Consider the following 72089-nt stretch of genomic DNA (forward strand, 5'->3'; position numbering starts at 1 on the left):
GAAAACAGACCGACGATTGGAAAGTGTAGCGTCCACCAACTGACTGGCGTACGACTAATCAATTTCGACGCTTCCAAGAACATGTACGTACATACGTAGCCTTTTTTACAACATAGCCTCCCTTATCATTATACCTGAAGATCACCACAGCAGACGGTATCGCATATCGACCACGTTTAGATTGACGGACGGCACTTCTCTGTCATAATTTATGTCAGGACCTATCGTGGTGGTAACATCGACTCCGACTGCCATCTTACAAACATCTCTACAAACTGGGCCAAAAAAATTCCGTCATAATCAATCCCAAGTAGCACACATGTTCTACAGCAGTGCATCTAACTCTTGTCTGACTGAATTTGGTCATGTAAGAGTTGTATAAGTTTTTCTTGAACATTTGTGCTACTAAGGATGTATGGTATCGGCGATTAGTCCGTTACAAATATTTATTTCACTTTTTGTCCCACCACTCTTTGGCTGGTCGAGGGGGATGGGGGGATAAAAATAATAAAGCATTTAATCTGAAAAATATTAAAAATTCATCGGATTTGTTAAGGAATTTTTAGTAAAACCCGATATTTTGATAAATATTTTTTTGTCTGCCCCCTCAAAATGCAAAATTCAGCCAAAAATTTTTGAAGGGGGGGGGAGACAAAAAGTCAAAATTAAATTTGTATCAGCCTTATTATGGATCAACATATCCATCGCCTCAGCATATGCACAGAATCCCGTGGCAACTTTACCAGACGAGGGTGAGCTCGATGTGACCCCTCTACAGAACTGCTGTTGTACAGTAAAAGCAGTCATCAACGGCGCAGCCGAGAACACCGTCGGATACGTGGAACGGAATCTTCTTTTATACGAGAAGAACGCAGCGTGGACGGTAATGCTGCAGCATGAAACCCGGCAGAACGTGAACGGGGTAACGTTACAAACAGAGGCAGAAACAGTGAACCTACCACTTTCGGGAGAAAAACCGCCGTCTGCTGTGCCATTCCCAAGAAACACGGAAATTCTACCAGAAGCTCAACGCATTCCGCAACGGCTTCGTGCCGCGAGTCGAAATCTGTAGGGATGATGATGGAAGTATCTTGATGGATGGACGTGAGGTAATTGAAATATGGAAGCAGTACTTCGATGAGTACCTGAATGGCGAGGAGACCAAATCAACGAAGGAAACGACTACATCAGTGCAAAAAGGACCGAAATGAACCAATTCCCACGTTGAGGAAAGTTACGGATACCAATCACCTGCTCAAAACCAACAAAGCAGCTGGTTAGGATGGTACCACAGCTGAACTCATCAAGATGGGCTCAAAAAAGTTGACCACCTGCCTGCGCCGTATGATAGTCAGGATCTGGGATCGAACAGCTACCGAAGCAGTGGAAGGAAGGGATACTCTGTCACACTTACAAGAATGACGACCATTTGCTATACTAGATTATCTTCTGTCGTCTGTCACCTAAAAGGAATGAGTTCCTGGGAAGTTATCAACCCGGCTTCACCGGCAAAATTCACCTTAATAATTCGTTTTTATAAAAGCTTTTAATTCTCTGAAATTTGTTACACCAGATTCAGCCGACTCTGCCCGCTGAGTTGCTAATTTCGTGGGGGTCCATCCGTGTTGGTGTCGCATATGAGGTTCGTCTCCTATAGCTACGAATAACGTAGCGATCGTCGTTTCGACTGTGAGATTGGCTGCGGTTCTGTTACCTGTTGCGATCGAAAGGTGTGTGCTCACATGTTGTGCCGAGCCGAATAGGTCGCAAAGGTATTTAAATATGTGGTTGATCCAACTGGTTCGATCGTCGTCGTCGCCTTCGTCGTTGGTTGGTGCCTGTTGGTGCAACTCTCATTGTGTGAGGCTACAGTTCGGTCGAGGTGATGCGGTTGTACTACATATGAGCTCTGCGGTTGTGTTTGGTCGGTGGGTTGCTGCCGTCAGCTGGTTTCTACCTGTGCAATTTTCTAGGGGGGTTCTTGAACGTATTATTATTTTTTATTCCGTGTGTTGATGCTTATTCAATTTTTTGGACAAAATAATTTTTCATTTAAATAATCATAACTTTGTTATACATCAATCAAATACTCTGAAATTTTGATCAATCATAAATCATATATTAAAGCTCCATTGGTAAAATTTTGAGCGAGATCGAATAAGTTTTCTTAAAGTTATAGAACTTTTAGTAAAACTTATAAGATTGTTGAACACATTTTTGAAATCTCTATATGTACTCGATGAAACTTTTTCAATTTTTTTTGTGATACAGCTTATACCTAAGGCTTTCATATGCAGCTTCGTTTGAGGTTTTATATTCACTACAAAAAATACGAAAAATCTATGAAATTCAAATAACTCAACGTACATATGTACAGATGGGTAAATTATTGGTTAAATTGGGAAAAAATCCACAGCTCAGGTGAGATCACGACCCTTATTCGCTAGACAAGTGCTTTACTCACTTTATCTCACCTGAGCTGTGGATTTTTTCCCAATTTAACCAATAATTTACCCATCTGTACATATGTACGTTGAGTTATTTGAATTTCATAATTTGACCACACGGATTGGTATTACCGAAAATTTGCACTTCAAGTGAGACGAAAAATCTGTTTATGTCCAGAGCGTCATTTGGAAATTTATCATATTTTGATCAATAAAAGTGCCAAGTGTTTTCAACGTTTCTAAACTCTCTTAATGTTATATTTTTATGCAGGACCAGCTAAACTACATATGAATAGTAGGTCCTATGTATTTTTCATTCAGTTAATGCACGTTTTTTGGTGGAAAACGTTTGGCAGATTATATGTGCAAAATATGGTAAATTTTTAAACATCGTCGACTACATAAGCACATTTTTCATATTTTTTGTAGTGAATATAAAACCTCAAACGTAGCTGCATGTGAGAACCTTTGGTAACAGCTGTAACACAAAAAAAATGAAAAAGTTTCATCGAGTACATACTGAGATATAAATTGTTTTAAAAATGTGTTCAAAAATCTTATAAGTTTTTCTAAAAGCTCTATAATTTTCAGAAAACTTATTCGATCTCGCTCAAAATTTTACCAATGGAGCTTTAATAAATGATTCATGATTGGTCAAAATTTCAGCGTTTTTGATTGACGTATAAAAAAGTTATGAACATTTGAATGAAAAATTATTTTGACCAAAAAATTGCTGTACGGACAATTGTTTGATACACTGTGTCTACATAGGGAGCGTCCATAAATTACGTCATGCAAAAATCGCACATTTTCAATCCTTCCCCCCTCTTGACACACTTTTTGTATGAGATTTCTAAATTTTTTGTAGATTAATTGAGTAAACAACTTTGTCGAAGACCGCAAAGTCATCCAACGTCTGTGAAAAAAGTTATACCCTAGGTAAAAAGAGGATAAACTTTATTGTTGTTTTTCCAATACATGTAAAGGAATAATATCAATATTGAAATCTCAATACTTTGCCTCACTTTGCCTAGGGTATAACTTTTTTCACAGCCGTCGGATCACTTCGCGGTCTTCGACAAAGTTCTTTGGCATATAGTCACCTACAATAATACCGAAGGGTTTATTTATCGAACGCTTACAGCGCCACCTAGCGTCAAAATTGGAAACCAAAAATTTCTGCATACATTTGGCCAAGTTTTCCCATACAAACTTCAAGCGTTTTGAGCGCCCCCTTAGGCTCAACCGATTTTGCTCAAATTTTGAACGTAGCTTCTGGGAGTCCAAAACAACTGATTTAGGAGGTAAGACTTGGCATTTTTCGATATTTTTGTTTTTCATATAAGTGGGCCACTCTAATATGCGTACATGGTTATTTTTCACAAAATTGACCATAACTCAAGAAAGAAAAAAAAAAGTCCATTCCAAAAATTTCAGCGATCAAAGCTTATGAAATTACCCTCTCAAAAATATTTTTTTTTGAAAATTTTTCGCGAGTTCGGGAATAGCTTTTCCGGCTTTTCTTTTTGAATTTTCTCAACGGTGGTAATTCTTGTGGAAAACTTTTTTCACTTCATATTTTTTTTTGATTCCTGAGAAAATTTGCTTTCATTTTCATTAAAAAACTTTGTTACTACGATGCTTCATTCTTTAGTTATAATTTTTCTAAGAAAAGGTTTATATGATACATTTGGACATTTTTCAACAAAATTGGCCATAACTCAAAAACGAAAAAAAAAGTGCATTCCAAAAATTTCAACGATTGAAGCTTATGAAATAACCTTCTCAAACATATTTTTTTGAAAATTATCCTCGAGTTCGAGCATTGTTTTTCTGGCTTTCCTTTACGAATTTTCTCTACTGTGGAAAATTTTGTGGAAAACTTTTTCCAGCTCATTTATTTTGATTTGTGAGGAAATTTCGTTTTCAAAAAAAAATGTTTCTATGATGCTTCGTTCTTGAGTTATGATTTTTTAAAGTAAGTAGTGTCAGGTGAAAACAAAGAATTTCCACCTGAGTTTTCCGGGAAAATAGGCGGAATCTGAAAATCTGAGACCCTTCGGCCCAATTTGTACGATAATAAAAATATGCCCTCATGTTAATTCATGTTCACCCTTTCACTCTAGATTCGAATTTTCTTTCTTTCTATTCTTGGCATTACATACCAACTGGAACACGGCCTGGTTCTCAGCATGTGTATACAGCGTATTTTATAAACACTTCCACAACTTTTAATTAAGAGCTTTCCTTTTCTGCGTTACTGAAGTTGTCAAAATACATTGTGGAGTAATTACAACTATACTTGAAAAAAAAAAATGCTGTAATTATATTGGACGGGAGCGTAAGCCCTTCGTCAGTATGGTGATGAATTATAAGTATGAATTCAAAAACTAAGCTATGAAAGACCCCAAAAAGTAGAACAACATAATACTCCATAAAACTTTCAAATGATGACACGAGTATTGCAGTAATAAAAATCCAAAATGTTTTTTTCAGCCATTTTCCATTTTTTGTTTAAATAGGCGAACACTACACATATTATACATAATATAGTTGTTTCTATACTAAATCTTCATTGCTTCAAATATTTTGTAATTATATTGATGCTCTATAGTCAGAAATATGGTGAGAACTTTTGCCCCATAGCTACTGCGAACTTTTGCCCCACTGTCGAGGCTTTAACAATGTTCCTTCCTACAAGAAGCACTGGAAGATTCTTGTTTATTCGAGTGCAGCTCTCTAACTACTATAGAATGACGATTCTCCGACAGCAAGAGGTTATGTAATTCTTCTACTTTCATTCATTAGAAATTCTTATTCCAAAAGCTTCACTTCTTGGGGTTTGCGCTAACGTAAGAACCTCGACAACACTTATAACACGCGACGCGAGACAGGCACAACACTTATTATTCTTACAAAACTTATTATTCGAACAAAATTGCTTGAAAATCTTGTGTAAAGAAAAAATAAGCTCAGTAGCGACATCGACGGTGACTTTCCCACCTAAAAACTCGTTCCGACACCATGATGACGCTTAATTGAGAAATATTTCAGTAGCGCACTGTTAAATATTCCTACTCAGAGATTGACTTTTATTCGCTCAAATAACACAACCGTGTATGATTATTTCACTAATCCAGCAACAAAATTTGAGCAAACTGTTGCAAATTAGTTTCACCACTTTCAATTAGAAACGAGTTGAACAACAATAAAATTATTATTTCCCTTGTAAAGTCACGCATTCTCTCGGTAGAACTATATTGGGGTGCATACTTGGCGACACTAGCGCCAAAAGATAAAACATCGGCGAATTAGCACAACGAAATGTGACAGCGCCGCGTAATGGCCACATTGCCAGTTACCGTCAAGGTACCATTCACCGTGGATCTAAGAGGATTCGGGGCAAATAAGGGCTGTCATTTGACACCAGTCTTATAAACATTGTTGGTGCCGCTTTTAATTGCCTTCATTATAGGTTAAAATTAAAGCAATATCCACAGAAGTAGAAATTTTTTCAGAAAATTTGGTGATATAGTACAATTATTAAAGGGTAGTAGGGTCGCCTAATTCCATGGTAGGTCACCATTCACCGTGGTAGTAGGGACCCATTCACCGTGTATGAGAAATTTTATTCCACTTTGTTTAAAAATAATCAAAACAACCCAGCCAAGGGAATTTTCTTCGTTTAAATTCATTTCAAGTAATAACTTGCAAGATTTTATTAGAAAAACGAATGTTCAAATTTTTGATTTTTTCTAGATATATGGGATAATATGGGGCACGGTGAATGGAGACCATTGATTTTTAGGGTACCCATTTACCGTGCCTTTTTGCTTCAATTAAAAAGTACGAGTAATCGTACTTTCTTGTTAAACTTACTTCGGTAATGCAAAATACATTCCTAATATGTGAATATAATTGCATCTTGGTGGAATAAAATCGTTACTACATTTAGTTTATCGCTTAAATCACCTTAGCGCAGTTTTCGTTTTTTCACTATGAATGCAGTGAACGAGCAGAAACCCGCTTCATGTAAACACACTTTAGTGTCAAAATTATACTTTTAAATGTTTCTAATGAGCGTTTTGACATGGTAACAATACATTAGTGTTGTATTGGTGAAATTGAAGGGAAATTGTCGTATCATTCAATCATAATATGGAAATAATGAAAAAAATATTCGAAGGCACACGGTGAATGGAGCTCCCACGGTGAATGGCGCCTTGACGGTATTTCAAAACAACCGTTGCAATTCTTTACACAACTGCATTTCATGAGCTTGGACGTCTGTTCATTGTGTTAATGTGTCGAAGACAAAGTACATGATGGCAAAGGGTTCCTGGGAGGGATCAACGCGCTCGCCACCCCGAAATTCTATCGACGGTGATGAAATCGAGGCGGTTGAAGAATTCGTGTAGGGTCAAGTGGGGCAACATGCCCTTTTTCAAACTTTCATCATTTTCAATGATAATTAGCCTCATTTGTTAGGCTTTCAAAGTGGTAACAGCAACTAGACAATATTTGCTCGATACTTCAGCAAAAATATTCACTAAACTATTGCATTTTCATCGATTTTAAGCGATTTTAAAAACTGATTCGTAAAACGGAAGTCGTGCAAAAAGACCATCTGCCATGGGGTAAAATGCCACTTCATGAAAACATTCAAAAATTACGTCCATCAGTTTTCGATCATTTCCGACTCCTTTTCCCCCCTCTGTCCCGCTTTTTTCGTATATGGGGAAATGCGGGCATAACGCCCCCCGGGGGCAAAACGCCTTCACGCGATTTCATCATATTGTGGAGGTTTTCGTTAGATACAAGCAAACTAGAACTAAAACTGAGCAGGTTAAGCCCAAGAAAGGCTGCTATTGTCGAAAGAAAAGCGCGAAAAATGACGATTTTCCACATTTGGGAAGATTACCTACCTAATTTGCAGCGCACAGAAATAAAGACATTGCGCGTTGATTATATTGAATCAAGACATTAAACCACCACGTGCCTCCTACTCCTGCATTTGCCGCTGGGAAGAGTTCGATGGAACCCCTTGGTATTTCACAACAAGTCAAAGCAGAAAATGCCAGCGGGCGTTTTGCCTCTTGCAGATTCCCGGCACCTAAAAAGTAACACTTTTTTGAATTGTTTATTTGAATGGGAAATTGTGTGGGCACGCGGGTCAAAAGTTGAAGTGTCTTAGGTAAGGGAGTAAACTGCTCCCCAAGGCAGAATACGACCTTAAAATAAGCATCTTTTGAGGTGTAGCATGGTCACCTTGTTGTAAATATTGTTTTAGGATTTATTCAATATAATAGAAAATGTATATAAAATGTACATAAATTGTATAATAAATTCAATATTTTTCATGTTCTTCAATGTTAATTTATTACTCGTGTTAATTTATTTTTCAATTCAATTTATTGTTTTCATTGTCAAATGTACTAGATTCCAAAGTTCACTATAAATGTTTTGCGATATTCAATGTCACCATTCGAAATGACATGCACCGTTAAACCCGCATACAACTTGCATGCAAGTCGCCTTCACAAGTTCAATACATATAAATGAAATCCCTGCTGCTCTATCCACTACACCACGAAACCCGAACAATCTCGAGGTTCAATGTTCAAGCCCGAACTCTCTCGTCAAAAATAGATCGGGTATTTAAAAATAGATGGAGCGATACAGATCATTCAGATGAGTATGAAAGTGAAAGAGATAGCAATTTATTCGGTTCTCATTCGTGGTTGATGAGAATTGTCGTTTGAAAAGATCGTAAAATTACTTCGGTAATTTTACGTATTTCCGGCCACGAAGTCTTGGGATCCGACCTTATCTGAGGACCTACAGAACTTCTACTCGTCCATTTTGACCTGGACCGTGGAAGAGGCGGGAGTGCGTGTTAAAGTTCTTGTGTCGCGGTGTGTTTAATTAAGTATGTGATTTAAAATGTGAGAAGTCTTTAGATTAAATTAATGTTACTTTTGTTCCTTTCCGTTAGTTAGCCAGTTCAATAACCTAAGCCAAAGGTTAAGTGCGGTCAAGTAGTTTGTGTGTGCGTGTTAGTGAATAGAAAAAGGTAATTGATATTTTTTGTTGTGTGGAGTAAACTTTTTGTTAAACGCGTCAAACAGCCGTTCGACGGCTTTTTATTCAGGATTTGATCCACGGCCGAAAGCTCGGCACACCGCATCCTTTTCGCCAAACGCGCTCTCGACCCCACGTCGCAGTGTTCAAAAGTCCCGGTTTGAGGGGAAAGCCGGAAGGGAACAACCGTTCCGACAGAGCGGCCGAAACCACGTTTTTTCGTCGGCGTTCATGTGGTAGCAACCATACCGACCAAGCCACCGACGACCCCCATCGTCAGCTCCGCCATCGACGAACTTTTTCGGTGATCGGAACCTTCACCACCGGAGGCGGCGAGAATCCCACGTTTTTTCTACGTCGGCCATGTGGTAGCCACCTTACCGACGAAGCCATCGACGACCCCCATCGTCATCGACACCGAGGAGCAACTGCGCCGGTGATCCGGTCCGTTTAGCGACCGGCAGCGAGGAAGGCGCATTTCCCAAACCGCCGCGCGTCGCACGCATTTGGAGGTAGCGGCGCAATACCACCGTAGGATGCGGTAAGAATAGGGCACTGCATGAAATTATCTCCTTCTCTTTCACTCTTGCAGAAATTTTGTAAACAACAAGGCCAAGAAACGTCAGAATCCCATACAAAATCAAAACAATGCATTGCCCTATAGCGTGCTTCTTTACCAAGCCGTCCGTCGACCGCCACGCAGTCGCTTCTGTTTTGTCGACGGCATTGATGAGTAGCTGAAAGGTACCGTGAGTAGACAAAGCCAATCCAAAAATTAACCATGCGCATGCGTTAAACTCCACACACTAACCGAGCTCGGAAAAGGAAGTTTTTGGATCGATTACTGTCGATAGAACCAGAGTAGGATAACAAATTTAAAATTGCACACATTAGGGAAAGCAAGAAGAAGAAGCATGGAAAGGAACATGCGTTAATAAACCTAGGTTATCAAATTAAATAAATGTTTCGTTAGTTTTCGTTACCTTCAAACATGCTGTATTTTTGTGAAATGTTAGTGCTTTCCCTGTAACAGTTTTTTTGGTCTTCGAGATTTCTCACGTTCGCGTCGTTCTACCTGTTTTTTAGTTATTTTTGTACGCCAGGGTAGACTGCCTGGGAAATCAGTCTCTCCACTCACGTGTCCGAAGCTAACAGGGAAATTTGAATTGATGAGTTCTTCCAATGATGATACTCGTGAGTGGTGTCTTTGTGAGTTGGTAGAACGACGGTTAGCATCAACCATATTTTGAGAATCGCTTAAGGCGACCTCTATAAGTGAGATATCTCGATTAGCCGTACTTTTGAGTTTTCTGTATCGTCCCTAAATCGCTATTTGGTCTCTTATAAAACAAACCCGCCCTGAGGTTGGGTTTCTTGCCGGGCAAACATAACTCGACAGACGGTCCTCTTCGGAGGTGGCGCTTAAGCCGTCTGTTTTTGGAGCCAGGGAACGAAGCAGAAGACGGGAAAACTCTTAGCCGCAATTTGCGTGCTACAGAGGTTTACGACCACATTTGCTTAGCCGGGGCGTTATGCCCCTCTTTCCCCTACTCATTAAATGGAGTGCTGCCTCCCTCCCCATAATACCATGGTCGTCATATTTGAATGACCCCTGATATAGGAAGCGTAGACATCAACAACCATGCGTCTCCATGTGCGCCTCAATCTCGTTGGAAACACTTGGCTGATAATAAAATCACCAGAAAACCTTAATTGCAAGCACGAAAAACTGGAAGTTGCCAATTTTGATTGAGAAATCAAAAGATTTTTCGTGGGTTTGGTGGCCAGCTTCTAGAAGAATGTTCGATGGAAACATATCTTGACACCATTCACCTATAGTAATGATCAAGTCCCATTCAGGAATGATTTTATGAGTTGGGCTGTTTTACCCCATCATGACATTTTGGGCTTTGTTCCGCTACTTGGGCTCACTGGTGACCGCCGACAACGACACCAGCAGAGAATTGCAGAGACGCATTGTGTCAGGAAATCGTGCTTACTTTGGACTCCGCAGAACTCTACGATCGAACAAAGTTCACCGTCATACAAAGTTAACTATCTACAAAACGCTGATTAGACCGATGTTCTTCTATGGACACGAAGCATGGAACCAACGTGCAGAGGACCAACGCGCCCTTGAAGTTTTTGAACCGAAGGTGTTGCGTACCATCTACGGTGGAGTGCAAATACACGAATGTATCGCATATTGACGCCCGCGATTGACATCCGCACTTGTACTGATTGCCCATTTGAAAAGGCAAATCTTCTAGGCTCTGTGTTCTTTCGCAACGATCCCTCTATGACATTCCGCGACACGAACTTCACGCATAATGAACAATTATGTGCTGTTTTATAGGTATGATGTTTTAGGGCTACCATCTTAACAGCATTGAAAATCAGGACATTTGATGTATTTTCTAAAAAATGAGTGAAACTCATTGGATATGTTAGGAATTTTTGACATTAAGACGTCCTATATCAGGGAATGCCTAGCTAAATCAGGACGAATACTAACCCTATGCTGTTTCCATCTGCAGAAAATTCGTGTCCAGTTCAGCCCCTTCAGAAAATCCGTAATTTCCAGCCAGAATAGATGTGGGCTGCCCCGTATTAACGAATATTTCGCGAACGATGATAATTATGTATGATCAAACGACAAACGAAGTAAAGCGATAAACGATACCCTACGCCTAGCAGTGAAACTGGGAAAATACTACCTGGGCAAAGAGCACAATCCGTCTGTATTTTAGAATAACTAGCCACAGAAGTCCAATAATGTCGCGACTGTTCGTGTGACTAACTTCTAGTTTGCCACACCCTTACGGCGTCAGTAGCGGTACTAGAAGTGTCAAATAAATTTTGTTTACCAAAACAAAAGATGTTCTTCAAGCTGGACTCTTAAAAACAATCAATATTTACAATAAAAGTTATGATTCAATTAAAAAGGAAAAGTGACTACAGCGCCATTGGAGTTCTAGTGTATTTCTATCGTCTGTATCCAATTGACACGACCTGTATGGGTTTGGAAACCTCTTACAGAGCTTGTTGGCACTTAAAAGCTGTTAAATGACTTATGTAACGCTTGCAATAGTGCTTAATGGTTATGTGAGTACCCGAGTAGAGGAAAAGAGCTCAATAATAGCATATTTTGATATGGAGATCAAAAAGTGATATGGGTTTGATTGACATAAGAGATAAAAGATCTAAAAACAAAATCAAAAATTTACTCCTGGAGCATCATTATCAAATCATATTTAGATTTTGTGCGATCTAACCAATAGCAGCGAGCTATTCGTATGATCTTAAAATATCAAATTTTGATATTGTTCAGATGTGACAGGAACATTTTTCAGATCTTATTTTCAGATATTTTATCTCTTATATCAATCAAACCAATATCATGCTGTGAGTGAGTATGTATGTGTGATCGTGAGTATTTTACCTCTACCCGGGTAGTATCTTTTATGCCATCCACAAAAAAGCGCCATGAATTCTAATTGACGAGAAGTTTCTTGTGATTTTTTTCGAAGTTGGTTATAAAAAAAATCAATGAAAGATTAAATAAAACACAAACAACGACTTATTGCTCCGGTGTTAATTAGTTTTATTTTCTCAATCATGTTGCACATCAAGTAGACTTCAATTTATCAGCAAACTTTTTTTTTCTAGGTTCAGAGATCTGATAATCGATTGCACCTTTTGTCAGAACGTTCAATTTCAAGCTTTTGCTTCATCACGCATTAGGATTCCTAAAGTTTCGGAATCAATTTTACTTAAGTTTCCACCGAACGTTTCCGTCTCGGTTTGCAAAGTAATACTTGAATCTGCGAGCATTTGTTACTATGTATTCTATCTGAGAACATCAGTGTTACTTTAAATTTTATTTAGAAACATTTCATCCAATCCTGAGTTACCGAATTGAGAATAAATGCTTTTCGAGGTAGGGTGTGTTATGTGTTTTCTTAAATTTCCATTTCTTAATTTACATAACAGAGAATAAGTTTTTGCTTTGTCATAATCCAAACGAAAGACTTATATTTTCCTGGTAGCGATACTGAGTCGACTTCCTCTGTAATACTTTCTATCATAGTTTACATAAGTAGGTAGTTGCTTTTGTTCGTTCAGTATGATAGGAGGCAGATAACATTAAAGACTTTGGCGTGCATGCTTAAATCTATCTAAACAGGGTGAGATTGAGAAAAATGATTTCCACGTTGATTCCTAATTGGTTTTAGAGTAGCTATAAATAGTTAAATGCTAGTTGGTTTATCAATTTAAAACTTAATTCCGGCCTGAACTTCAGCCATGATGCGTGCCGATTCCTGCAGCTTCTTGGTTTCCGCTTCAGTCAGGATCTGCTTGACGACATGAGTGACGCCGTTTCTGCCGAGGACGCATGGCAGCGAAAGGTAGACTTCATCAGTGATTCCTTGTTCGCCCTGAAGAGAAGAAGGAAATATTTGAAGGTTGGTTGGATGGAAGTGCTGGTGTTCAGAATAACTTACGTTAACCAATGTGGAAACGGCATGAACGTTGTAAGTATTTCTGAGCAGAGCCGAGGCCAACGAAGCAACGCTCAGACCAATGGCCCAGGAAGTGTAGCCCTTCAGTCGGATAACTTCGTAGGCACTGTTGACGACTTCGTGGTGCAGTTCACCCCACTTTTCGTCATCATCGGCGGTGCCAATGGCAGGGTTGAGTTCCGAAAGGCGGACACCGGCAACGTTGACTCCGGACCACACTGGGACCGAGCTGTCACCGTGCTCGCCGATGATCCAGCCGTGGCACGAGGTCGGGGCCACTCCCAACCGCTGGGACATGAGGAAACGGAAGCGGGACGAATCCAGGTTGGTTCCGGAGCCGATGACACGGTTCTTGGGCAGGCCTGACAGTTTCCACGCCACGTAGGTCAGGATGTCGACTGGGTTGGATACAACCAGGAGGATGCAGTCAGGACTCAGCTCGACCAGCTTGGGGATGATGCCCTTCAGGATGTCGCAGTTACGCTGGACCAGGTTCAGACGGCTTTCGCCTTCCTTCTGGCGCACACCGGCGGTGATGACGATCAGGCGGGATCCGGCAGAGACGGCGAAATCTGAAAAAAGCATGATTATAATAAGTGTTTTAACCCTAGTCGTGCATTGAGGTCATTGTGACCCCTAAACGTGCACTAGGTCAGCGAGGTGCGCGAAGAATGTTAAAATGTTAGCAACAGAATTCCAAACTTTCAGATTTCCAAACTTTCAGATCGCACGACCCCCTTTTGCTAGCAAACGTAGTTTTCGCGACCCCCCATAGAAATTCCCTCATTTTGTAGTCTGTTACAGTAAAAAAAAATCTGTCCTTCGCGACCCCCTGGATGAAGGCTGGCGACCCCCCTGGGGGGTCGCGACCCACATTTTGGGAAACCATGACTTAGAGCAACATGTGTTCTGTCGAAAAAGGCCAACCAGAACACAAAATTGTTGTAGTAAATACAAGAAATATCAAAACTCCTGGCTTTTATTTTGGACCATTCTTTGTGGTGATGGTGATCAGTGTAGTTTGTTCCTGCAGTGCAGTGATAAATAACCAATAATTGTGTGTGAAATAGTGAATTTGCCGCTAGAACAAAGTTTCTACTGCGAGCATAATAGTGTTTTAAAGCGGGATAAGTAGGAGGCGATTTGTCTCTGGTGCTTGTTCTCGTTTAAAGCGCTGTTTGCAGTTCAGAAGGAATTTCTCGGCCTATCTTGATGCATGGGAAATTCCTTGCCTGAATCGCCCAAGAAACCGTTTTTCTTCCATCGCAGTACGCAGTTGCGAAGAAATGAAAATTCAAATGGCCGTCACCGTAGAAAGTTTCTGCCAGGAATCGCTCAAGAAGTTTCTTGAGCGATTCCTTTTGAACTCGAAACTGCGCTTAATTGTGGATTTATTTTTGCCCCAGCACCGGCTGGCGGCTGGTAAATTTTTGATTTGGTTTATTGTCTCTTCTGTGTTAGCGTTGCGTGCATGTTTTTGTCTGTAATATCGTGTATGTGGTAAGCTAGCGAGATGGCTGAGTGTGTATGCGGTAGTTCTATACTACCGTCGGACATACCAACTGCTTGCTCGATGTGTTCAAGAGTGTACCATTACAAGTGCACTCCTCTGACGAAAGCTGTAGCAAAGCTGGTCAGTGAGAACGAAAGTCTGCAATTCAAATGTAGTAATTGTTTATCGAGCCAGTGTTGTGGCGAGCAGAATTTGGCGCCCTCGACCGTCCAAAAGTTCGAAGAAGAGTTGAAGAAGATTTCTTCTATTTCTGACTCGATCAGTGGCGTTCGAGAGCAAATTGCTGCTCAGATAAATGACGCGTTAAAGGCCGGGATGGAAGAATTGGGGAGAAGTATGAATAGCGCTATGGAAAAGGCGGTTTTAGAACTTAGTAAATCTGTGAGCAAAGAGTTGGATAATATGAAAACTTCATTTTTTGAATTGAATCCGTTAAAAAAAGTAGCTGTAATGAATGTTCAGCAAGGTACATCGAGAACGGCTTCGGAGCCGGGCCTGAATCCCAGAGGCAAAAAACGTAAGGTTAATGAAGACGTTGACGTCACGTCAGATGATGTTTTTGTTGATAATATTAGCTTCGCGGATGTAGTAAAAAGTAAAAATGGGACTAAAAGTAATAATAAAAGTTACAGAAAGAAGAGCACTGCCAAAGAAGAAGTGGTTCGTAAGGCTCGTCCTGTTATTGTGATTAAACCAAAAGAGTCCAATCAGAGTTGTGAGGATACTCGCAAAGTTTTGAACAGTAAACTAGATCCAAAAAAACACAAAATTAGTAACTTTAGACACGGGAAAGATGGCTCTATTATTGCTGAGTGTGCAACAGGATACAATGTTAATATTGTGAAAGATGACATTCAAAGCGATTTGGGTGAAAACTACAATGCAGTTGTTCCCTCATCGGTGCCGAGGCTTAAAGTGAAGGGCATGAGCGAGAAGTTTTCCTCCGATGACTTCATTCAGATTTTGAAAGATCAAAATGAAGACATCGCAATAAATGAAGTAAAAGTAATAAGAATGTATGAAAATCCACAACTTAAGTACAATAAATACAACGTGATAATTGAGGTCGATAAAGAGACCCACAGTTGTTTGTTGACCGCGGGAAAAGTTTTTATTAAATTTGACCGTTGCCGTGTTGTTCCCGAGGTTCATGTTTTGAGATGTTTCAAATGTGGAGAATTCGGGCATATGAGCATGAATTGCAAAAATAGTGAAGCATGCTCTAAATGCAGTGGAAGTCACAAGACATCCGAATGTACGTCAACTGTTTTGAAATGTATTAATTGTAACAAAATAAATATCGAGCGTAACATGAACTTGGACGATAACCACGGTGCATTCAGTCATGAATGTGAAGTTTTTAAGAAATTGTATAAAAAGAAAAAAAGCAGCCTACATTTCAATGAATAGCAACCAAGTTCCAGTAGAAATGTGAATCAATTCGATATTTTGTATTTTAATATAGCCGGGTTATCTACAAACTACGTAGAATTACGTCAGATTGTGGAAGAAAAGCGTCCATTTTTAGTATTTTTGTCAGAAACGCATATTGTTGATGTGAATGCATTTGATCAGTATAGTATACCGGGATATAATGTGGCTGCTTGTGTATCACATTCGAGACATACTGGCGGAGTTGCTATTTATGTCAAAGAATCAGTTCAGTACAAGCTTCTATTAAACGAGGCTTGTGAAAGCAATTGGCTCTTAGGCATTGCAGTTTTACGTGGCTTGAAGATGGGTAATTATGGTGTTTTATATCACTCTCCCAGTGCTAATGACCAGCGTTTTATTCAAATTTTGGAAAACTGGCTTGAGACGTTTTTAGATTCAGGTAAATGTAATGTACTTGCTGGCGACTTTAATATCAATTGGTGTGACAATCCGAATTCGAATCATTTGAAACGGCTAGCAGACTTTTATAATTTGAAACAAAAAGTAAATGATTTTACGCGTATTGCCCAACACAGCAAAACTCTAATTGACCATGTTTATTCAAATTTTGATACTGTAAATGTTGTTGTAAGTCCAGAATTAAAAATAACTGACCATGAAACTTTAGTAATTAATATTGACGAAAATGACAGAGAGGATTGTAATGTTGTAAAATTAAAGTGTTGGAAGAAGTACTCAAAACAAGCACTTTCGAGTCTTGTTGCAAGAGGTGTGGATTTTCATACTAACGACGGTTCTTTAGATCGGAAATCAGCTGTTCTAACTGACGTCTTGAAAACCTGTACCAATCAACTAGTCGAAAATAAAGTTGTTACATTAAAAAATACGAACAGCTGGTACAATTTGGATCTACTGCGTCTTAAACGCAAAAGAGACAAATTGTACAAAAAATGGCGTAGAAATGAAAATTTTAGAAATTGGCAAAGGTACAAGGTCGCGCGCAATAAATACTCGCAATTGGTTAAACAAACTCGTTGCGAGTATGTTCAGAGGAAAATTGATCAGCATCAAAACAACAGCAAAGAGTTATGGAAAATTTTAAAGTCATTGTTAAAACCTAGTACATCAAAACCGCGGTCCATAACCTTCAATGGCACATTAGAAGAGTCTGAACAAGTAATAGCGAGTAGATTTAATGAATATTTCGTCGATAGTGTTTTATCTATTAATCAATCAATTGAATTAGTAGATAAGCCTGACGAAATACAACAGCCGATTAGCATCAATAGTATATTTGAATCTTTTCACCCAATAACTTTGGAAGAACTAAAAAATATTTGCTTTTCTATGGGCAAAACGGCTGGCGTAGATAATGTAAATGCGAGAGTAATACAGGATTGCTTTGATGTCATTGGACACAATCTGCTGGACCTGATTAATGAATCGTTACAAACTGGGCACGTGCCGCACGTTTGGAAGGAATCCATAGTGATTCCAATTCAAAAAGTTGCTGGAACGATTAAAGCCGAAGAGTTTCGTCCCATCAATATGTTGCACACATTAGAAAAAATTTTAGAACTTGTTGTAAAAGGCCAGCTGTTAGCATATCTAAATAGTAATAATTTGCTAATACCAGAGCAATCGGGATATCGGGAAGGTCATTCCTGTGAAACCGCATTGAACTTGGTGCTAGCGAAATGGAAAGAAAATGTAGAGCGTAAAGATACTATTGTTGCGGTTTTTTTGGATCTGAAACGCGCTTTTGAAACGATTTCTCGGCCCTTGTTGTTGGAAACAATGAAGCGCTTTGGAATTTCGGGTTCTGCATACAAATGGTTCGAAAGCTATTTGTCTGACAGAACTCAACGGACTGTTTTTAATGATTCGATTTCGAGCCCCGTGGTTAACAGCCTAGGCGTGCCACAGGGGAGTGTATTAGGGCCCGTTTTATTCATTATGTACATCAATGACATGAGACGAGTCTTACGGTTTTGCGATATTAATGTTTTTGCCGATGATACCGTGATATTCATTGCAGCAAAAGATTTGAGGGAAGTCGTTTCACATATGAATGCAGATTTACGTTCTCTGAGTAAATGGTTGAAGTACAAACAGCTGAAATTGAACATTAGTAAAACTAAATTCATGGTTATTTCGCGGAGTCGAGTTAACTCTGAAGTCTCTGTAGAAATTGATGGTGAGACGATTGATCGCGTGCGCGAAATTAAATATCTTGGCGTGATTATTGACGACAGACTAAAGTTTGACGCTCACATCGACAATGTCATCAAGAAAATAGCCAAAAAGTATGGTATTCTATGTCGATTAAAAAACGATTTGACTATTGCTAGTAAAATACAGTTGTACAAATCAATCATTTCTCCACACATTGAGTTCTGCCCGTCCATTTTGTTTTTAGCTAATGAAACACAAATATCAAGGCTACAGCGTTTGCAGAATAAAATAATGCGGTTGATTTTAAGATGTAACAGATTCACTTCCTCAACTTTTTTGTTGGACGCCCTTCAGTGGTTGTCAGTGAAGCAAAGAATTGTGTATTTAACATTGGTGTTCATTTTTAAATTAAAGAATGGTATGCTGCCTAGATATTTGTGTGACCGAATTGAAAGAGGAAGTGACATTCATAGTTATAACACTAGAAACGCGGATCAAATACGAACACCCCACTTTTTGCATGGTGCTTCACAAAATTCCTTGTACTATAAAGGTATAAATGTTTTCAATTCGATGCCTGACCACATCACGAATGCAGCAACTCTATCACAGTTTAAGAGACTATGTATTTCACACGTAAAAGCTGCTTTTTGAACAGCTACTCTGTTGACTTTTTATTCTTGACTAGATTTTGTATCTTGACGAAGTTTACCAACGGATATTTTTGTGGACAATTTATATTTTGTAATAGGAGGCACGAACAAACTATAATGGTCGCCCCGATGATGATGATGGATTTTATATTTGTTGACGTAGTATTATTAACTGAACTTATTTTGTGTAGTCTACAAAAGTTTGAGTCTCGCGCGCGGTAACAGGTATAAATGACATTTTTGTATTTATTTATCATATGGAATATTTGTACTGTTGAAGGATTCTGTAGATTAGTAGTGAGTTGTCTAGTTGAATGTCGGGAATTTCTTGAGAATGAGAATATTGCCGACTGTTTTGACATCGCGCGAACGTTATCAATCCTCGCAATATTTTTGATTTTCTGATCTTTCATGATCACTAGTAACGCTTGCAAACATCTGTAGTTGAGAGCAGCAGTATTTTGAAATTTATGTTTTTGCTGTATAGTATGACAAATTATAATGTTGTTTATATCTGTAATAAGAATCAGACCGTATTTAGTTTGCAAATCTGATTTCATTGATCATTATTAATAATTATCTTAAAGATATATCGTCTAGCTCAAACCTTTGTAGGGGTATGTGGCGGGACCATCATCATCATCATCATCATCATCATCATCACCACCAGACTTTATTTTGGACCATCAAGTGAACATATTTTGTCTCACCCCATTAAATTTTAATTGCATGATGAAATGAAGGCATCTCAGCTAAACTTTTCACATAGTTAAAACTACGTGAGTAATACAACTTTTTTTCACTTTTTGAGGCAGGGAATGTTCAAAAATTACGTAACGTTAAAAAATGAAGGAATTTTGTTGCAATCGCCAGTTTTTACTTATTGTAGTATGATGTTTCATTAAAAAATGTTACCCAAATGTGAATTCATGACGTCAGTTACCATGCATAAATTACGTAATGCTTCAAAGGAAGTGTGAAAGTCTAGCGATTTTGCTAAATATAAGGGGATTCCATAATATTGTAATGAGAAGGAAGGCCATCAATTGCCGAGAAGGACAACGGTTCTAAACTGGATGACTGAATACCTGAAATTTTCAACTTGACGAGAAGTAGCTAGAACAAATCGAACCCATAACAATCTCATTATAAAATAAACGTATAACAACCCAGGTCACGGGAGGTCCTAACGTCTGCTACTTATCTACCTTCAGAGTATATTACGTTGGCATGAATGTTTTCTTCCATTAAAATGAACTGGAGAGATGAATCTGACAGGTGCGCCAAAATATGTCCACATCTGATTATGTTGAACATATTTTGGCCATACCTCAAACCATTATTTTAGTAAATATTATCGCTCCACCGAGTTTAAGAACAGTTTATTTTGAGTTCTAACAAGGCCATAACTACATTCACATGAAATAAATGTTTATTTGTAAAATTTAATACCTCTTCGAAGCTGGCTACAAATTTGTCACCTTCTTTGTTTTTGGTGCTTTTCCGTGCGATTCATTGGAAGTGAAAACATTTTCTCTATTTTTTTGAAACAGAACAGCATATTTAACTGACATAAAAAAGGTCACCACTTAGTTGAATACTTTTCGTGTTCCAATAAAAAAAAATACCAAGATTTAGTAGAGATTATATGATAAATATCATAAAACTCTCCAGGTGGGCCAAAATACCTGCCCGGTCCAAAATACCTCCACTACCCTATTTCTTTGATTGATGGGCAAATCAATTGTTATCAAAATGTATTGCTTATTTGCTCATTTTTTAGAAACATTTGGTATAAAATTGATTCGTTTTTCATGGAAGGTTGTTGAAAAATCTAAATGGTTTTTTTAGATGTTTGGCGAGACTACCTCTAAAGCTTCTGGTGGAGCTTTAAGAGTCAACTAAAATGTTTAAAACTTTTTCTTGAGGATTTCATGTAACAGTTCGAAGTGGTACATTTGAAGAACATATGGAACTTTTTGGTATAATTGTGGACAGCATGTGTGGTGGTCTTGCAGCAATTAATGTTAAATCAAATGCAGAAATTCTACAGATTTTTTTGTGAATTCTATAAAAACGTTTCAGGTTGAATTCTCGCTATAGTATCAGCAGAAGTCTTACAAGAGTTTTTGAAGGAAGTTCCATAGACAAACAGACGTAACACCTTGAACGATTTTCATGGAAATCCATCGCCCAGTTCACACTACCATCACCTGGTGGAAAAGTTGTACGAATCACTGTGTTGTGCCATATTCGTAGCAGAGGGCGCTAGTGTGAAACGTCAAACGCATAAAAAAATTATGCACGCGCCTCTGGTTGTGAAAGCCACAACTATGAAAATTTAAAATAATCGTTAAAAGCGTGTTCGATGGAAATTTCGCAAGTGTTACGTCTGTTTGTCTGTGGAATTTCTGTTGATTTTTTTTAGTGAATAAAGTAAAATTCCTCACGGGTATTTATTCAACTGTTTTAGTTTCTCGTATTTCGACCATCATATTAATTTTGAGTGCTAATTTTGGACACAGTTTCCTGAGTTTTGCATTTCTCGTACATTAAGTGTACAGTGCCGATTCGCTCGTTGAGAGCTCGTTAGATGGGCTGTCTCGATGGTTGGATGTTCACTGGTTAGGGCAAAACCCAACTAAAAAGCACTGTCAATGTCAAAATAGATGTCAAAACGAGTTTGACGTCTGACCGCCGTGGCATCGCAGCTCCTATATACTGAACGTTTGTGCAAGTATGTGAGTGTTTTGTGACGTATTTCTCGTCACTTGCGTGTGTCTAGAGCATTTTGATCAGTTGTCAGTTGCCCCAACGAACGAACACGATTCGCTAATCGGGGCGCAGTCGTGACCCAACCAGCGAATCCAGGCTGTATTGGAAAGGCTATATGTTCACTTCAAAAATGACTCGACTCACATTTACCAACCAACTCAGCTCGACGAATTGAGGTGATGTCTGTGTGTATGTATGTGTGTGCGTATGTGTGTATGTGTGTGTACAAAAAAAAAACTCACATCACTTTTCACTCAACCGATTTTAATGACCGACAATTCATTCGACGCGGAATCTGATACAATTGTTTTCTATTGAAATGGTTCAGATCGGGCAAACCGTTCCGGAGTTATAGCCATTTAGGTGTTCCGGACCGGTACCCCAGGAAGCGGCTAGATATGAAAATGCTGCAAATCCATGCATGCGATACATCAAACCACGCCATTTTCGATAACCTAATGAACGGTAAGCTGGGAAATAGTCTCGGACCATATCTAAAACGGTAGTGTTCCGGAACCGGTTCCAGGTATCCCGCCGGAAGTGGTCAAATATAAAAGCGAACTAAACCCATCCATACGACACAGCAACCGCGGCATTTTCGATAACCTGATGAATGATAAGCAGGAAAATACTCTCAGACCTTATATGAAAACTATTTCGGTGCTGTTCCGGAACCGGTTCTTGGTGTCCCGCCGTAAAGTGGACAACAATAAAAATGAACCAAACTCATGTATGCGACACATCAAATCGCACTTTTTCGGTATCCTGATGTACGGCTAGCAAGAAAATAGGATCTGACCGCAGTAGAGATTACTGGTAGTGTTCCGGCATTGTTTCCGGGTGTACCGCTGAAAGTGACAAAATATGTATAGAAGCAAACGTTATCCATTCATGCTTGACGCGCGCCTCTGGATGTGAGAACAATCGAAAGAAACTTCGTCGATGGAAAATGTGATGTTGTTTTGTCTGTTTGTTATGTTTGTATGTCTGTGGATAAGCATTATAGGGTGGATTTTAAAGGTACAGAACTTATTACATTCATTTCCATAGGTATGTAGTATGTATTTGAAATGTTTCAAAACAATTCAGTAGATCCACTAGAACCGCGGTCACCAAAGTGCGGCCCGCCGGAAGCACATGATGTCCAATTCTCTATGTTGTCGTAGAATTCCTTGCAATGTTTCTTATGGAAGTTGTTCTACTTCCGAAATAATCAAGAATAACATATTGAAACATTGACAAATCGATCCAGGTGTTGCAATACACGCAGTTGAAAAAATGGGCTTGAGGATCACTGCACTAGAACAATCAACAAAAATAATTCATTTATCTATTTTTTAGAAATTTTTATCAAATTCAATTAAACATTAAATCATTTTTAGATTCTATAAAGGTACCGAGATCCGGGGTCAAATTGATCACTTTAAAACAACTTTTGCGGATAACATCAGTGCCTGTTCAAATATTGCCATAAGAATTTCTGTAAAACCAGTACCCAGTGGATCTCCATGGAACCTTGTGAAAGAATTTCGTTCAACAAATTTAAACTTTAAGTTAAATAACTTCAAATATCAAAATATTGGAAATGCCACTTTGGGGCGAAATTGATCAGTATACAATTAAGCATCGGTTGGAAAGGAAAATTTCCTTCACCGCTTAATTTTGCTCTTCTATAACCAAATAACGCGTCTAAAATCTTACAACTAGTGAATTTAATACTTTAATACTAAATGCAAAATTAAATTTTTAAATTTTCCCTTAAACGCCTAAAGGTAGGCAATTTCATTTGAAATAAGTGATTTCTTTTAAAATAAATGTCTATTTCTTCATAAAATGAACTTTTTATAACAATTTCATGTTCTGATTAGCTGCATAACACCCAACCAAGGCTCCACGAAAATGTTAAAACAGAGAATTCACGGGAAGTCCTATTAGCAATTGATTGTTTAGCAGCAATGATTCCAGCTAAATGAGAAATACATTGCAAATTCCTTGAAAAAATAAGGCAAAACTAACTTTTTTCTAAAAAATTTAAAGTCTACACTCATCTCTAGACATCTACGAATCAGATGACGTAAAAAGTTTAAGATCATTACGACGCTTAAGAGTTCCTAATATGGAATTACAAAGTAGTACCCGAGTGATCAATTTCACCCCGCTGATCAATTTGACCCCGGTTTACGGTACTAATGTTTTGTAGCTTCTCAGTCTTGACAAAATCAAAACGCTGTTATTTTATTTTGATTTTGTCAAGACTGAGAAGCTATAAAACATTAGTTCCCAACTACAGTCGAGTACATCAACGGCTACAGATTTTCTGTTAGGATTTTTTTTAATTTATTTTTACACGTTCCAAGAGTTCCACTAGATTTTGTTTGGAATTCAGTAGTATGTCTGAAAAACTACCGATTGGATTGAGATATACTGAGTTTCGGAAGTTAGAAGCGTGAACCAAGTATCACCTCGCCGTAGAAATAACCGTATGTGATGCACCGTGCATTGCATGCAATGCAATTGGATTCAAAATTATTTCGTCCACACTGACAAGTAGATGGCGCCCCATGTTCCGGTGTAGCGCAACACATAACATGTGTTGCGTGAATGTTGCTTCCAATTCAAAGCAGTTTGGATGGCACATGTTGTTCGATGTTGGTAGTGATTGGAGTAGCATCTCAACTGGAACAGAGCTTGTTTCTCAGTTGTGAGTTCCATGAGTAGTTCGACGGTGATTAATTGAGAGCTTTATTTGTCAACTATTGTATCCACTTATCCGCGAGCGGTAATGGCGGCGGCGGGCACAACCAACCGATTCGAATTTTGACGTTTCGTGGGGATCGCAATCGGTTGGCGCCACCGATCGGTGGGTGAAGGGGTGAGGAGGGGAATGAAACTATTTTGACTTTCCCCCAAGAAACGTCAAATTCCGAACCGGTTGGATATGCCCGCCGCCGCCATTACCGATCGCGGATAAGTGGATACTTTTTAAAAAAAAAACGACGTATCAACATTGCATTTGCATAAATTACGTATATTTGAAAAAGTATACAGGAATTGACATTTTATTTTATAATCTTAATGAACTGACCGGCAATTCAATCAATACACACTCCACTTGGTCAAGGTCCAGCTAGTTTGACTATCAATATGCAGATTAATGAAATGGTGACGGGTGTTTGCAAAAGTTCAAAACTCGCATATTTATGCCAGTTATTATTCCAGTTACAATTCAATGAACTCTCCCCGATTCAAAAATTCAAGTAGGGCCAGACTGGTTGACCTATTTTTTCGTTTGCTTGATTGAACTGAAGGTCGTAGCTTAAAATAAACTTGATAGCTATAATAACGTTTGCATTCTGACACATTTGTTGAAATGCTTGAGTTAGACCGCGACCTTGACGACATTAATTCAATTAATGTCTCATGGTCACATTTTACCACATACCTACCAAGAAAGTTAGAGAGCATTCGTCAGGCGGCGATTATTTGCGATGATGCGACAAGGGCTTCTCAGAAATTTCGTCATCGCTGCGCTGCGCGTTGCTCGATGAGATGGCATAAACTGGTTTCTATGCGGAGCAGTAGATGCAGACAGATGCAATTGATATTGATGTCGTCAGTTGGATAGCTAGCTATCCAATAGCGTGTGCTGTGCTTAAGAGCTTGGAGAAGTTCAAGTTCAGATATGGCAATAATGTTATTTCACAGCGTCATATCATTGGATTATAGTTTGGGCACAGACAAACAGACGTGACACAGGTAAAATTTATATCGACCGCGCTTTTTACGATCATTTCAAATGCAAATATTTATATTAAGGATACAAAATCACAATCCATGGTGTAGTTTTAACTTGTTGGGGAAGCCTTATTGATCACATGGCTGACTCCAACAGACTTCATCGAACTTGGGTGTCAACACTTTTCAAACTATTTCGTACTCATATGGAAAAATAGAACCACTTGTTGATTGATATGTCCAACATTCAAGGATAGCTCAACTCTAAAAACACCTAAGCTCTAATTGATTCCCAAACCATCTCAAAAACATAAACACCCATTCATCGATTCATTCACGCGATACACCGCACAATAATAACCAAGCCATCGACCGGCCGGCAAGATTTGTCAGAATGCTGAATGACATCGAATTGTGAGAAGGTATTTTTAAAATTGCTGATTAACTTAGCGCGAGTGGCCGCCGGCCGGTTCATTTCTTGCTATCAATTTTAGCGAACGGGTCAAATTAATCACTTGTCAACGCACTCGCCAATGCTTTTGAAATCAACTGATTGTGGGCAACACGTTTGAATATTTATATAGTGATTAGGTTCGTATTGTAATACATATTCCACGTTTGATGATAAGAGTACGCATGCCAGAAATGAGTTTTTTGCTTCTTGTAGGTATCACTTCTAGACTGATAGATCTTGACCGAATTTGTTGTGTAAAATTTGTAGCAAAAAAAAATATAGAAATGGCAAAACATGCTGACACCCAAGGATCCAATGAGGTAACTACCTGGGATTCAGTAGGTCGGCTCCAGAGGCACGTTCTCCTCCATTTGGGAAATTTGTGCCATCGATATTAATAGGCATCTTGTAAGGCAGTGTGTAAGTGTAGATGATTTTCAAATTTAAGGCCTGAATGGTAACTGCAACATCAGAGTGCTGCTAAATATGGGGAAGGGGAAGATGTGCTGACATCATTGAGACCTGTGGATGAAGATCGAAAACTTCCAATATTTTGGTAGCCAAATAGCGTTGAAACCAAATGTTGAAACCAAAATCGATATAGGAGCAAGAATCAAAGTGTTGAAAACTTTGCGAGTTTACAAAAATATCCAACCAGATTACTAAACCTAACGAAATTGTGAGTTTCTACTCTAATACTAAATCTGGGTTGCTGTATATTAGCTAGATGTGGTTCTCATCGGCAGAGCTCACACAGAAGCTGGAGATTTTCATCAACCGATCGATGCCTGCGGTTTGAAATTGGGGCATGATGGTCTCATTATCGGATGTCGAATACTGAGCTCCTTTGAAACTGCCATCAGAAACGGATAACAACGGAACGTACAGGGGATACTCAAAATATCTGGGACAGGTAAAATTTTCCCTTTTCAAAGAATGTTCAACTCTCTGTAACTTTTCTAAAAGGGCATCAAATATTCTCAAATTTTTACTGTATGTTCATCAACTAGTTGTGTATTAGTGGTCAAAATTTGGAAAAGATCGGGCTATTTTACACGAAGTTATAAAGGTTCTAGGAAAAGTTATAATTATCCGTTAGCCAACTTTGAGCTGTTATATCTCCGGATTCAATGAACCAAATGCAATGCAATTTTGATCATTTATGACTTATATAATGAGCTATTAAAAACTTTTGACTAAACTTAAAATTCTTTACACGAAAGAAAATTATAAAGATTAGATTATTTTTCTAATATAACACCAATTTATCCAAAACTTCATCATCGTTTGAAAATTCGAGATAGTAATTATAGTTCATTTAAATTCCCTCTAATTTAATTGAACATATTTATGTTTCAAAGGAAAACAACCAAATAGCCGGCATAAAATTGAAAAAGTAATGGGATGCATATGAAAAATAGATACATTTACTGAAAAAACATGGAACAAATGAAATCACCATAACTTTTTTTCTTATTTACTTTCTTATTTATTTCTTACTTAATTTCAAATTAAGTCAACTGTTTTTCAAAGTTCATTATATTAGTCATAAATGATCAAAATTTCATTTCATTCGGTTCATTCAATCTGGAGATATAACAGCTCAAAGTTATCTATCGGATAATTATACCTTCTTCTATTATCTTTTTAACTTCGTGTAGAATAGCCCGATCTTTTCCAAATTTAAACCACTGATACACAACTAGTTGATGAACTTACAGTAAAAAATTGAGAATAGTTTATGCCCTTTTCAAAAAGTTATGGCGAGAGGAACATTTTTTGAAAAGTGAAAATTTTACCTGTCCCAGTTATTTTGAGTATCCCCTGTAAGTGAAGGTTGGTTGGCCATACTAGGGTAGAAGCTTCAGTTTTGGCCAGTCCGGAGTTTTGGCCATAGTGCGGTATTGAGCCTGTTGCGATCTAAATCGGCGAAAATTTATTTTTTACTAGTAGATCCTAATACAATATGATGATTACAGCTGTGAAAACCACACATTTTGATTAAAAACTGGAAGAAAAAAAATATTTCCTTAAAAAATCTGCTCCCATATATCTATTTTGGCCAGGGTGCTTCTAATTTGGCCACTTCCATAAGGAATACACGTTATTGGCCAAAATAGAAACCAAACTTAAGAATATGGCCAAAACTGCGGCAGAGCTTCTATTTTGGCCAGTGCCACTTTTAATACAAAAATCAAGTATTGGCATGATTTCTGCATTTTTCCTTCAAAATATTGATTGAAACCTTTCTTTTGACGCATTGGTTGTTTTCATAGGATTATTGGTTATTTTTATAAAAATGATTTCCCTTAGACTGGCCAAAACTGGTGCCCGCACCCTATATGAAAAGGCGGAGACGGAAAAGATTAAAGGATCTGGACCTGGTGATGGGCACAGACTGTGAAAGTTTAGAGTGGCAACTACGGACGAACCAGAAGAATACCGCCATGAGTCGAATGCTTGTAGCCGGTACCTGGATCAACAGAGAGCGGTAAATGGTGGTAAGGGCAGAAGAGGAACAAATTCATCACAGCATGAAACTGCAGTGCAAAGAGAATGTAATTACTGAGGTATTGAGAAACATGGATCGGAATGATATGCGAAGGTTTTATGCAAAGATTATTTCAGAACCCGCCATGTGCAATGCCTGGGAAGGATATTTGCCAGGGGGATGACGAAGGGCCATAATCAGCATCCCAGCAGTCGATTCAACATGGCGTCCAATACTTTTGTTTTGAAATGCGCTTGATACATCTACATTGCTTCACTGCTACCTATAATATCGTGCAAAGTGATAAACCAAGAGAATCATTGATTAAAAACAACAATTTCGGCTGAAAAGTGTAATTTCCCTTATTTCGCTTACTAGCAACACACGAGCCACACACCCGAAAATCAGGAGCAAGTTAGGGTAAACCGATCAGAAAGTGGGTACCAAAACGCGACGTACCAAAAACGATGATGGCTAGAGCGGCGATGTACCGAGTTTGACAGCTGTGTCACCCTACTGATATTTGCAGTGAGATAGAACAATGGTAACGATGTAGATGTGCCCTGGAACAGAATTGGCATAGTCTGTGACGGACAAGTAGTGGAACCACCAACTCTGGATGAGGTTAGGAAAGACGAAATCGAGCTGAAAACAATAAAACATTCAGTTCTTAAGCGCGTCAAGTAACTGCATTTATCAGCACATCAGAATTTTACTTATGAATGATTATTAAAGGATTGCCCAACTCCTAGTAGGATGGTTAAAATGCCTGGTTTAATAAACTGACAACTGACGAAGTACATGATTGCGGGTAGATATAGAGGCAGGCCTACTAATGTTAGTGCTGAGGTAGCGAATGATGGGAATGTGTTTGAAGTAGTTGAAGAATTTGCGTATGTTGGAAGTGAATACACGCATCTTAGTTGCTCTGTCCTTAGGTCATTTTACTGGCTATAAGAAATTTGCTCTGTATAAAACGCTGATTCTTTCGGTGACCCTCTAGGGTCACGAAACGAGCGCGATAAAGTAGACAGACCAATAAGCTTTCGGAATTTTTAACAACATTTAGCAGGGAACCAGGTACAGGTCGACGATTTCATTATTGACGACCACGACCACGTTGGTTGTACGTGGTTGAGGAAGATCAGCCTTAACATTTGACAAAATAGAAGAAATATATCCCAAGATCGACAAATATGGTCTACTATACGCTCAGCACTGGAATAACGTTACGATGTAGCCAACAACGTATCCAAACAGATACCTTGTAAGCCTAACTTTTTTTTAACTATGTCGATGCAAGTTTTCATCAATTACTAGGAAAAATATATAGTGTTAGATGACTAACTTTCTCTGGTTGTTTTATGGTAGGTATATTTTTCCCTAGCACTCCACCACACCATTCTGAGATTTTCTGAGTTCGATTCGTAGCTAGTCCAGGAAATTTTCGTAACGAGATAAAGTTGTAGAACCGATGAACGAATGCATAATTATAATTATATTTAGTGAAGAAAGATACAGTGTATCAAACAATTATCCGTACAGCAATTTTTTTGTCAAAATAATTTTTCATTCAAATGTTTATAACTTTTTATGCGTCTATCAAAAACGCTGAAATTTTGACCAATCATGAATCATATATTAAAGCTCCATTGGTAAAATTTTGAGCGAGATCGATTAAGTTTTCTGAAAGTTATAGTCCTTTTAGTAAAACTTATAAGATTTTTGAACACATTTTTAAAACATTATATCTCAATATGTAGTCGGTGAAATTTTTTTCATTTTTTTGTGTTACGTCTTATACCTAAGGCTTTTATATGCAGCTATGTTTGAGGTTGGAATAATATGGAAAATGTGCTTATGTAGTTGACAATGTTTAAAAATTTACCATATTTTGCACATATAATCTGCCAAACGTTTTCCACCAATAAAAGTGCATTGACTGAACGAAAAATCCATAGGACCTACTCCTCATATGTAGTTTAGTAGGTCCTGTATAAAAATATTACATTAAGAGAGTTTAAAAAAAGTTGATAACACTTGGCAATTTTATTGATCAAAACATGACGAATTTCCAAATGACACTCTGAACATATGCAGATTTTTCATATTTTTTCTAGTGAATATAAAACCTCAAATGAAGCTGCATATGAAAGCGTTAGGTATAAGCTGTAACACAAAAAAAATAAAAAGTTTCATCAAGTACATATTGAGATACAATGTTTTAAAAATGTGTTCAAAAATCTTATAAGTTTTACTAAAAGTTCTATAGTTTTCAGAAAACTTATTCGATCTCGCTCAAAATTTTACCAATGGAGCTTTAATATATTAGTTATAATTGGTCAAAATTTCAGTGTTTTTAATTGGCGTATAAAAAAGTTATAAACTTTTAAATGAAAAAATATTTTGACCTACAAATTACTGTACGGACAATTGTTTGATACACTGTATCAGTTAAAATCTGTAGAAGTGTTTATAGAATAAAATGCTGAAAGGCAGGGTTCAGTGGGAGTGATATTTCAAGAAGAATTTCGTTCCCACAGATCATTCGAGTCCCAATATTGAGAAACTAAAAGGTCATATGATTTAACCTTCACGAACTCTTATGTGTAATCATTGTTGGATGAAATCTGATCTTATTATAATACACAAATAACCGATGAATTGATTGGTTATGTTGGTTATGCAATCAATCACGGAGTTTCCATATGAATGAAAAAGTACTAACCACAAGGGGGAAATTCCTAGTTACGCGCAAGTGTTACATGATAAAATTTGCAGTTGACTTGAATTAAAATGTTCGAGGCAAAATAAAGTTGATTGCTCAATGACAGATGATTCGATGTGCACTATTTGGAAGTTATTATTTGCAGAGTTTGAAGACGAGGTTCATATTATAGGAGATAGGGGAATACCTATCCCTCAATCAAAAAGAATTTTTTTTAGTTGCATCCACAACCGTTGGGAAAAATTCGGCCACGCACTTCAGAACACGAGAAAAAAAAAAACATCCCAAAACATCTGTGTTTGACCGCTGCTCCCAACCGGTGCTATGGGTGTAGGTCGCGCGCCAGCCAGAGAGCAAAAGTGTAGAATTCTATTACATTCGTTGCGTTGAGCAGAGACATGCGCACACTGTTGTTCCACTGAGGAACGGCTGATATCGCAACGCGTCGTCGTCGTCTTCCCTCGTCGTACCGACCCACTAACTCACATCATTGTGCAAAAAGAGTCACATTCACTTTTACTTTCGTTCCCACAGCTTCCCCTGTCCGTTTGCTCGTTTCGCAATCATATCCGTAATTGACGGGGTAGTCGGAACAGCAACGGTGCGATGCCCTTACGAAGTTTTCAGTATGCTGTTGCTGGGCGTACATATCTATGTAGTTCTACCCCTATGCTACCGAAAGAGAATCTGCTCATCGAAAGGGAAAGTACATTTCCAGATGCTACAATTTCACTTTCATTTCATGCGATAGATCCGGTTGTCGCTCACTTCGCGTTCACTTACCTGTGCTGGCATTGATTTGGGCGTTCTTCATGAAGGCTGAACCGTGCTGCAAATCCAACATCTCGCCCTTCAGTTTGTCGGCGTTGACGTCGATCAGAGCCACCTCGCTGGACACGCTCTACACGATGCGGCGATAAAAGTGGGATTTTTTCCGTTAACTTGAGGCACTTTGCTTGGGGCACTTACTCTGTAGGTGCGGCAACTTACCTGGGTCAAGATACTGAAGGCACATGCCATACCGACTTGGCCGATACCGACGATGGTGACCTTGTTGCCCGAGGTGGCCATCGGCTCGGCGATTTCCTTCATCAGCTTAGCTTTCACAGACATTTTGATTGGGGGTTTCTGGAAGAAAATTTTCAGGATAGATATTCAACCATGTAGGTCACTTTGAAGGTCACATTCCAATTCAGTCACTCGCAAAATCAGCCACCCACTACACAGTCTTCTTATCGAAATCACTCAAATCGCACTCAAGATGCCATATCACGAACCAGAAATTCCAGAACATCCACACTTACTTTTAACTTTCAGTCACTTAAAGCTCAAAGAACAATGCACCTCTGCTAGGTGAGCAATCAAATTTCTTCACTGGAGAACAACGAGCACCGAACAGTAAGACCGACGGAATACGTATGCGAATACGCGACGCACCGGGCACAGAATATAAGCTGCGAGGCGTTACGCGAGGAGTAATATCCTCCCGTGCGTCGTCGTCGTCGTCGTCGGCGGCGGCGAAAGATGTTGAAGGTGACCTTTCCGGCTGGCGGCGAGACCCAAGACGCGACGGCGTTACCCCCGGGTTGACGATGATGATGGTGATGATTCAGTCATCGGAAAGTATCGGAAAGTGGATACGGTAGAGATTCGTGGAAAACAGAGAGCGTTCGAAGCACGCCGGTTTCCCACCGCCGCCACCCCAGCTGGATGAACGCATACGCGTCTTCTCTTTGCGCGCGAAGTTGATGCGCTCTCACACGTGTTCGGTTATTAGGGGAGGGTGATTTGGAACGCACCTATTAGGGTTCTCCAGCAACGATATACAGTTAGGTGCACAGTCACTCCATAAAAGTGACGACAAAACATACCTACTGTTTCGTCGGTCGATGTTTTCTATGAAAAACATCAGTTAGAGGCCATGCGTCTCCATATGGGTTTTATGTAACGAATCCATGGAACAGATAGTCAATGGGACTATTTCATCGAACTACTGTGAAAGTTTTTGACATGCTATACATGCTACATGACCTATATAGCTACAATAGTAAAGGGGTGAAGGTGACGGGATCGATTTCCGGTCGGTCCAAGATCTTTTCACAATATTACCTTGACTTCCTTGGGAATTTGTGCCTGCCGCGCGATATACACATACAAAATGGTCATAGGCAGAGCTTGCTCTCAGTTAATATCTGTGCTCATAGAAAACTGAGCTGAGAAGCATGAAGAGAAGAAGAAGAAGACATTTTCAGTATTTGCGTATCACCACCATGCAAAGCTATCCAATATTTATAAGAATTCCATATGCTATTAAACCACTATCTGATCAAATTATGCAGAAGGGAAATCAATCTGAGACATGTCGCTTTTTCAAGTAAATAGTCATTTTAAATTGCAGTTAGGATAGGCCAACGGCAAAGGTATCCACGCGTACAGAAGACAGCAGACAGCGATTGGAAACATATTGGAAAAACTTATATTGAAAGATATATGAAATATCAGTGGAGCAATGAACAGGAAATTTTACGTTATAAAAGAGCTGGACGGAAAAGAGCCAGTAGAAGAGTTAGAGTGGTTATCATGAGCTACCATCAGACCCGTGCACAGAAAAGGCGACAAGGGAGAGGTTTTTCCTAATTTTGTCAAAAGGCGGAGGGAAAAGGCCTAGTGTACGGGAAATCGTCAATGAGAGAGGATCAACCTACAAATCCCCTCCCTTATGCACAGTTTTAGCTACTATGGCATATTATAAGGAAACCATGCAAGGGTACTAGGGCCCACATAGCCGAGGCGGTAAACGCACGGGTATTCAGCATGACCATGCTGAGGGTGACGGGTTCGATTCCCGGTCGGTCCAGGATCTTATCGTAAAGGAAATTTCCTTGACTTCCTTGGGCATAGAGTATCTTCGTGCCTGCCACACGATATACGTATGCAAAATGGTCATTGGCAGAAGAAGCTCTCAGTTAATAACTGTGGAAGTGCTCATAGAACACTAAGCTGAGAAGCAGGCTTTGTCCCAATGAAGACGTTACGCCAAGAAGAGAGAGAGAGAGAGGTACACTGAAATCATCATTTAAATTTAAAATCAATATTGAAAAGTAAAATAATTTATTGGATATGTAAATCATTTATTAAGATGAAATTTCATGTACATGAAAGTCGTGGCTTTTAGCTATTTGTGAAATAGGAAAAAATGCATTTGTGCCAAATTTCATTGACAATTTAAAAAATTAAATTATTAAATTATTATAAATTATTAATAAATTATTAGAGAAAATAGATCGATTCCCAGTGGTGACCCGTAACATTTAAATATGGTCCATATATTTGGTAAAAGTACGGGTATAGAAGAGAACCATACTGAGGGTGATAAATTCGATTACCGATCGGTCTCAAAACTATTCGAAGTGGAAATTTCCTTGATTTTCTTGGGCATATAGTATCTTCGAGCCTTCCCCACGATTTACAATGGCAAAATGATCATTTGAAGAGAAAACACTCAATGAATAACGGTTGATGATGCGCTCATATCTATAAACATAAAAATGAATTTCAGTCTGTCCGTTTGTCTGTTTGACCCTTCTGGATTCGGAAACTACTGAAGCGATTGGCGTGAAAATTTGCATGCAGGGTTTTCTCTGGAGACGCGGAAGGTCTTAGCGTGGTCTGAGACTCCTCCCCCTTCTGGAAATGGGGGCTTTCATACCCATGAGTTTGCGGAGCACTTCTCTATGGAGCTATGCTTGAAAAATGAAAACACTGTAGGCAGGCTGTACCACGTTTGCCGTGACAGCTAATATGAAATAAATGAAAATTCGATACATAACGTCAGTGTTTTTACCAAACTTCGTTAGAGCTTGGCAGGTAAACGATAACATTTTTGCGAAAATCAGATATTTGGAGAAAACCCCATTACATGAAGCTGAGCAGTCGAGATTTCTGTTAAAAAATCGAACGCGACTAGCTGTGAAGAACAGGGATGGGAAATGTCATAGAAATGTCATTTCGTTATTTGCTAATTTCACTGCACTTAGTCGGAAATGTTCATCGGCGACATTTTTGATTATCCATAACTAATCAGCGGTATGGACTGCTGATGCGTACGAGCTGAAATTTACACCGAAAGTGATGTAAGTAGAAAAATGTCATGACATTTTTTCATGAAATTCCGTGACATTTTTCGTCCCTGGTGTAGAATGCTAAACTGGGAAGCAGGCTTTTCCAGTTGATACATTAAGCCAACTAGTAGAAGAAATAACGTTTAAAATTCTTCTACCACTTCTACCAGTAAGTATTACTTGCACAACAGTACTTCATATTCAATTTATTATTTTACATGTTAGTTTGTTCATTATGCACTCTCCTCCCCTACCAACCGCCGTCGTTTAAACATTTTCAAACGAGAGTTTCTCTCCCTCTCAGTGTTCAGTACCGTTGGGAAAAAGTTTGTTTTGGAATCGGTGAACCACCCACCTATAGCCCAACCACACAGCCTGTATGATGGGGTAGGCGACAGGCGGTGTGCGTGCATGACACGTTTGATATCCGCGCCGCTCGCGCTCGCTCATCGGTAGGTAGGTACGGTAACGAATGAGCGAGGTGGTGAAATAATTTTACTTTGTTGGAAGAAGAGACCGGCTGTTGCTGTAGGGGTCAGAAATGATGAAATAAAGAATTTTTATTGAATCGAAAATAGCATTGAGTTTTTGGCTGCAGCAATAAATATTTAGTATTTGTGCAATAGCATATTTTATGTGCATAAAACGATTAATCAAAAAGTATTGTCAAAGTTGCTTTCTCTTCGAAGTTTTGCAATAAATAAACTTAACTACAAAATTGCTGTTTTCAGAAGAAACGCGCACTTTATCGTGTGGTTTAACTGTAGGAAACATAAAAAAAAGCTATAGTTCGCTATTTTTACTTATAAAAAAACTACTATGTTTTATTTTTAATAATCTTTATGCAATTCAGTATCATGATTTCTATTTTGTATTACTAATTTTAGTATCATAATAGCCAGTTTTTCCGAACTGGTTCATTATGCAACGGAAATGAGTTGCATAATGAAAAACAGTTGCTTAATGTTCATAATGCAACTCATTTGAGTAGCATTATGAATATTATGCGACTCAAATAAGTTGTAAAATAAAAAAAAAATCATTGCATAAAATTTTGTATGGAACTCGTTGCAAAACTCGATTTTTTCAGCACTCATCATATTTATCCAACTCGGCAAGCCTCGTTAGATAAATGTACGACTCGTGCTGAAAAAAACAACTTTTGCACTTCGTTACATAAATTACTATTATTTACATCTTAATCAATTATTATATTAAAGAATCCCAAACTAAAAATTCTGCTCTAAGTTACACACATTAACGCTTCGTCTACTACTTCTTCTTCTTCTTCTTTATGGCTTTACGTTCTAACTGGAACTTGGCCTTCAACTTAGTGTTCTTTGAGCATTTCCACAGTTATTAATTGAAGGGCTTTCTTTGCCTGCCATTGCATGAATTTGAACATTGTGAGGCAAGGATAATGATAAACAATGCCCAGGGTATCGAGAAAATTTTCCCGACTAGAACGGGAATCGAGAACCCACCGTCTCTGGATTGGCGATCCATAGCCTTAACCACTAGGCAAACCGGAGACCCATTAACGCAACGCAAAATAATTAAGTATGGGGTGGTGCATTAAGGAAGCCTTTCAGAGTTAGTGAATAGGACAGATCGGTGAAGTACTAGATTTGTAGTAATGAGCTGAATTTTAGTATGGTGAGAATGTCAATTCTCCGTTTCTGCAATGAAATGGTGCAAAAAGTGTGGGTATTATGATTCCTTGTCTAATTTGATGCTGTTTGAGCAAAACTTTGGGCAGCAGTGTTGTTGTTTTCTCCATTTCTTGCAACATAAACAACATAGTTATCCAAAGTTTTGCTCAAACAGCATCAAATTAGACAAGGAATCATAATACCCACACTTTTTGTACCATTTCATTGCAGAAACAGTGAACTGACCTTCTCACCATACTAAAATTCAGCTCATTACTACAAATCTAGTACTACACCGAACGTGCCCCATTCCGAATAAAATCGATGCAGTTAATCCAAATCAGACACAACTACGTGATAATATTTTAACCGATTTTGAGAAGCTTTGATCCCCAAATATTTCACAAATTTACGCTAATGATTCTACACTATAATGCTTATGCGATAAAATAAATTAAAGTTATTATTAATGTTTATTGATTACTCACTTCATCATATTTGCTGAAACTGCAAAGATTTTTTGTGAGCTTTATTTTTTCACCTGGAATACTTATTTTAAGTTACCCATACCCTTTCTCAAGCCTAACTTTTATCAATCGATCACGGATTTGGGCATTGTTTGAAACTGTTTGAAACATATCTGAGCCACTCTTTGGATACTTTATACTTATCGGAGAAGTCACTTTAAAGCTTGACCATTATTAGTTCATATCTACATAATATGCAGTTTGATATAGCATATAGTGACGATACATCGATAAACGACAAACAAAATCACTACGAAGCAAACAGGGGTGACGATTTTTGTTTGAATGCCGATACAACACATCCAACGATTTGCCACACCACACGTTCAGTGGCATTAACCGTGACTGTGAATAAGTAACGTCTCTCTCAATTCAATTAAATATTGAGAGAGAGAATGGAGCGAAAAGCGCGGTTCATATGACAATGACAGAAGAAAATATCATTCAGTTAACCGTGCAGTCATTAACAACACAATTGTCAAACACATGTTTGGATACGAACCACGTGAAGTCATATGATCATCACTCACTAGACAAACAAAAAACCGTTGGGGAACCCAACAGTATGGTCATGGCTCGGAAATGTGTTTTTTTTTTCAATAATTGCATGTGATAGTTTGTACCGTTAGCTGTAGTAAAATGATCACTTTTAAAGGTTGGATATATTTTTGAATGAATATTTGAAAATTTTTGGGATCGATACTTACTTACCTTACCGGTCAGGCTAAGGCCGGGGTGGCCTCTGCTGTACATAGTAGCCGCCTCCACTCCACTCGGTCCATGGCTGTTTGTCTCCAGTTCCGCACTCTGCGAAGGGTCTGCAGATCGTCCTCCACTTGGTCGACCCATCTAGCTTGCTGCGCTCCACGTCTTCTTGTACCGGTCGGATGACTCTCGAGAACCATTTTAGTCGGGTTGCTATCCGACATCCTGATGACGTGACCCGCCCACCGTAGCCTCCCGATTTTCGCGGTATGGACGATGGTTGATTCTCTCAGCAGCTGATGCAGCTCGTGGTGCATTCGCCTTCTCCAAGTCCCGTCTTCCATCTGCACTCCGCCGTAGATGGTACGCAACACCTTCCGTTCGAAAACTCCAAGGGCGCGTTGGTCCTCTGCACGTAGGGTCCATGTTTCGTGCCCATAGAGGACGACCGGTCTAATCATTGTTTTGTAGATGGTTAACTTCGTGTTACGGCGAACTTTATTCTATCGTAGAGTTCTGTGGAGTCCAAAGTAAGCACGATTTCCTGCCACAATGCGCCTCTGAATTTCTCTGCTGGTGTCGTTGTCGGCGGTCACCAGTGAGCCCAAGTACACGAATTCTTCAACCGCCTCGATTTCATCACCGTCGATATGAATTCGGGGTGGCGGGCGCGGTAATTCCTCCCTGGAGCTCTTTGCCATCATGTACTTTGTCTTCGACACATTAATGACTAATCCGATTCGCCTGGCTTCACTCTTTAGTCGGATGTACGTTTCCGCCATCGTCTCAAATTTACGAGCAATAATATCAATATCATCGGCGAAAACAAGCAGCTGAACGGACTTCGTGAAAATCGTCCCACTCGTGTTTATCTCCGCTCTTCTTATTACACCCTCCACAGCAATGTTGAACAGCAAGCACGAAAGACCACCACCTTGCCGTAACCCTCTGCAAGATTCGAAGGGACTCGAGAGTGTCTCTGATACTCGAACTACGCACATCACTCGATCCATCGTCGCCTTGATCAGCCGTATCAGTTTATCCGGGAATCCGTATTCGTGCATAATCTGCCATAGCTGTTCTCGATCGATTGTATCATACGCCGATTTGAAATCGATGAACAAGTGATGTGTGGGCACGTTGTATTCGCGGCATTTCTGCAACATCTGGCGGATGGCGAACATCTGGTCCGTTAAAGCGCGTTCACCCATAAATCCAGCCCGATATTGCCCCACGAACTCTCTTGCAATCGGTGATAGACGGCGGCATAAAATTTGAGAGAGTATCTTGTAGGCAGCGCTCAGTAGTGTGATCGCGCGCTAGTTCCCGCAATCCAACTTGTCGCCCTTTTTGTAGATGGGACACACGATGCCTTCCATCCATTCCTCCAGTAATACTTTCTCCTCCCAAATCTTGGTAATGACCCAGTGTAGTGCTCTAACCAGTGCTTCTCCACTGTATTTTAGAAGCTCGCTTGGTAGTTGACCTCCTCCTCAATTTCTTGAAGGTCAGGGGCCGGAAGTCTTTCGTCCTGTGCACATACTCCTAGATCTGTTACCACGCCACCTTCGGTACTTGCAACGTCGCCATTGAGGTGCTCATCGTAATGCTGCCGCCACCTCTCGACCACGATTTTGGGATCAATACGCATAACATTACTATCAGCTGAATGAAACATATTTTGTTTTGAACATTGCACAATGGGTCCAGAGCCGTATTTACGAAGACAAAAATGTTTGTTCCTTTAGTTTTAGTTAGGGTATATAGCCAATAGTGGACCCTCAAATTTCCCAAGTCTAGTCTAACACCGTATATCAAACCATTTTTAATAAGTTTTTTTTAGATTTTATAGAGGCATTTTAAAATCTTCCCTGTGTTATAGGGATAGGGATTTTTCAAAATATCATCGCTCTTCTTCTCCTTCTTCTTCTTCTTCTTCTTCTTCTTCTTCTTCTTCTTCTTCTTCTTCTTCTTCATGCAACATCAAATCACCAATTATTATATGACTGTGGTTTGAATCGACGTGTTCCAAGCAGAGTTGCTCTCTGTCACTATCAATGGTAAGCAAACCGCCGATTTTGATAGGCTGACTGCGATCCAAGTCAGCGTGTGCTCTGTTGAGTCACCGGGTCACCGTCACTTTTCTTTTTCCATGGACTGATTGCGATGGCGGGTAGATATCACTGATAGGCCATCTGTAAAATTCGTTTAAAAATCAGAATAAACACCTAAAGTGATGAAATTTGAATATGTGGTACCGTAATCCGGGGTAACATTGATCAGAATTTTCTATCTTTCTTGAATAATTCTCTTGGTAAACCAAACGTTACATGTTTTATATTTTTAAAACAAGTACTGGCCCTCTGAGTAAGTGTTAAGCTACTCTAAAAAGTATTGTAAAACTTTAAAACATGTTAAAATAGGTTTTTTAATCTAATTTTTGATTTTGTTGATTTGGGGTAACATTGATCATGTCAGTGATCAATGTTCATTTGTGTTGAAAATACCCTTACTTACTAAATTCGGGGTCGCTGATTTCGAATATGTTGTCCAAATTCTTACAACTTATGTACTTTTTAAGTTATTTTAGGATTAAAATCCTCTAAACCACGAATAACGCCTAAAGGTAGGCAATGGCTTAAGGAATTGATAGCCGACTATTAATAAATCGTATATTTTACTGAAAAATAGTATTTTCATAAAAGTTTTGTTCATTAAATCCAACTCTAGGATATCATATTGAAGTAATACAGTGATTTTGAACCTCATATTGTATCTAGTATTCACGCCAGGCATGAATGTTTGAAAATGTATCTCAATGCGTTACGAAACACAATTATGGAAAAATCGATTTAATTCAATGTTTATGAAGTTCAATTTTCATAAATTGCATGTTCTTTAATAGCTGAATGATAGCAGATTACGATATACCATACGATAGCAGGACCTGATTCAATGTAAAATGCTTGTTTGGACATTTCATGAGGTGGGTCAAGCCGATCAATGTTACCCCTCTTATCAATGATACCCCGGATTACGGTACAGAATAACAAGTTTTGTATGTTGGTCATTAAACATTTTGAGTTTTGACTACAATCGCCAAAATATCAGTTCAGTTGCTATGATAGTGCTCTGGAGTGCGAGTCAGTATCAAGCCGTTGCCGGTCACTATCGTTTTGATATTGATCGGCCTACAGTGATAGTGGGGGTGGTGCAAAATCAGTAGTCAACTGACATGACTGATATCTCGCAGCCCTGGCAAGTGTTACTTCGGATCAGCGCTGTTATAGGGCACTGCACTGTTTTGATTTTGTATGGGATTTTGACATTTCTTGGCCTTGTTGTTTACAAAGTTTCTGTAAGAGTGAAAGAGAAGGAGAGAATTTCATGCAGTGCCCTATTGGTCGTGAGCTTCCCATGACGATGAACAAGTAGGCTCTTTCATTGTCACAAGACAAAACGAGCATTCATGCACTTCGTCGTGTCATTTTGCAATGATCAAGCGTCATGACGGAAACTTTAATATTGTTTTAAAATTAAAATTTTCACCTGGTCCAAGCAAATTTAGGCTAGCCGTTGCATTTAACAGATAGAGATGATATACACTTATGCTTTGAAGGATTTAAACAATGACAAAATCCAAGAATGTTGTAGTAATTGCCTTGTTTACAACCATGTCACGCTCCGTCATGACCGAAAAATGAGCGAATATTGCTAGCCTCTCTTGGTCATTGGGTCCCGATTCGATGACATTGAGAGAGGCACTTCTGTAAAATTCGCGTGACGACCCGTGTTGACGCTGACGCTTTCCAAGCCTGCTTCGGATTGTCTGTGATAAAACATGCAATCCATTTTGATTATCCACAAACAAGATCGCTTTGACCAATGGTGTTAAGTGAAGTCAATCAAAGCAACCTGCGCCTTTGCGGCTGTAGTTCGACCGCGAGTCAACCGTGTCGCTGCTATCGATAAAATGCGTTCGCTAGTTCAGCGCTAGAGTGGGCCATATTGTTAATTTATTTTATTTGCTAGAATAGAAACTATTTGCACCCTTCAAAAAGAAAAAAAGAGTTTCCACAAATCAAGTTGCCCCTCTTTACGGTACTACGGTTTACCGTTGTATCGCAAAGATGACGTAAGGTCGGTGCAGAAATGTGCAAGCGATTCGCGAATCACGTAGCCCGGCGTTTCATTCTCAACCGGCCGGCTGGCTGTCTGTAGACGTAGGTATCGAATGCAAAAAGACGGGGGAAGTTTTTTTTTTCTCTCCGCAAACAGAGAGACATGACAGTCGGCACGATCCGGTTAGCGAGGGGCACAGTTGCAGAACTATTAGCAAGTTGTCTCTGGCTGGCCTGGCTGCACGCCAGCTGGCAGTGAACTGATGTAGGAATGCCGGAGCAACCGTGTGAACTTGCACAGTGATGACAAGGTGTGCGTGCGTGTGTGCATTAGATTAGATAGATTTGAGGCGTTTAGCACTCGCGTGACACCAGGAAACCACCAGTTCTTTGATCATGATCATAAGCGATGAAGTTATTAATTTAAGAGGTGATTGAGTAGTGGAGGTATTTTGATCCAACTTGGGAGTTTGATTACATACATTTATCATATAATCTCTACAATATTTATCATAAATATATATATATATATATATATATATATATATATATATATATATTGTTTTATTGGAACACGATACGTATTCAACTATTTGTTTTATTGGAACACGATACGTATTCAACTATGGAGTGCCCTTCATTTTGGTTGCTGCAGTCGACTCTCCCCACAACTCGATATCCAAGGGACCATTGAGCTAAAGAAAACATATGGGAAGAAAAAAATTCTGACGATAAAAAATCTCGAAATCAAGTTTTGATGGTAGAGATCACAGTTTTGAGCTGGAAATTTTGTATACAATAACCACAGACAAACATACGAAACACTTGCGAAAATTCCATCGACCACGCTTGTAACGATCATTTTAATTTTTCATAGTTGTGGCTTTCACAACCAGAGGCGCGCGCATCGTTTTTCTATGTGTTTGACGTTTCACACTAGTGCCTTCTGTTGACGATATTGCACAACACAGTGATTCGTGCAACTTTTCCACCAGGTGATGGTAGTGTGTACTGGGCGATGGATTTCCATGAAAATCGTTCAAGGTGTTACGTCTGTTTGTCTGTGCAATAACTTTACTTTTCGAATTAAAAAAAATAACCCTGCTCAGTGATCTCAAAGCCGTATCTGGCTAGATAAAATTGTTTACGCTTAAATTATTAGTTTTTGCTGTATGCTGTCTTCGGAAAAGTTTCTTCCTATATTTTGGACATTCTTTTCAATATTGTAAAATTGGGGTGGTCCATATCATTTTTAAGACCACATTATCAACATTATAGTTTTTTCATACAGAGAACCAAGTTCCACACCGAAAAGAAGAAGAAGAAGATAAAGAAAAAAAAGAAGAAGAAGAAGTCACTATTCGGAATAACGTCCGCCCATTTATGGTACCCTGGAGCCTAAACACGGGCGGTCAGGGAGACATCCACATATACCTGATACCCTACATAACAAACCCATCAACACATGGGCCGGGACCAACGGCTTTACTTCCTATCCAAGTGAAGGCATGAGGCGATGTATTTTGGTCTCAGCCACTTGTTCATCGTCCTACCTACTCTTTCCCGGCATGTCATGTTTCGTGAAAACATAATGCATTGCTACATTTGGAGTGTTGCGCGACACGATACGATCGAAGCCACCTGAACGTTGAATGTTGAAACTCATTTTGTTAAATCGCATGGAAGGTTTGAATTCTTGATAAGGTGATGTCACACTTGATGATGCGACTTTTTAGTACATTTTCGTCGTTTTATCGTTTTCAACTATTTAATACAGAAAAGGTTGAGACAAATCTCTTAGATATATAACGACTAAAGTAAATTTGCAAAACTATAGTCTTTTTTCGCATAGAAAAAGTAATACAACAACTACAATCAGGTATTTTTTACACGACCGTGTAAATGAAAACTCCATACATTTTTTTGTCTTATTTTTGCATGATTCGTCGAGAAATGGAGAGTTTTTACGTGTTTTTTTTTTTAATTTTGAACTGAGTGAACGAATTAGCGCGGTGCGTATCCCCCGAGTAAAAAAGACCTTACTGTACTGGAGATGACAGAACATATCGTAAAATAAATAAATTTGAACCATTCAGTCTAATAATGACCAGATGTCCCGGTTTGTCCCGGATTCAAGTTAGTCGTCCCGCATTGTAAAGTGTCCCAGAAATGTCCCGGATTTCAACAATCGCTAAAATAGTTTTTTTTTTTACTTGACAGATATATTTGACTAATATGTTGAACTGCTTCTGCTCTTTTTAAATGCAAACTTCAAAAAAACAAAAAAAAATGAAAAAAAAAATTAACTTATATTCATGAATTAACATGGCTTATTTTGCATTATTTTTTCTATATCCTTTAGTTCGTGAATTTTATTTTTTATGCTAGCTTTTCACGTCTATTGCTTGATTCTTGTAAGCTCTCTTCAAGTGAATTTGAAGATTTTTGGCAAAACTTTACCTTATTTTAATACTATCATATCAAGCATTTCATTATCAATTGTTCAATACATGGTCTACTTGCCTAATTTCACCTTCTAGAATTTTTTAAACTTGTTCGCAATTTGGCGAATACTATCATACCTATTATTTCATTATCCACTTTGATCTCTACTCCCTTACACTCTGAGTAGAAAAAGACCGATATAACCATAAAATAATTAAATTATACCCAAAGTCATCCAAACTGTTCTTGAGTTTGGATCCTAAAGTCTATGCGTGTAAGAACAACTTCTTTCATTATACAAAACTACGATTTGTAATCTATCATGTTCAGAACGTCTCTCTGAAAGTTCAATAGACAGTATCAGATCTGTCGGGATGTCCTAGGTCATCCAAACTGTTCTTGAGATTAGATCCCAAAGTCTACGGGTGTAACGGTAACTTCTTCCATTATATGAAGCTACGATTTGTAAGCTATCATGTCCAGTAAGTCTTCTGAATGTTCGATGGACATCATTAGTTCAGCTGCGGTCATCCAAACTATTATGATGTTTAAAATCTAGCATCTACAGGAATCGAAGATTCTGTTTTTTTTTCTATATAAAGTTATGGTGAATAATTTATTGATGATGATGATGATGATGATGATGATGATGATGATGATTGTGTTCCCACCATCAGCGCAAGGATTACCCGATTACACAGCGCAACATTTTTTTGTCTCAAGAGCAAACTTATGTGTCTCCGAAGGATTTTGGGCCGCTGAATCCGAATCCGGGCTCAGAATTGCTCTAACACGTCACAATTTTGAGCTATACCTCAATTTATAGGGCAAAATATGCGATTTTGGGCTTTTTTGACTGCAAGCCATTAAGCTTGGAAATATTTTTTTTAAGCAATCAAAAGGTTAATTGGTCAATTAACATCTAAAATAACGACTCATGCGAAATATTTCGTTTTACCTTATCAAAGTTGATAGATTTAAGCATTTTATGTTAGTATGAAAACTTGCATACAACTTTTGGAGGGTGACTTGTATGGGAAATATGATACCTAACATAAATCGCTTAAAACTATGAAATTCGATTTGGTAAAACGAAATATTTTGCATGAGTCGTTAATTTAGATGTGAATTGACCAATTAACCTTTTGATTGCTTAACAAAAAATATTTCCTTGCTTAATAGCTTGCAGTCAAAAAAGCCCAAAATCGCATATTTTGCCCTATAAATTGAGGTATAGCCCAAAAATGTGACGTGTTAGAGCAAATCTGAGCCCGGATTCGGATTCAGCGGCTCAAAATCCTTCAGAGACACATGAGTTTGCTCTTGAGACAGACAAAAAGATAATTTTTGTAACGCTGTGTTACCTATGGCTGTAGAGTCATACCGGAAGGAAATAATCTACCTGATTGTAAATAAAAAGAAAATCGGGTTAAGTACGGTTCCTTTGAATTCCACTAAGAATTTGCATCCTTTGACAGATACGTATTTCGACCTCAACTGTAAGGTCGTCTTCAGTCTCTTGTACTTGACTCGACTCAAGTACAAGACACTGAAGACGACCTTACAGTTGAGGTCGAAATACGTATCTGTCAAAGGATGCAAATTCTTAGTGGAATTCAAAGGAACCGTACTTAACCCGATTTTCTTTTTATTTACAGACATTCCCCTAACAAGCCCAGGTTAATCATCACTACCTGATTGTTTGTTGTAGCAGGGTAAGCTAAATTCACTGGAGACCTTCGGCAGACAACACGGTGGTTGTTATCTCGTAACAAAGTCTGGCCACCTCTCAAACATTTGCCCAGAAACCAGTTCATTGAGCTTCCTTAAGCTACCCTGTAACCGGTTGGTTCCAATCCGTAGGTTTTAATGTTGTATGATTGTTTTGTTTTGTGAAAATTCACGTTTTTAGATGATTAATAACAGTAGGTACACCCTAGCGAGAAACTGTGCCGCTACAAATAAGCTACCGAAACCGTTACCAAAAAGACTCAACAACACTCGCACAAAAGAAGTGTAGAATTAGCATTTAAGTTAAAATACACGGTAATAAAATGAAAAAAAAAAAACTCGCACAAAAATGGTGTTTGCTGAGAAGAATGAGAGGGAGTGGGATCGTCAAGGGCGCGGCCATCTTCAATTTTGGAAGATTGGCCAGAACTTGTGTACAGACCGGTAAAAGTGCAGTGTCGCAAGTTATTAACCCGCTCCCCCCTTGAATTTTAATAGGGGCTGGATAAGGGAGCTGCCACCGTTGAGGTAATTGGGTCCAAAACTCACCATTTTCCACCCTGACGGAATTCCAAAATTTATTTTCCAATAGGACCTCATACCCGTTTATATAAAACGGTCACACACGGCGGCTCGGAAATCGAGATGGCTTCCGATCCTAATAGCAAAGGATTCGCCATAGTCCATTCCCGGACGATCTCCTCAGGCCATAGGCCTTAATCGTCAAGGAGAAGTTCCCCTCTCGGCCGTCCTAGGTGGTCATGTCACGGCATGACACCTGAAGACCCCCCCCCCTCCCCGCTGCCCAGCCAGCAATCTGGTTGCTATATCGAAATTGCAATTGAAATAGTCACACATATATAGCACCAAAGAAATCGTATTCAATGCACTAAATAGGCATATACATACATAAAGTGGAGGCCATATGGAAACATATATTCGATTACTGCGATTTCATCCAACATAATTTACGATTTCTCGAAAAATTTTACGATTTCGCCGATTTTATCTGTTTAAATATACGATTATGCATGATTTTATTACGATTAAGAGTACCAATATACGACTCAAGATTTTCAAATAAAAAAAAACAAATGGTGTTCAGTGGGAATCAAAACTTAGGTCCTTTGATTGAGAACTGCGCGTTATCTCTATTGGCTATATTGCCAAGTTGAAAATAAAGAGTCAAAGTGAATGGCATGAAACGAATAAAAATTAGCATGATACGGTGCGAGACTTGTGGTGGGAGCGTTGTTGTTGTGCATTGAGTGGCATCAAAAGTGGTGCCGGTCAAGAGGCCCGGAATTCACATCGTTGTTGGAATCTATACATCACTTATTGTAAGTCATCTGCTAGTATGGAAACCTATATATTTGGTTGAAATTATTGCTACCATGGTTGGAATGTGTCAACAACAACAAATATACAAATTTGTGATGAATACTATTTTTTTTTCTCCATCATTCTTCTTTTTTTGGTTCTACGTCCCCACTGGTACTTGGCCTGCCTCGCTTCAACTTAGAGTTCTTTGAGCACTTCCACAGTTATTAATTGAAGGGCTTTCTTTGCCTGCCATTGCATGAATTTGTTTATTGTGAGGCAAGTACAATGATACACTATGCCCAGGGAGTCGAGAAAATTTTCGAACACGCCATCCCCGGATTGGCGATCCATAGCCTGAACCACTAGGCTAACTGGAGACCCCATCATACAAATCCATCATACAAATATGTAAACAAAACCATTTACGATTTCCGAGATTAACCCTCCAACGCCCAAAAAGGAACCAATGGAGAAACCAGATTTTTTTTCACTTTTGAACCGGTAAAAATATGTTATTGTCCCGATTAGGAATCGTTCAGTTTTTATAATTTATTCTCATGGGAGATTGAACACTTGCATAAAATATGTGTTTGTGTGCACCGTTTTTCTCAACCGGTTCACTTTTGAACCGGTAAAATCAATAATTTCGTGAAACTGGTATTATACTGATGTTCTACATATTATTATGATAAAAGAGTGGAGAATACATTATTTGTTGAACCGGTTCGTTTAACTGATGCGTTTCTGAACCGGTGAAAATATTTAAATTATCTCGCTTGACGATAGTTTTATCACTTTTCATGGCAAACCTTCCAGAAAAATAATAAAATTAGTGATTTCAAAAACCGGTTCGCTAAAACGGTTCATTTTTTAACCGGTATAATCAAGAATTTCATCCCAGTAGTATTATGGTGATATTTTGCGTATTACGATAATAAATGGATGCCCATTCGTCAAGAAAACATGATTTTGGAAACCGATTCATCAAAATAATAAATAATGAACGGGTAAAATAATTTTGCTGTACCGCTTGATAACCGTTGGAGATTCATGATTTATTTTAATGAACGATTAAACATAGGATCAAAAAAAGTGATAAGGAAAACCGGTTCGCTAATCCGATTGAACTTTTGAAAAGTAAAAAATGTTCCACTTATGCTGTGTAAATTGAAAAGAAAATTTTAAAGAATGATAGATCAACGAGACTAAAAGATTTTGCAAACGGGCAGGTAATACCAATCTAGTTATGAACCGACTAAAATATACTATTGTCTAGTATGAGGAACGTTGAAGTTCTCTAATGTATTTTTTTTTTGTAATTGTTCATACGACAAAAAGAACCGGTTCGTTTGACCGATACACTTTTCAACCGACTTAAGTACCGTCAAATGGGGTAACTTGCAACACTTTTCGACTTTGAAGCAATATCATTGAAAATCTAAGTATTTGAAACATACTGTGAAGCATCGTGTACACTAATTACCACGAGTAGAATACTATGCAGGATTTCATTTCCTAAAAAACGTTGCCACCTAATCAGGAAGAGCGAAATACATGCTTGTTGCAAGTTAGCCCATCTGTGGGGTAACTTGCAACACATGGCGTGAAGCTAAGTAAGCTACCATTAAACTGCACTAACATTCGAATTCTTGGTCATATTGTAAGTTTTTGATGTAATGCTTTGAAAAGATGTACACTAACCAACGGCAATACGATTTTTTAGTAAAGGGTTGGTAGTTATTATAAGCGAGAGTATATCTTTTCTCTGCAGGTCTTACGTCCATCAAATATAAAACATACAAAATGTCAACGATGCTTAATGTAATTTGTTGGAAAGGTAAAGTGAGTAATCTTAAGGTAATTTTTAGTTTGAAGTGGTTGTTTGGGTACTCCAGCTAAAATAATATGAATTGGCGTTCAAATCCATTTTTTTTTAACATTAAATCCGTCAATTTGGGCATTCTATTGAAATGATTTACTCCATCTAGGTTCAGAATAGAGGTTAGTGATTGTTTTAGAACGTTCATCAACTAAATTAAACTTTCATCAAGGTGAAACATGAATATGATTTTAAAATATGGAAGTCCTTAAAAATGTTTTTCTGTCCGAAATATCGTGAAAGGAAAATGTATTATAGAAAGTTTTGCAATTTCAACTGTTGCAAGTTACCCTTTAGTGATTGTCAAATATGATAATGATTTTTTACATTACTGAGTCGATGAGTTTATCAAACTTTTGTCATTCAGTTGAGCTTACTATTAGATACCCTAACTGCACGGAAGGTCATTAGACTGATCGTACTTACCATAGGAGAGAGGTGAAGCACGATTTTCATACTTGTTTTATGTCATAAAATGAGCAAACCGTTTCAACAGTGTAGCTAAACAGTAAGCAAAGAAACAAATCTGATTTTTTCACTAAAACGATCTTTGGTACAAATAATATTGATAACCGAAATGGTGGAGCATAATAGCTTTCATAATTATGTGAAAAAAGTTCACATTTAGTGTATGTAATCGTGTTGCAAGTTACACCGCTGTTGCAAGTAACCCCGTTTGACGATAATTTTATTTATTTATTTATTTTATCAAACATAACGTAGACTACATTTTCACTTATAACTACAGTATCGAACATTAGAAATGCCTAAAAGCCGTTTTCCCTTACAAACTATGTAGTCAACTTTAGATTCCCATATCTCAGATATTTCTCCACATTTTAATCTTCAACAACTATTGAAAAATTTCGATGATAACTATTGATACAAAAATCACAGATAGGTTGAATTTTGACAATGCATCAATACGAAAAAACTAAAGCAAAAAATTGTTACTTCTTGTCATTATGGTGTTCTCGGCAAATTTGTTCCTTGTGTGATGACGAATAAATTTTATAAATAAAAATAAAAGTTAAAAAATACCATAAATCAGAAATTATGCTTATGCGGTTCGTTATAAAGGATACATTGGAACAGTCATTGCAAAATTATGAGTCACTCTGTAACAATTATTAGTCAGTCAGTTCGCCATGCTATTCAAATGGAACCGACGCGACCCATAATTGTTGGTGACCCATGATTATAATATGATCGTATTTTAAAATTTAATTGTTTAAATTTTTAGACTTCAGCTAGTTAAATTTTTATCCGATTAGTCACATCGTCATAACAGTAAAGAACCAAAAAAAATATGGACACGTTCAATGCTTCCAGTGAGTTATTCATTCTTTTAACGAAGCACTACTAGACAACGAACTAACTTGCAATGCCCAGTGGCATAGCCGAAATCTTTTCCTACGGTGACACTAGCCGCACGACCACGAGGCCCCGAACTTAGTTTCGAGTTGGTGGGAGATTGACGTTGAAATATATTAAACATAATGATGAAAACTGTCAAATCAAAGGTCACGTGAAAGATGTTCCTTCTTTTATTAAATGTACAAAAAGTAACCGATAATGTCCATGGGTTTTCCAGTAATCCAACTATACGACTATCTGATCAGTTATGTACTCGTCATAGTGTGAATTATTAGAACAAATCAATTTGAAAAGAATCAAGACATTCTATAGAATAACTATAGTTATTTATTATTGAATTACCCATGTTTACGGATATTCCGAATTCTCTGAGGACAAAACAAGTACAGTGGTCACAGGTTTATGAGTCGAAACACCCACCAAATACGAATTCAAATGTGCTTTTGATCGTTTTTTCAAATGTTTATGAATGTTCCACCTACTGATATATAAGCCACAGGGGTCACTAATAAATCAGACGGAACATTGCTTCCTTCCTTAGATTACTAAAACAAATGAGTTTTTAAATCATCGTGGCGCTCTAGCGCAATTTTCAAAAATGGACTATTTTTACGGATGTTCCGGACAACTCGAAGGTCCATACAGTGGCCACATTTCCAAAATACTCACAAAAGTGATTTTATTCTCATATTATTGAAACAAACATGTTTGGAAAAAGTCGCGACGCTCTAGCACAATTTTCATGAATTGACCACTTCTACGAATGTTTCAGATACCCCATCAAGTGGGTCATCTGATTTACAAAGCAATCACAGTAATGATTTCATCCTTAGGGCTTTCATACAGAAAAAGCGTTACGGAGAGGGTAGGGGGTCTTCAAAACCAGCAAAAACCGTGCCACTCTAGCGTATTTTTTATGAATTGACCACTTTTACGAATTTCCTGGATAAACCGAAGGTTCATCCAGTGGTCTTTCCGATTTATAAATCAGTCGCAACATTGATTTCAATCTTAAATTGCTGAAACAAATGAGTTCGGTAAAAAAATCGCGACAATCTAGCACAATTATCATGAATCGTTTCGGATACCCAAAAGGCCCATCCAGTGGTCACTCTGAGTTACAAACTAATCGCAATAGTGGTTTCATTCTTAGATTGCTGGAACAAATGAGTTTGGAAAAAAAACCTGCAACGACCTAGCACATTTTTTATGAGTTGACCCTTTTACGGATGTTCCAGATAACCCGAAGGTCCATCCAGCGGCCACTCCGTATTTTGAATCAGTCATAATATAGACTTTAACTTTTGGTTGCTAAAACAAACAAGCTTGGAAAAAACTGCGACACTGCGGCACAATTTCAATGGTTTGGCCATTTTTACGGATGTTCCGGGTATCCCGAAGGCCAATTCAGTGGCGACACAGGCTTACAAACCAGTCGCAAACATGATTACATCCTTAGGTTATTGAAACAAATCACTTTAGAAAAAATCGCGACGCTCTAGTACATTTTTTATGAATTGACCACTTTTACGGATGTTCCGGATCTTCCGGCGGGTATCATATTGGCCATATTACTGGCCATGCTTATCCATGGTGTATTTTTGCACTGTGCTAGCTAATTAGCAACGAAATAAAATTGTTTTGGCTTTTTTGCACTTAACAATTGAGTATAATCACTGCTGTTTGACCGAAAACACGTTAGGTACTATTTGGGGGCTCCTGGAATCGGTTCCAGGTACCAGAACCATTGCGGCAGTGGCCATTAATGTTTTTTCTATACATCCGACATTCAATATGCATCGCTTCCTGCAGTTAATATTTTGAATCAGTTTAAATATTTTGCTCAGTCAATTTAATTAACAAAAATTTTCCAAAACTGATAAAATCGGATTATTGAGAACATACTGAAAAAAAAACTTTCAACTACACCAGATAAAATTGAAGCACATCTGAAGCCAATATAAATTATGTTTAGTTTGAATCATAATGTTATTTCGTCTTTGTGTTATAACAGGTTATAGAAAATTGCCTTATTCTGCTTGTAGTCGATTCCCGGTGGTCACTCCAGATTGACCTGGACCACTTCCGCCAAAAATCAAAATAGACTAGTATAGCTTTCATTTAAAACCAGTTGCAAAAGATTTGATCAAGGATTCGATTTTTAACAATCAAAACAAAACAGGTGTCACCTAGAGGTGACACTGGGCGTTGGAGAGTTAAGATTCGACTATCAAAAGTGCAGTAACAATCATATGCGACTGTAAAATTGAATATACGATTTCTACGATTTCATTCACTTCGTATACGACGCAAGTGTGACGCACATGATCAATATACAACATTGTTATAGTTGTATAAGATTTCGCCAATTTTCATCATACCTTTAGTTAGCAAGCTCGATTTAGCAGATTCATATAGGGTCTTGTACCATTTGGGCAGGTGTACCTATTTTGGGCACTTGCTGCTATAACTAAGTCAATTTCAAACCGATTGATTTGAAATTTTGTATAGAGTTAGGCACGTACAGTATCTAACTCTGTACAAAAATTCAAATCAATCGGTTGAAATTGACTTAGTTATAGCGGCAAGTGCCCAAAATAGGTACACCTGCCCAAATGGTACAATACTCTACGATGTGAAGCGTCGATTTCCACGATTCAAAGAAATCATATATACGATGCTAGCGAACTTGCAGCTTGACACTAAGAATGTATGTTTTTTTCACGATTCTATCCGATTCTGTGCAATCCTTCCGATAGTATCTCGCACCTTTTATGATCGGAGATGACTATATGAAACAAAATCGCAATTGATATTTAATTTGGTATGAAATGCGGTTTTGCGCAATCATTGGCAACAAATATACATATTATTATACAATTCTGATTCAGTATATGAAAATATACGATTTTTTCCACACAATGATTTACGATATGTGGTTGGCTGGGTGATTCCGTCGGTAGAATACCGACCAAACAATGTACCCGGCGGCGTATTCCGGCCCCACGGTAATGCAGGAGCAGCCGTGAGGGCCAAAGCGACGAGGCGATAGTCTGCAGCAAGAGTGAGTACAGTGCAGTGCCTAGGTCTAGTCCAAATATTCTCGCTTACACGCCACACACACACTCTTAGAAAATATCATGTAAATTTAAGTTCACTTGGATGCACATAAAAGGAGCGGCCCGTTTGACACAAATTTACGTCTTCTATCACAAATAAAGTCGAGCTAGCAATCGCTAGAGCCGAAGCGAGAGGTACAACATATGTAAGTAAAAATAATGTACTGGTTTCGAACTCCGGTCCGCTGATTGAGAGGCACGTACTATACCCCTCGGCTATATCGCCAAGTTATGAGACAAACGATAAATGTAAAACTGTTTCTACCTATCTGGTCAGATACGTTTGTTGATATCTTGTGCAAGCAACTCGAACTTACATGTTGGATGTAAAATTGAGTCAAATTTGCCATTCAGTCATGAAATGTTTACGTACGTTGATGGTTTACGTCACGTGTAAATTCCTAATTTTTTAAGAGTGCAGCTATATACACCCACACTCACACGCCACACTTGGAATTTTTAATAAAATGTTTAGAAATGTTAATATTCTTTGGTTTTCATACTTAGTCCGTAAAGCCCCTCCGATTACCGACTGCACACTGCCAAAGATGGTCCTAAGCACCTCACGCTCGAACGCTTTGAATGCTTGCATGTCCTTCTCGAGGCCACATATGGTGCCCGTAGAGAAGCACCGGTCTTATCAGTGTTTCGTATATGGTACATTTGGTGCGAGGGTGAATATTTTTCGACCGCAGATTCTTGTGGAGCCCATTTTAGGCCCGTCTACCACTGATGATTCTCCAGTAATGATGCGCCTTCGTATTTTATGGTTAACGCTATTGCCTGCCGTTAACAAGGACCCGAGTTTATAACATCCATGTCATCCTCAAAACAGACATATTGGCCTGATTTCTGGAAAATCGTGCCCCAGCTGTTGAGCCCGGCTCGTCGCATACCACTTACAGGGCAATATTGAATGCCAGGTACGAGAGTCAATCACCCTGTCGTAGTCCCCGGCCAGTTTCAAATGAACTAGACAAATCTCACGAAACCCTTTCGCAGTTTTTTACACCGTTCTTCGTCATTTTGATCAATCTGGTGAGCTTCCCGAAAAAACAGTTATCGTTCATGATTTTCCACAGCTCTCTGCGGTCGACACTGTCGTACGCCGCCGTCTTGAAGACTATGAACAGGTGGTGCGTTTGGACCTGGTATTCGCGGCATTTTTAGAAGATTTTCTGCACAGTGAAGATCTGGTTCGTTGTCCAGCGACCGTGAACGGAGCCGGTTTTATAACTTCCCAAACTCATTTACACAAACTTTGGGTGAAATGCAACAACAGATAATCTGCGACATCACCTTGTAGGCGGCATTCAGAAATGTGATCGTTCAAAAGTTCTCACACTCCAAGTTGTCACCTTTCTTCTGTAGATGCTATCGACTGTTGATTCTTGGACTGAGGGGTGCACACCGAAGGCTGCAAGGCCGAAAGAAACCCCCAAGTTGTCACCTTTCTTGTAGATTGGACAACTAACCCTTGTAGTGGAATTTTCCACAACATCTTTTTCTGCATCGCAAATTTATTATTTCCCACGAGAAATAATGAATTATGCTTAGCTTAACGACAACGTGCCGACTTTTGGTTACCTGACCGGCCGATGTCATCTAACACCCCATGCGCGGCTCAAATTGACCACGCAGCATTAATTCGTGTGAACATGCTTTATTCTTTCCTCAGGTAATGTGTAACTTTTCTAACTAATAAAAATCATTCATTCAATGTCCAACAAGCAAAGTGTATATGTACATCGTGTCCTGATGACAGACCCGTGCGCCTTCTCCATTAATGTTCGCGAAGTACAGTACATGGCTGACCGTTGACCCGCGCCTTCTCCGTGATTAGTGAATTAGTGAAGCATGGTTAAGAAAGACTAAAGTGCAAAAAGGAACTAATAAGCCCCAGCGAATTCGAAAAACGACTTTCGCGGTGAACCTAGGTGAAGATATTTAAGCAAGTGCATCGTTTTAGATTACGCCAAGTCAATTATCAACGTTAAATTCCAGTTGATAACGTGAGATGAACAGTGTACGAAACCAGGATTCCAGAGAATCAGTTATGTTTATATTTTGAGTCGCTGATGGACAATTCAAACTAGGTGTATAAACACAACAGTTGGGTGTCGCAAATGTGTTACTGCAGCATGAACAAGTGAAACCTTGGATTCCAGATGATCAGTGATGTTTATATTTTGAGTCGCTGCTACATCGAGTACAGACACAACAATTGAGTGCAGTGGATATGTTACTACAATTTCGTGTGGATCCGATCTCAGCAGTAAAACCGAAGCTAGTGTGCACCACGGGATGCCGTTCCAGCTGACAGTAAAGCTAAGTACCATTATAAATGAAATAGTTCAAAAATTTAAAAATTGTGCGTTGTGATACCATTCAAGCATACATTCAGGTAATGGATTTTCCTTTCTAACAATTTGAAAAGCAATCGTCAGTTTCTTATAATTTGAATAATATTATCAATGAATCAGTTCGAAAAGTTAAAAAAGCTTCAATCAAACTTGAAAAAATCCATACATAATAAAATTTCGGACAAAACCTTGCAAGCAAAACTTGACATAAGCACTGCGTTGTACAACGAAATAGAAGCATTTTTAAAGGAAAATTGTGCGATTTTGGAGGAAACAGTTTTTACTAATATATGTAAAAACTCGCGTCTCTTTAATTACGAAATACAACAAATTGTTAATCAAAAAATTGCTGAAAACAAAATACAAAATAATTTAAATTCGTCCAGTAGACACAGTTTGAAACGCGTTGCTAAGACTACGGTATTGTGTTCGCAGTTGCTGTTAGGCACAAGAAGAAAGAATCTACACAAATCCCCTCATCATCATTCTAAACATAAGAAACGTTCAAATTCTACACAGCCTTTGACCATCGCTCCAAACACAGCAATGGCCTTCAATATTGCTACTGCTGCGCAGCTAGCGCAGTTGGTTCCAGCATTCGACGGTAAGCCGTCAGGATCAAAATCATTTATAGATGCGGTGGAATTAACTAAAACGATAGTGGCAGAGGCAAACCACGCGAGTGCAATACAATTGGTACTTACGAAATTGACAGGAAGAGCAAGAGATTTATTCTCTGTAGCTCCTGCAACTTTAGATGAAATTATCCAGAAAATTAAGGATAATTTTAGCGAAACCGGATCATGCGATTTAGCCGCAGCCAATTTGAAAAATTTGAAATTAAAGAAAACTGATGATATGGTAAATTTTTCAAAAGATGTCGAAAATCTTTGTGAAAACCTTGCTCAAGCGTACATTCGAGAGCAAGTTCCAGGAGATGTAGCTAAGAAATTGGCCCAAAAGCAAGCGATACAGACGCTAATTTCAAATTCACACAATTCTGAAACTAAAATAATGTTAAAAGTTGGCAAATTTACCACGGTACAAGAAGCTCTGAATGTTATGGTGGAAAATGAGCAAACAAGCCACTTCCACTTCTCCGGTAGTTGTTTGGTCAACCTGGTCCGGACTATTAGTCGGTGCAGGCAGGAAAACTTTCCTGACCTATCTTGATGATTACCATCCTTACCAGCTGGCCTATTGTTCTTGAGGTGCTGGATAGCTTCCTTATTTTCCTTATTTAGCTTCGTTGTTGCTCCCTGCTGTACTGACGTAGTCATTTCTGTCGCTGTCTTGGTCCCCTATGTCTGCGCTCCCTGCACCATTCAGGTGTTTGTCGTAGTGCTGCTTCCGATCACCTCACGTCCGCCCGTCAAGATTCTCCTGTTTTTGTTCCTGCACATTTTTGCTTGTGGCACGATGCGTTGAGCTTGTGATAGAACTATCACAAAACTATCATGAAGTGACCCTTGTGAGCAGAGTTTCATATTGCTCATGTGTACTAAAATGTGACAGCGAGCCTCCCATCTGATTGTCTCCTAGCTCTTCATAATCGCAGTGTTCTGCGTTACTTGGAAGCTCATAAACCTGGTGGGTGCATAGCTCCCGGAGACCTCGTCTCATGCGCTGCGTGAGCTGTTGGTATTTAGGGTGAAAAATAACTTCTAGGTTACGAAAAACCTCAACAACCTTTTCCGTACCCAAATCAAGTGTCTGATTGGCCTATCAAGGGGTTTTCAGATCATGCATCGCGGTGCACGTGGTGCACCACGAAGCCCTGACAAAGACACCGCGGCACTTCTAAAAGTGTGCCCTCACTTCAAAGTGCATACTCCAATTTATCGAAGGAATCAGAACAAGAGAGGCAACAATATTGGAAGAAGATGTTTTTGATACGTTTTTCTTAATAATTCGTCATGGATATTCAAAAAAAAAACTCGCATGTAAACTGAAAGTTAAATTGCAAGAGTGCACTATGGGGGATTCCCATACAAGCAGGCGGACAAAAATATTTTTATCACATTTCCGAGGATTTCTTAGTTTCCTGTAGTTGGTTCGGCCAAACCATATTGTTAATGAAGATTTTTGAGCATCTCGAGCAAGTTTTGAAAAGGGCGTATTTTAAATATGGCCGAACAACTGATAACACTAGTTTACAAAATAAAACGAAAGTCGTGAACTTCCGTCAACGTTCAAAATTTTTGAAGCATAATTTATCACTGATTTCGAAACCGTGCTTCAAAATTTTTTAAGTAGAACAGTTTTTGAGGTTTAGCTCAATATCGAGTTTTTCAACTTTTTAAAATATGAAATTTAATAAAACTCAAATATGATGCGTTTTGTTCAACCAATTTTAAATCTTTTTGTATAAATTAAAAGCTGAATATAATCAGATTGATAAAGTTCAAGATATTGGCGAGTTTTGGGGTCAATCTCCTTAAATTTTAGCAACATTTCCAAAAATATTTTAAGAAATGTATTTTTTTCAATAAGAAAAAAACCAATTTAAAAATTCTTTCTAAACGTTTATTTGATATATCATGTGGAGCCTCGTAGCCGTGCGGTTAGGGTCACCAAGCTTATAATCGCACCATGATATGGGGTGAGGGTTCGATTCCTGCTTCGGGCGTTGAAACTTTTCGTGAGAATAGTTTCTTCCCCGTTTCCACTGGTGCATGCTCCGTTGTCCGTTGTCTAATGTTAAGTTTAAAACAGTCTGTACAGCCGAAAGCTGAAGACGTTGTCCGTGTCTTTCTTTTATAGTAAAAAGTCAGCTCAATTGGAGCATTGATTACGGAGAATGAGATGTGTGAAGTGAGCGACTTTGCTTAAAAATAGAACAAAAATCGATTTCAAATCATCAACCTTGTATGGAAAGTCGAAAAAAATTCCGCTCTACTCTAATTTTTTTCCTTCACATTTTCGAACTCAGGGCATGATTCTACACCAAAAATGATCATCACCTTACCGAGTTCAAAAATGCTGTAAACTAGTGTAATATATGAAAAGTTTGGATTTGTTTAATTTTATTCGATTTTTTTTTATCTGTATTAACGAGATTTTTAGCCCTAGGCTAGTTCATCTCGGGACCCACGCTTTATTTCCCTTCCGAAGGAAGAACTCACATTTTGCGAGTTTGTCGGGAGTGGGATTCGATCCCAGGTCCTCGGCGTGATAGTCAAGTGTTCTTATCTGATTTCTTATTTTTTTTTAATTTTTTTTTTAATTTTTTTTTTATTATTTTTTTTTTAATTTTTTTTTTTGTTTTCCTCACTTGGAATGATCAAAATATTGTGGATATATTAAATTTATTTTACCAAATTAGGATGATAGTGTGTTATAATACACAGAACACCTAGATTAAGTTGAAGAATGTAAATATTGATTGAGATAGGGTCTTGTACCATTTGGGCAGGTGTACCTATTTTGGGCACTTGCCGTTTTGACTAAGTCAAATTCAAACCAATTGATTTGAATTTTTGTAAGAAGTTAGGCACGTACAGTATCTAACTCTGTACAAAAACACAAATCAATTGGTTTAAAATTTACTTAGTTATAGCAGCAAGTGCCCATAATAGGTACACCTGCCCAAATGGTACAAGACCCTACTAATAAAGATTATTAAAAAAAATATTGTAGATTTACTGCAAAAATGAGTTCCAAAGGGAATTTGCCTAGAATTTTCGTTTAACCACAAGGGGCGTTCCCATGCGAAAAAAGCTCTGAATCTCCCAAGACCGCAATTTATCGCAGCATTTCTGATTTTGGGCCTGGGAATGTGTGGGAAAAAAGATGCCGATTAACAAAATTCGATTTTTTTTTGCCCTTTTCAACTTTTTCTTCTTTTACCGTTTTTCTTACAATTGTTCAACTATCTCACAAAACCACCTTTTTGTTGGAAAGCTTGCTTCATTACCTTATCAATGATGTATTGAAACCAAAAGATAATGGTGATATAAATTAGAAATATCGATTTAAAATTATATGTTGTTTTTTGGCGAAAATCGATTTTTTAGCTTTAGTTAACTTTGAAGCACACTATCTTGGTAACTACATCAGCTAGAAACTTGAAATTCTGGATTTCTCTTAGTTTATATGTTTATTATTGATATAAAATTTCAGAACAAGCATTGGTGAAAGTCACTTTTCTAGTTTTTGTCCGCCTGATACCCTATAGTGGAGTGTCGCTTTAAATCTCAGAAGTATTCTAACTAGGGGCTGTCCATATACCACGTGGTCAGTCATTTTTCTTAGGAATTCGAGCCCGCCCCCTTCCCCGTTGTCATTTGTTCATACATTTTTTTAATTTGGTATGGACCATGGTCTTTGCACAGCCCTCCCCCCTCCCCCTACAATGACCACGTGATTTATGGACACCCCCTAGTATTGCTTTGGTTGCTTTGGTATTGCGTAAGACCTGGGAAAAGATCTATCAATGATCTCGGAATCAGCTTACCAGGAATTCTACTGTATGATTTTCAAAGGAATCTTTTTCTCGTCTTTTCATGGGCTGACCAAAACACCGAGAAGGGATTTGCGACAAATCTTGTCAGTTATTTTCCGGAGCTCTGAAGGAGAAGCTTGCAAAAATTTAGCCAGGAATTCGACACAGATCTCGGATGGTTTTGAGATACATCTATAAAGCAACATGCTAGAAATCGTTCAGGGGTGGACAGATGCCTTCGTTGAGGTTCTCCTAAAAAATCAGGAATTTTGCCCAGCATTCCTAAGGTTTTTTTCGGATATTTTCCAGAAATATCCCTATCATTAGCGGAGCAAGCTTTTTCTTTTTTCTTACTCACTCTCCCAAACATGCAAGCGAAAGAGCGAGATGAAAGAGGGGGCAAGCTGCCTCCTCTTCCATCTTTCTCTTCATCGTGTACGTTTAGGAGAGAGAGTAAGAAGAAAGAAAATGCTGGTTCCGCCAATGATCCCTATCAAGAAAATATTCCAGGCTGATTTTTTTTTCACTCGTACAACACAAAAATAATAAATTATTAACGAAAAAAATACTATCGGTGACAGGATCATAACATGCAGTGTGGAGCCAGCTGAAAGACCTGAAAACCTCTTGTCTATGTGATACGACTAGAGACTCTCAATGCAGAGGTTAAGGTTTCAATTCTAGTTCAGAAGTAATCGCGATTGATTGACCTGAAGTTCTGTTCTCCAAGGTAGTTTGGCTGACCTGGAATATCCCTATAGTGGTTCAATATGACATTTGAGATTTCAAGACGTTCACGAATCCCTGCAGATAATGCGATGCTATTATTTATGGTGAAAATACGTGGGTAACTCTCGCTGAGACCGGCCCACTATTTAAAACTTGTCTTCAAAAATGTTTAAGGTGCCGATTTTCTGAAAAATCTCACTAAAAAGAAAGGAAAATGCATTTGGTTACTCAAATTGATGGACCCCCCGTTAGTTAGAGTAACAACAATTTTTGTAGACCCCTCGATTTTGGTCAAATGGTGGCTTTTTCTGGTCAGTCACGGAGTAACAACTACGAATTGTACAGTCATCCATGCTCATGCTCAAATGGAATATATGAATATGCCAAGAACTAACATGAGCTTGATTAAATTTTTATGTCAATTGAAAGCTGTGCCACGTATTTCTTTTACCGGATTCCCGAATCCTTTCAATTATTTGCCTGATCTACCTATTCGCATGAATCGTAAAGCTGGTGGAGTTTTCATGAATGTTTAATGCTCCAACTGAACGAACGAGTATGCAGTGCAACCTGAGATGCTGCTGGTCGGACCAATCGCATCCAACGCAAACAGTGGCCAAAATTGAGTCATTTTTAACCCCGGTAGCGTGGCGGAGCAAGCTAACGAGCAGTGCAATTATAGATGGAAATATGGCGATGATTTAGACCAATTACAGAAACATAAGCGGGAAAAAAAGAAGTCCCGGCCCAGAGAAGCAAAAGTAAATAATCGAGCGAGATCCCATCAACGAAAAATGTAGCAGTTCTGTTCATGAAAAGGGGCAAAATACGGCACGAAACTGGCGAGATGTTAAAAACGCATAAAAACACAAACAGCAAACATAAGGCGCTAATCAAAAGATTGCATTGACGGAGAGGCGACCACGACTGCTGCTGAGCCGTGAAAGAACTCACACGTTTCGGATGGCAGAGGATGTCTGACACGAGGAAAAAGAGTTGTTCGTTTGAGAAAACCTGTGCAAAAAATAAATCGCGAGATGATTATTTCTTCTTTCTACTGTCTTCGCTTTTGCTGCCTAAACTTCGCTGAGGAACGTTATAGTTTATGAGTCGTCCAACAGGAAGGATAACGATTCCGTTGCTAATGGAGAAGATGTGTGTGAAGCATCAGTGTAGAGTGCGGCAAGATTGTGCCTACTAATTAGGTTTTCAGCGAGGGGCTGAGATCTTCCGATTTCGATCGTTGGCAATCGATTTCGGTTGAATCTCACTGAAGATTTAAAGAGCGATTAGATACCGGGCGTAAGGTAGAAAAAGCAATGCAAAAGTGCTTAGCAACCATCTAAAGCAGTAGAGATGAGCCTCCAATAAGAGGTGTAGACAGCGCATAACAAAGCTAGTAGGGTAACCTGGGGTAATACGCAACCCCGGGGCAAAACGCCCTCCGTAAGATGCAAGCAAACTAGACGTAAAATTGAGCCAAACAAGCCTAAGAATGACAAGAATATTGGAATAAAAAACGTGGAAAACGATGATTTTCCACATTTGGAAAGATTGTCTATTTTGAAGCGCACGCAATTCAAGCGATCGCGCGCTGATTATGTGGATTCAACCTTTTAACTATCATCCGCTTCCTACACCCTCCATTTGCTGCCGTAAATAGTAAGATGGAGCCGCATGGTATTTCATCAGAACTCAAAGCGGGAAATGCCAGCACGGAGAAAACTCAGTTTAGTTTGAAACAACAAACACGTTTGTTGATTTACAAACCAGAAAATTGGTTGTAAACAAACTAAATTTTGTTGACTCAAACTATTTGGTTTGGTTTGAAACAAACAACGAATTTAGTTTTCTCAAGTATTGTGATTCCAAACCAATGTATTTGTTATTTTCTAACATGAATTCAGTTTGTTTTCACCGGATTGCCGGTTGTTCTTTTCCAGTTTAAAATCTAAGAAACAAACCAACATACTGGATTGAACCAACAAATACTTTCGGTTGAAATGAATTATACTTTCATTTGGAGATCAAACAACCGGACATTTCGTTCATTTCAAACTAAAATCTCGGTTTGTTTAAAAGTTGTAACGCCGACACCGCTCGCACAAGAACTGCCTTTGTCAGTCATCCAGTCATCTGAAGGTAATCGTGTGCGTACGTGTAAGCAAGCTCGAAAGATAAATTCAGATCAGAAAGTTTTTAGGAAATTAAGACAAAATATGAGTAACAGCAAGTAAGTTTTTGATTATTGGGTTGATATTCTGAATGATATAAAAACGTTGTTACTAAATTGTAATCAATTTCTTCCCACCAGCATAACAAGCATCATGGCGGTGATCTCGAAGGTGAGAGTTGGAATTTTCCTTCGGTTTTTCCCACACAGCGAAACTCATTTGATGAGAAGAAGGACGTGTGCGTTTGTCGGAATTAGACCGGATTTTTCAGTGAGGCGAATTCTAGAAACATTAATATTTCGACCGGATGTATAATAGTGGTCTCTCTACTAGGGTTCTACTTCTAGCGGGATTCTGAAGGCCCCGTTAAAGAATTCACAAATCAATCACCTGTGACTTGTGCACAGTGGGTTGAAAAAAGTGTAAAGTTTAAAAATTTTAGCGATATTTTAAATAAAATGGGACACATTTTACACCTTCATTTGGAAATTTCAATTTTACGTCATCACAGAAAGAAAATGCAAAACCCGGGGGAGCAGCGGGGAGCTGTAAGCAGGGTAAAAACAACAAATTGGTCGGTCAATTCAACAACCAAGCCTCGTTTAATTTGAACTTTATTCCGGTATTTTCAACTGACACATTTTGGTTTGAAACAACTAATATTGATGATCGTTTACAGAGCTGTCATATGGAACAACAAACATTTTTGTTGTTTTAAATGGATATTTGTAAAAATAACTGGAGATTATGAAAATCCATCAACATGATATTTTAGTTTGTTTTAACTACCCTGGGCAGTAAAATCGAACTAAACTATCGTTTGTGTCGAAGATTTCCGGTTGAATTAAACTGAAATTTGTTTTTTTTTACAAATATTTTTTCTCCGTGAGAGGTCATATTGCCCCACCTCAAGGTGCGTTTTGCCCCAACAGTTTTCAGCACCCAAAAGTAACACTTTTTTAAATTGTTAAATTGATTCGGTAAAATTGATGGGATTTTTTTTATTATCGTACAAATTGGACTATTCTGGTTGGATTGGATTCTGGTTTTGATGATGGTAGCATTTCTGAGAAGGGATACACGCCAGAAGGGTTTTCACGCCGCCGTCGCCGATTGCCACGCCGACACGCCGATGTTTCCTGGATCGGCTTCAAACAACATAAACATAAACTTTTTTCCACCAGTGCATGAGTATAACACCCCTTTAAAGCCTGTATCCGCAATAATCGGGACAGAGAAGTACGGCTGTAGGTCTGTAATGAATTGGTAAAATTGACCAAATAATTGACTGAGAACTCTTTGGTTTGTGTTTATTATTTGTGCCAATTTTTATTAAAATCGATGCATTACTTTTAACTGTGGATAAAAAACAAACAGACGTGGTTTTAAGCATTTTGTACAATCATAACCAATTTTCATTCGCTTAATTGATGATTCTTTTACGCTACAGTTCAAAGCTCTGTTATGATAATTTTGAAATTTCGTTAGCAGTTATGATACTTATAGAGACACTTTCTTGCAAAATTTCATCAACTTTGATCAATTGGTTTGAAAGCTACTGGTGTTGATAGAGATGAGTGTTAGTGAAAACTTTTCGTGTTTTTCATGTGCGATGTTTACCTGTTCATAACTTTTGAATTTATCTACCAATCTTCATGAAATTTTCACAGAAGGTGGTTAATTATGTGTATGTTATGCCTGCAAAATTTGATGATTATTGGTAAAGTACTTTCAATAGTAAAAACGAAACAATAACGGGTGCTGACTAATTGCTATCTGAGGGGCTAAAATCACGTTCAGTCCCAATATGTGTTTCGACTATAAAATTGTTGATAGTGCATCGATTTTTTTGAAATTTTGCCTATACAACAAATGTAGATTGAGAAGTTTGTGTTCAAAATTTCATCCATATCCTTTGTCAAATTCAAAAGTTACAGCGCTGACAAGCAAAACTAGGGTCTGTACAAAATTCGATGGCGCACATCCTACTCTTTCATTGCTACAACATAAAGTACTGTACCGATTCACATGAAATTTTGTAGCTGAGAAGAACACATCTTAAGATGTTACTAGGAGAAAATTAAGCAACCTGAATGTATTAACTGCAGTGTTACTGCTGAATTTCTATGTCCCGATTATTACGGATACAGGCTTTACCAATCCCCGTTAAAAAAATATAGTATATTTGATTCTTATTGACTTGGGGACCCGCACGCCGATTCATGCCGACTTCTCATCGGCGTGGCGCGGCAGCGCACACGTCTATTCGGGCATAGTTTTTCCGGCTTTTCTTTATAAATTTTCTCAACGATGGAAAATATTGTGAAAACCTTTTTCCACATCATATTTTTTTGGATTCCAGAGAAAATTTGCTTTCAATTTCATTAAAACACTTTCTACGATGCTTCGTTCTTGAGTTATGATTTTTCAAAGTAAGGGGCTGTTCATAAACCACGTAGACCAAAATTTGGCCATCTCAGAACACCCCCCTCCCCCCTCGTAGACTTTTGTCCATACAACAATTTTGAAATTTGTATGGAGCGTAGACTTTGGCCAGACCCCCCCCCCTTCCATGAGCATGAGCATGAGCATAGATGACCGCACAATTCGTAGTTGCTACTCCGTGATTGACCAGAGCAATCGAAATTGCACAAGGAACCAATGAATAGGGCTTGGGACTAGCTTACTATTCTCAATGTACACAGGTCGAGAGCTCTCAACTTTAATAAGGTCAATAACGGCGCCGGCCACGTCCTTACGGTCATCGAGGATGGAAGGGAATGTTAGTAAGACAAACGTTGTTAAAAAGACCGCGAATCGCTGCATCTCCACGTTTGTCTCAGGAAGGAATTTTTTGTTAGTAGGGTAAGGTACATTGTCAGTCCGGGAGTCACCTATGGTTGGTGATATGATTTGACAATGGATCAATATACACAAACCGCCGTTAACAACCGACCACTTTTCGACGCAAGAACTAGTTAAAAAGAAAATTCTATCGCGCGTCTCCACTCCACTAGGGAGCAGAAACCTTTAGTCTATTCCACACAGAAATACACTGAACGCGACTCACTTGTCGGCGCCCGGATTTTTTCTCGACCGGCGAACCCGAACTAACATTTTTCACTCTTTTGTGTAAATGCAAAAAATGAAAGAAAATATTTATTATCAACTAAAAGTGTATTGGAAACTAGCGCCGAAGGGAAGCGAAAAATTCGGAACCGACTCAACCACGGCGCGCGCACACTCGTCCCGTCGTCGGAGCCCCGCAGAGAGAAGAGAAAAAAAAACAAATCGCAAAAATCTAGCTAAGCGAGCGCGCGAAACTTTGCTGCTGCCGAACTACCGCACACTACTGACTGCTTGGCGTCCCGTCGTCGGTGCCCCGCAGAGAAGAAAAACAAATCGCAAAAATCTAGCAAAGCGAGCGCGCGAAGCTTTGCTGCTGCCGAACTACCGCACACTACTCTTTGGCCAGACCCCCCCCCCTTCCCCCCAAAAAGTCTTCGTGGTTTATGAACGGCCCTTAAGCAGTGTCAGGGGAAAACAAAAAAATCCACCATTTCCGGGAAAACAGGCGACCCTGATTTTTTCTCAATATTTTTTTGTTCATATATCAGGCCAAACATGTCTAAAGGTCCAATCTGCAGAAGAGACCCTCTCTTTGGTTTCCCTCTCTTTCGTTAATATCTCAGCTGTTTATTTGTATTATGATTGTCTTCTTGCATTAAACGATGGTCAAAACAATCGTCTTTTGATTTGTACTGCAAAAGTAGTTGAAAAGTGTACCATTACATTGCAATAATTGAAAGAGAAAGTGAACACAGAGAGCCTCTCAAATGCAGATAGGACCTATTGAAATGTTTGGCCTGATATATATGAGCCCTGCCTGTGGAAAAAGTTTCATGAAAATCTGAGACCCTTCGGATCAAACCCGTACGGTAATATCAAAAATCCCTTGATATCACGCGGACCAAAAGTTGGCGTTTCTTAGATAAATAAGTAAACTAAATTTCAATACGCAAGACACCCATAGGGCCCATATAGCCGAGGCGGTAAACGCACGGGTATTCAGCATGACCATGCTGAGGGTGACGGGTTCGATTCCCGGTCGGTCCAGGATCTTTTCGTAAAGGAAATTTCCTTGACTTCCTTGGGCATAGAGTATCTTCGCGCCTGCCACACGATATACACATGCAAAATGGTCATTGGCAGAGGAAGCTCTCAGTTAAAAACTGTGGAAGTGCTCATTGAACACTAAGCTGAGAAGCAGGCTTTGTCCCAGTGAGGACGTTACGCCAAGAAGAAGAAGAAGACACCCATAAAATCATCTTAATCTTACACAGTTGAAATTGCTTTGACTACCAAGTGCACAACAGAAACATTGATTGATTGATTTATCTTTATTTGAGAGACTTTCAGCCCTTGGCTGGTTCGTCTCTTTACAACAGAAACATGTGCTCGATGAACAAATTGAGATTTGAGTTATGAAAAGAAATCCACGTGCTCCGGTGAGACTTGAACTCACGACTCCCAATTCGCTAGACGGGCGCTTCTATACCTTCAAGCTACGGAGTCACTCGACTATCTCCGTCGCCAGCAGGCCTAGAACTGAACTCGATTCCACAGTCGCACTCGCACATTGGGAAGCAGTGCCCGAAGCTCTTGACAATTAAAAAAAATAATAACTTCCTCTCCCGCTTTGACATACATGTGCACTACAGTGTATGTGTTACAGATGTTCATCTAATCTCATCCGAAGGAGGTTTGGATTGTGAAAAGAAGATAACCATGTGCGATTGTAAAATCGAGTTCAGTTCTAGGCCTACTGGCGATGGAGATAGTCGAGTGACTCCATAGCTTGAAGGAATAGAAGCGCCCGTATAGCGAATTGGGAGTCGTGAGTACGAGTCTCACCGGAGTACGTGGATTTCTTTTCATAATATCAAATCTCAATTTGTTCATCGAGCACATGTTCTGTTGTGCACATGAATGTCAAAGTATTTTCAACTGTGTAATTTCCCACATGGCTTGGCCAGCCAAAGCAAAATCAAGAAATTGTCATCTTAATATTAGTTACAGTTGACTCTCTACATCACGATATTGAAGGGACCATCGAGATAGGGAGAGATCGAATTCAAGATCCAATTTATAATGCACACTAGATTGAAAACCCGTCCGTAACTAGGAAAAATCCAGAAAAAAAAACCAACGAGATCGCATCGAGATAGAGAGATATCGAGATAAGGAGATATCGACATGTAGAAATGTATGCAGATTGAAGAGACCGACCAAACCATCGAGATAGGGAGAGATATCGAGATGTAGAACATCGACATGTTGAGAGTCGACTGTATAGGGCCACGTTTGCTTAGGAGGTGCATATTACCCCACCTCCCCCTAAGATTTCACAGAAAAATATAATGACAATGGAAATGGCGGATTTGTACAACCTTGCGCCTTATGAACTTCACCTCTACAAAGCTTGCTCCTGTCAGCGTCTTAGCAGTCCCACAACTTGTATCCCGGTTCAAGACACTTGAAGCAATCCTCCAGTGGCTCTTGAATGCCCAGCACGGACATACCGATCAGCCCACCTTGTGCTTACCTACTTCAACGGTCTTATTAGCGTCCTACAGATAGCTGAGACTAGGCCACCTGTGCTCTTGCCTGGTCTTTCCTTAGCCGAACAGCTGCGGTGGTCACCTGCACCTTGCACAGTTGCCGTAATGCCGTGACGAGTTCTTTTGCGTTCATGATTTCGTCCAGATTTCTGACCTTCGAAGTCGCTCCCGCACCGCGGTGAGAGACCTCGCCTCGACAGCTTCACCAAGAGCCTGTTCCGTCAGTCTCCGACCTCTGAGTATTTGGATTAGTCCGTCTTAACCTTCCGTAATTCGCGTGGTTGACCAGCAACACGCTAATGCTGAATACAAATAGCGAGATTTTTTCCAGTGTGCTGTACTGAATACAACAGCGCGATAGCTTGAGTGTTAAAGACGTGGATGTCGCCCTTCTTGCCCTTGGCACCTGCCTCCATATCCCTTCTTGGCTCTGTGTCCCCACGCTCCTGTTCCTCTTTCTTCTTCTTCTTCACCTTCTTCTTCTTCTTCTTCTTCTTCTTCTTCTTCTTCTTCTTCTTCTTCTTCTTCTTCATGCCCACTAGGACACCCCCTGGCCTCGTCAGAACCTGCAGTGATAGAGGAAGAGGACTTACGCATAGTCGAAACCCTCTGTTCCTTCGGGTCAGGGACGGACGGGCCTCTTAAGATCCACCATCTCCAGCTTTCCGAGCCGGAGTTCGACTTGCACGCAGCATTTAAGCTGGCAATCCTTGGCATCGGCTGACGCGTGGAAACATGAGGTACGAACTGTTGAGGATCAATATTGCAGACACTCATTGCAGGTTGTTCATTGGCAATTTTGTAGCAATATTATATATTACATTTCAACAATAGTGCTTGAGTGAGTCCTGGAGTCATGCAGGATAGTTTTACAAACAAGTTCATACATACATTCCACAGGTGGAAAAATTCAAACCGTTAGGCCGGCATTGTTTCAATTAAAGTTACCATAGCTTTCCTTCAAGAAATTTGTCTCTATGTGTATGATTTCAGTAGCCGCTACCGGGACACTTTTGTTTCAAGTACTTTTGATTTCTGCTCATCTTAACGTGCACTGGGAACATCCAGTTTTTTTTATCCTCCGCATGGTCCACGACAGTTAGATTACCCGGTCTTGCATACTGCGAGCAACGTATTATTGGACAAGAAAATAAATCGCCTGCAAAACTCTTTGTTCATCTACCGCCTAAGTGGATAATTATAGTTTGCTGGCGGGATCCGGAGTGTGTTCCTGATCTGGCCACGAACAACGGTGGCGGCGGTGACGACGACGACGACGACTGCTCGGAACAAAACGGAGAAACATGAAAATATACGTAGCAAAACGGACATGACATCTTGTTCGCTGGTATATACGGTATAGCCTACGCAAAATGGGGATGAAAACAGGAGTCTGTGGCGGTCTTTGGCTGGAACTCTTTTGTGCCCATAAGTGTAAGAGATCATCCGAGCGAACCAAACATGCTGAAAGACAATAGCCTTCATCGAGGTCCTCCGATTACCGTGGGGCGGACTGGGAAGTGAATATGCATGCATGCATGTATAAATGTATGTAGGAAAGCAGTGACGTAGAGGTTTTTCCATGAATGGTGAAACTATTGCCTCAAACGCGCTTTTAATCGTAAAAGCGATAAAGGTAAGGAAAAGGTAACAAATTTAAAATTTTAATAAGTCTCAGCAGCATTAGTTAAAAAGAGAGAATTTAGATAAAGTTCGGAATGGAACTTTCTGGCTGATTATAAGCTAAAGTATGATTACCAGCAATTTCAGGCTACATAAAGTTCCAAGGAGCATCTTAAGTAGCTTAAAAGGTTCGTACATAGCTTGAACGAAATTTTGCACAGAATCGCCATGCAAGCCTCATTGTTACGCGTAACATATGTTATTTTTTGCTTCACACGCCTCTGTATTGTGAGTGCAACTACACACGCGTACATTTTTAGTGATGATTTCCACCAACTTCCGCGGTCCACCATCATCGGCATCAACATGTAGACTGCAATCATGTAGACTGTAAACAACATAATCGTTGACGATACCTACGGAGGGACGCTTTTTTCCAAAGAATAGTGTCTGCGTGTGAACGATTTGTAGCAATCGTGTGTAGCTTTGCGAAAGACATGGAATATGTTTGATCTTTACAAATGTGCTGCATAAAAAGAAAGCATTTCATTGCGAAACATTGTTCCGTGCATGTTTCCTGTTGGAACCGAACCGTGTCCATATACAGCAGCGTTCTGTCCTCACTGTTCAGTTGAATATGTAGAAAACATAAATTTACGCTTTAAAGATTCATTACGCCGAAGAAAGAAATTCATTTAGTGCTACCTTGCAGTTTCCCAGCGAAACAACGGACCATTCCAGGAGTTGCTCTTCGCATTCCATTCCGCTCCACATTGGGTGCACTTAATTTCCATGTGCTCATATTTGTATAAACCCATGGCACAATTAAAAAAAAAAAACTTGAGCTTACATGGTCACACAGAATGCAAGTCGCCACACCACCGCCAGTGCCAGTGAGTCTAGTAGTGCAGGTAGGAAGCCGTAGGATGCAGTAAGTGTACTCGCCGTAATCATCGTCGTTTTGGAAAACACAGATTCATGTGCTCACACTTGCTAACAGGCGTGTTCCAATGGCGTGCTTCTCGGACTCCTGTTCGCAGGGCTGGATTTAGGAAGAGATGCGCTGGGGTGTTTGTAACGGGTTACTCTTATGTGTGGTTCCTATAGCTTGTCAACAAATAGTGAAAGGTTCGACACGTCAAATGTCGGCACAAATTTTCAAATC

General features: G+C 39.0%; 1 protein-coding gene across 1 annotated transcript; it reads right to left on the reverse strand.

Moving 5' to 3' along the window:
• Positions 1-12115: 12115 nt before the first annotated feature.
• On the reverse strand, positions 12116-32447 carry LOC109420807 (L-lactate dehydrogenase). The gene is made up of 5 exons (XM_019695254.3): positions 32275-32447; positions 31961-32098; positions 31754-31871; positions 13034-13623; positions 12116-12967 (listed from the first exon to the last, which is right to left on the reverse strand). The coding sequence occupies exons 2-5, from the start codon at positions 32081-32083 to the stop codon at positions 12803-12805; spliced, it is 996 nt and encodes a 331-aa protein (XP_019550799.1). The 5' UTR covers positions 32084-32098; positions 32275-32447; the 3' UTR covers positions 12116-12802.
• Between the last annotated feature and the right edge of the window lie 39642 nt (positions 32448-72089).

This window comes from Aedes albopictus, chromosome 2 (genome assembly GCF_035046485.1).
Source record: "Aedes albopictus strain Foshan chromosome 2, AalbF5, whole genome shotgun sequence".
Taxonomy (NCBI): Eukaryota; Metazoa; Arthropoda; class Insecta; order Diptera; family Culicidae; genus Aedes; species Aedes albopictus.

Bases quoted from the DNA above. Each gene is read 5' to 3' on its own strand.
- LOC109420807 (XM_019695254.3), bottom strand. From the start codon at position 32,083: ATGTCTGTGAAAGCTAAGCTGATGAAGGAAATCGCCGAGCCGATGGCC. The intron at 13,624-31,753 runs GTAAGTGAACGC...TGCTTTTTTCAG, and splicing joins CCAAATCAATGCCAGCACAG to ATTTCGCCGTCTCTGCCGGA. The intron at 12,968-13,033 runs GTAAGTTATTCT...TCTTCTCTTCAG, and splicing joins CCGTTTCCACATTGGTTAAC to GGCGAACAAGGAATCACTGA.